This window comes from Urocampus carinirostris, chromosome 12, assembly GCF_059441175.1.
Source record: "Urocampus carinirostris isolate Australia breed hairy pipefish chromosome 12, RoL_Ucar_1.0, whole genome shotgun sequence".
Taxonomy (NCBI): Eukaryota; Metazoa; Chordata; class Actinopteri; order Syngnathiformes; family Syngnathidae; genus Urocampus; species Urocampus carinirostris.
The window spans coordinates 7,717,093-7,789,181 of NC_142360.1; the positions used below are offsets into that span (position 1 = coordinate 7,717,093).

The window sequence follows — 72,089 nt, forward strand, 5'->3', positions numbered from 1 at the left end:
TCAAAATAAACTTCAGGTATCAAAACTTAAAAATTAGTATCACTAACGCAAGTTTCAAAGATTCCTACTAATATCAATTTGAAAAAGTGATAGCAAATGTCCCTATTTAAATACTTGGACAAAATGGTCTTTTACATTTCTTAATCAAAATAAAAATGTAAAAACCAGGTACCAATGACTCAAGAATTGACAACTCACACAGACATCAATCTGAACCAAAGTGCAAATGTCTCTGTATTTGAATACTGTCTCATTGATGAAACAGCATAATATGTGTGTGTGTGTGTGTGTATATATTATATATATATACTGTATATAATACGAATTCAACAGGAAAACCAAAAAACCTGAAGTAATTCCAGTTGTTTTTTTAATATTTTTTTCATCCTGAAATTCAGGTTTCAGTGTAATAAATTAACGGTCAGGAGAATGTGGTTTCGGATTCGGGGATAGACAAAACATGCGGTAATACACACCGAATCGGGGAGAGATCATCTTTAGCACACATTATTTATATATATATATATATATATATATATATATATATATATATATATTTTTTTTTTTTTTTTTTTTTTAATTGATCTTATATCGCCGATTTTGCATTTTTAAGACGTAGTGTAGCCGTGCCCACATGACACAACACGTGAATTCACGTTGAAAGGTCACGTAGCGATAACAAAGACGCAAAAAGAAAAAAAAGGCATTTATCAAGAGGTGATTAGACAAGAAATCGGACTTGTGGCTTTTAAGGTCTCAATAAGACTTCAAGTTGACCTACTCGCTACTTCACATTACGTTCGAAGATTAACTCGTTCGCTGCTTGCTTAATTTCATAGAAAAACTCAAATTGAAAGTCTGACGTCTACAGCCGTCAGTGGCACTGAATGTTTTCAATCAAGGTTGGGAGTGTTTTTTATTCATTGATATAAATTACTACATTCTGCTTACTCTGTAATGCTAGGTATTTCAAGACGTTACAAACGATGTCAAAAATACTTCTTGAATAAGGGGTTGATGGCTATAGCTATTGGTGGCACTGAACATCTTTAATGTTGGGCGTGGTTAAAAAAAATAGAAATCACTAAACTTAGCTCACACAGGTTTTCTAATTATTTCAAAGAGGTTCCAGATGGTTTTAAAAATGCATCTTACCTCATCATTTTAAAGAGTCTACAACTGTCAGTGTCACTAAATGTGTTATAAGACAGGCTTGTTTTTTCTTTTAATAAAAATAACTAGATAAAGCTTACGCTTGAATTGTATTTATTATCAAGATGTTCCAAAATAACATATTTATGTATAAAACCCTTTTTTATTTACTGAGAAAAAATATTCATAGTTTGGGTGCAATTATACACAAGGATTTACCGCAAACCATTGGTTTTAAAGGGATTCGAACCCGGTTCACCGCAGAGAGAGAGCGCAGAAATCTGGCTTTTATCTCATTATCACACTATATTTAGTCACAGTACCAGAGACGAATGTTAATTTTGTTGTGCATTTCCACATATTACAATGACAATGAATTATTGTCATTGTAACATGTCATATGCTCAACAAATGAACATTTGTCTCTAGTACTGTGACAAAAAATAGTGCATTATACTCATTATTATTTATACACATATAAATAGGGTACTTTTTGCCTACTTCAATTGAACAAGGCTTTGAAGTATATAGCCGTGAGTGGCACTGAATTTGATCAAGGTTTAGCAGTCTTTATTTTTTTCTTACTCACTAGTTTAAGGATTGTCTGGATTGCTAGTTATTTCCAAAAGGTTCCAGACAACGTCAAAAATTCTTCATTCCAACTTCAATTGAACAAGGCTTCGACATGAATAGATGTTGGTGGCACCGAAAGTGGGGTGTTTGTTTTTATAAATCAAAAGATTTCGCTTACTCTGGGTTGCAACGTTGAGAGAAAAGCAGAAAACTGGTCAGACACACTCGTACCTGTTCAGCTGCCATTGACATCAGTGCGTTGAAGTTGAGATTGAGGAGGGCAGGGCTTGTGTGTCAAACTATGTCAGACAGCATGCAGATTTTCAAGTGGGTGGCACGGACACAAAGTCACATCAAGAAAGAAAAACACCAAAAGAGAGAAAAAGAGTTTGTGGAAGCTGTCATGTCCGGGCTTTAGTTGGCCTTGACTTTGGCTTGGGTAACTCGTCGTGCCACGCTGTATAACAAGCTGAAGTTCTGGTGGGAAAGGGCAAAAAAATAAAAAAGTAATACATTTAAGTCCATTTTTGGTCTTTTATGACTGATTTCGGAGATGGGCGTGTCTTACTTGGATGGCGAGGTACATGGCGCCCAGGTAGGCAGCGATGCAGACAGCCAGCAGCAGGTCAAAGATGGCTGGCTTGACTCTAGTCCGGCAGAAAATAATTATTACTATACAGTAAATCCCTGCGTGTGTCGCAGTTTACCTTTTACAGTTTCGATACTCCGCGGATTGTGTTCTCGCGTTCTGATTGGCTAAACAGTCACACCGCCCCTTTTCCACCCAAAACTGCCTGTGTGACAACGTTCCAAATCGCGTTTCTCTAAAAGCCATCATGTCAACAAAATGCTCTGTACCCACAAAAGAAGGAAAAGCTTTTTAACACCCACAAAGATAAACTTTTCCACATGCTAAAGCAGCGCTTCCTAATTCTTTTCTGTCACGCCCCCTTTAAGAAGAAGAAATCCTCTCACGTTCCCCCAAGACCCTGCTCTGTCCACTCCACGCATCGGCCCGGTATTGCAGTACCTCCGGGAACGGTGCATTCGCAATGATCGCAGCAAGGTTTTAAGGCTAGGACCTTAGCTTGGTCTTTTGGCTGAGAGTAAGAGTCCCGGCTCCTGGGCTTTGTAGCATATTGTGGGCTGACCAATAACGGATAATGGATGATGAACAAAGAAGATAGAACAATAACCCTTAAAAAAATACCCACCAAAAGCCACCACACCCACCCCCCAAGACATCTGTCTCCTCATCCAGGTTTTTCTTAATAGGTCACTTGAAGGTCTGCTCCACTTTGTACCTACACTTCATTCTCAAGGATTCTACTCTGTGTGATTTGCATGGTGTGGAGCTTAAATGTAAAAAATACATTGCCAATAAGAGCGCCACTGCTGCCTAGTGTAGTGGAGGTGCAATTGCCTTCTTTCTTTAGAAGTTAGAATTAAAAAAAGTTCCAGAGGTCAAACTACTTAAGAACCACTGTGCTAAAGGTAAAAGCATTTTTACGCCACACCTGTTTTCCATTAACGTACACATGATAGCAACAAAATATCATCTGAAGTAAAATGGATAGTTTTGAAATATTCAGAATTAATCTTTCGTTAATTTTTAATGGGGCCTGTCAAACAAAACTGCCCAAAAATAATATCATCACACTCATAACATAAGGGCATAATTCCCTTTGAGAGCAAAATTGAGATTTTTTTGCCAAAATCCGGTTCCCATAGAAAGGTGCTTATTCTGCGCAGGTGCCTAAACCAGCCAACCAATCATACTTAATTTACACAAAGGGGTCAGATAGAACTTGAGCAATTTTTCAGTGCAGAGGCATTTATCACACATGTGAAATAGAAACAATACATAGGGTTTGGTCTATTATATTTAGGAAACAATTTTAACTACAGTTTAGAGTCAATATGTCACACCAACAGACCATGTTGTGTCTGTAAATCGCTAACTAATCCTTTATATGGAAGCTCACTAGACAATCTATGTCAATTGTTGAGACACCTAAAGATGAAAACCCACAAAACAAGATTTAACCCAACGCATATGGCGGTATCCTTATTTTCAATATTTTGTGACATTTTTACAAAAGAAGTTTGCTTGCACCTTGTTTTATAAGCATTATTTAGGACCAGAATGACAGTCAAAATGCGCCTCAACGATTTAAATAAAGGAGGAAGACATATTTTAAGTCGTATATTTATCTTGATATGGGACACAGGCTCTGGCATAATTATCATTTCATAGATTTTATCATATCATCTATCGCCACACAGAGAGATGAAACTGATATGGATTAGCCTTGTCTGGAGAGCAGGTTTAGCAGTTTTGTTGTATTTTTATTTACTTTTATTTGTTGTTTGGAATATTCTCATCTCAACCCCTTTTTGTATTCCAATCTTCCATTTGATTTATTTTACATATAAACATGACTTGACTTGAAGGAGTACAATAGCGAAATATAAAAGATTTTTAAAATCATAATTTGACTAATTTTATTTGTCAAGAAATAAAATACATTGATAAAGTGTGGTACTTTTATTTTTTAAATAAATGTTAGAGCCTGTAATATAGGGTTTGTTGCTTGTGCATCCCTTTGAGACTCTTTGTGATTAAGGGCTATACAAATAAAAATGACTTGACTTGTTTTCAATGTATAATAGAGTATTTCATAGGTAAATAAAGAATTATACTTTGCGGGTTTTGAATGTCGCGGGTTCTTTTTGGAACACAACCCCCGCGAAAAACGAGGGGTTACTGTATTCCAATTGTACATTTGAAGGATTTTTTTATCTTATTTAATTGACTAAAAGGGATTTAATATAATATAAATTAAATTGTCCTTGTGCTTGCGCTGGTTTCCTCCGGGCACTCCGGTTTCCTCCCACATTACAAAGACATGCATTTCAGGTGAATTGGCCGGTCCAAATTGTCCCTAGGTATGAATGAGCGAATGAGTTGTCTGTCCCTGTGTGCCCTGCGATTGGCTGGCAACCAGTTCAGGGTGTCCCCTGCCCACTGCCCGATGATTGCTGGGATGGGCTCCAGCCCCCCCCGCGACCCTACTGAGGATAAGCGGTACGGCTAATGAGATGAGATAAATTAAATTTTGGCTGAATGCAGTGGGGATTTTTCACAGGGATTCAGGGCTTGGGGTCAGTATGGCCTGGACAAGAATTATGTTTACATAATAACGAGAACGAGGACAAGAGGTGACGCGGGAAAAGGAGACGAGGTTTCTGATAAGCTTTATTGTTTTGAGCCCTCTAGACGTGGCGGCGTTTTCCGGCGAGGAGGATGCGGAGGCGCACCCATGGGGGGAGGAGTTCCTGGCCCGCCCCAGGGGAGGAGTCGGCACGCCCCAACGGGTGTGACCGATGCCCCGACGTGTCAAAAAAAAACGGAACACGGAAGCGACAGAAGGGATCGGAGAACGGGAGATGGGAGGCTCGACAAGACTAATTAGACTTATTCGACAATAATTCGGCAAGATTCGATGGAATTCACTTAAGAAATAATACATTAAGAAAATAAATCTGCCCCCGTGTGAAAATAGCCTGTCTCTTGTCAGTATGTTTCCCAAAAATCAAGAAAAAAGCACGCAGTGTTAGGAGAATAAAGTTTGTGTTTGGTTAATGGAGTCAGATAACTAATTCAAACGATTTGGCAAACGCTAAATTTATCATATCATTTTTTCCCCTAACACATTGAATGTTTTTACACAGGCCTTTTGAGTTTACCTGTAAGCATTCATGGTCTGCTTGAGCTGATCATAGAAGACAAACTCTGGATCTCTGCAAGACACACAAACGCAACAAATTAAATGATACGAAACGCAGGGGGCCATATTGAATTTGTGTTGTATTTTCTCGTTTCTTTTTTTTATTTTCAATCATGTTGCAAAAAAAAAAAAATTCACAAAATGAACAAATTACCTGGGAAAAAAAGGATCACAGGTTGAAGCCAAAGGCTTTTTAAGAATCTCGTCCCCAAAATTACTTTGGACGTTTCCTTTATCAGTCAGCAAAACAAAACATCATATCTCATATCATTATACCAATCATTTGTTAGTCAATAAGAAATTATCACATTGTTTAAATCCATGGTCGGCACACTTTTTTCATTGCAAAATTCAAGCAATTTCAAGACCAACCTTTCAATTTTTCAATCCAGTGTCCATCTAAAGAACGGGCTTTTTTTGTTGGCTTTGATGACTACAATAAAGTCACTATCTTGCTGCTAGCACATACTATGTGCTAATTCATGCTGTTCCTATGTATGATCTACGAACTTTTTGTGTCAATTGGCTGCTATAAACTGACATGAATTCTACCGCTCTGCTTCAACAATGCACACGCAGCCTCGGTTCGTCACACTTGTTTACAAACACTGAAAAAGCTCTATAGGTGTTATGTAATAATAAAGTTCAATACGGAAGACAAAAAAACAAAAAAAACAAAGAAAGTACTTTAAGTATAAAAAGCAGGAAAATAACCTAATTTGGACTCATTTTAAAGACATTGATTACTCCAAAGCAGAGTGCATTCAATCCTACAGACTGCTGATTTTTGCTTGTTTTACTTATGTTAATCTATATTTTTCGAGTTTCTTTCAGAAATTCTGTCTGAATGGGTTGAAATGAAATTGTAAATACAGGTAGTTAGCTTTTTCCCATTTTATCATTTATTTATAGCACTAAAGGGTTAATATTTTTTTATTTATATTTTATTGTTTTGCATTGTCAGGGATGTTGTGTTGTTGTACAACTTTAAATCTGTTCAGTGTGTAAAAGAATACAATTGTTTTGTATTTTATAATTGTTTTGGACCGATCTGTGAACATGTTAATGTATTTTTTATGTGTTTTGCATGGATCCCAGCAAAACAAAATATATGACTGACTACTTAAAAATTTGGTTTTATTATTATTGATAAAAACACAACAACTGAGGAGCCATTTGGGAGCTGAGCCAAAAGAGACAATTTCCAAAAAAGAGCAAGAATTTCCATGACCAGTCTGATAAACCTGTACTCTTGGATGCAACAGTAGTGGGCAGCTTGAGATGACAACCCTGTAAATCGTGATGATATTTTACAGTTTCTGAGGTTTCTTTCTTTTACTATCCCTCTGTCTTTTTCTCTTGAACATCAATAAAATGTGTAAAACATAAGACAAACAGGCATTTTATTGTGAAAATTCTGAAATGGAATTGATTATGAACTGAAAAAATGAGTTACAAGGAAACTGACGAGAACACGCAAGAGCCCGTGCCCATATTTAGCCTGTGTTGTATGCATTGTAGAGGTAAGATCGGGCCTAAAAAAATCCAGCCCTCGGGTATAAAAGCCCGAACCAGCCAGATTGGTTTGATTTGAATCTGCGATTTGGCGCCGTGCCTTCTTCGGCTGAAAAATCCAGTGCTGAGGTGCATCTTCGAGTTTACTCCGGGCTTTGTTCTTCAAATCAAGTGAGCTGAAGAATGCGGGCGCCGAAGTACGCGTGGCAGCAAAGTGCCGCGCCTTTAAGCGTGTTACTCAAGTAAAGGTACAATTACTTTAGAATAATATCGCTCAAATAGAAGTAAAAGGTAGTCATTCAAAAAATTACTTGAGTAAAATTAAGTACATTCTGTGCAGATTCTCGGGAAAGGAAAAAAAACACCAAAAATATAAAATAAAACGGTGAAACAGAAGCCCGGCTTGACTTAATGATTGACATTTTATGCTGGTTTGGTTTCAGACCCAAGATCTTACCTCTAATGAACTGTGTGCGTTTACAAGGTTCTTACACCTTAAGGTAAGTTTAATTCAAAACTTTAAGACTTTTTTAAATGCCTTTTGAAATCCAATTTCAGGCCAAGCTAACAATTGAAACAAAAAAAATAAAAACAATGAATAAAAATGATGAATAAAAATGATGTTTACAGTACTTCGTGGAACCGCAGTTAAAACTGGCAGATAACTACTAATTCCTAAGATCGTTTCTGCTACATCCATGAAGAATGTTAATCATTTTGCATGATAAATGACATTTTGGTCCAGTGTAAAAACATTACACGGCTACATGACCAATTTTTAGTGTAGCTTCATTAAAACACATACTTGAAAAAACAACAAAGAACTTTGTACTCCCTAGATGTGGACGATTGAGAAATCCTAAATCTTTGTGTTTACATCTTTACGACTTTCGAAAATTGGATTTAAGATATTTAATGACAATTAAGGCCTTATTTTTATTATAATGAATTCAATGCCTTTTAGGGCGTTTCAAAGATATGCGGGAACCCTAGTTTACCTTTTGTCAGCTTTGACATAATGCTTCTTGACATCCTTGAGGTAGCGCCCCAGGTGGTACTCCAAAGTGGCTAGCACACTGCTGTCTTTGTCCACCAGTTGGGCGGCTCTCGGCTGGGCCGTCAACCAGTCCACCACGGCTGAAAGGTGCTCCTCTTGCACCTGCTGGACGGCACCTATGCGTCACATCTGAGCAAAAGTCGCACTTGGGTGCTATTTGCCACTCACCATTTGTTGGGTGAAGATGTCCAGGTCGCTGGGGGAGCCCTGAGAAGAGAAACCAGTGAGTTGACAAGTAGTGAGGACATGAAACAAAAAACTCGCTCTTACCTTTTCTGTGAGGTTGTAGACGACTCGGGCAAGAGCCTCGGCCACCACTTTGGTATTCCTGCGCAGCTTCTCTGTGTCTACGTGTGGCCTGGAACATACAAGACACATATGTGATATTTTATCAAAAAACATACTTTAAATCATGATATTTAAAACAAAAATCAGGGAATAGGGTAAGGTTTACCCGTCAAAATAGGAAAAAATATTAGCATATCGAACAGAAAACCCAAAAAGTGACAGTGTGTAATAATTCAATGCTTAGCTTCAAATGGAGCTGAAGTATGTGAATTTGAAGACGACACTACAGAAGCCTGAAACATACCACAGGACAAAATTTACGTGAGCTAGATACACCTGGAGCGGCTGAAAAGAGCTAATAGTTGTAGTTGGTCAGAACTTGTGTAAGTGGGTGAGTTTAGCAACTAATGGAAAACGCTACTAAAAAGGGCAAGTAAAATAATTGTGTTAAGTGTTGGGAACCTGAATGACAAAATTCTACAACATTAGCTTGCATCAACAGCTGTACAAGGTAAACAACACTTAAAAAGGAAGTGGCAGAAGTTAACAATAACAATAATGGCTTGCGGCAAGCCATAGCCTGCCGCCCAGTGGCTAACATGGGTTGCTGGAGAAGGAAACAGAAGAAAGCAGGTAGCAGCAAGTCATAGCCTGAAGCCCATTTGCTAACATGAGTGGCTAAAGAAGGAAATAGTGGGGAAAAACTGGAAGATGCCATTCATGCAGGGCTCTACTGTGTGCGTTAAGTGGCTGTTAAGACGTAACAAACACCATCAGGGCATTAACTTTCGCAAAATGGTCTTCCGTAGTAGTAAGAATGTTATCTTCGTCAAGTTGCGTAGTGCATTTTCTGATTGCTAAACCTAAAATAATGGTAATGAGATAGAACATGTCTTTTTGCTCATTATTTGAACCATTAAGTAATTAAATATTTTTAAACTACTAGGGATCACCATAAAATACACACTGGGGTTTTTATGATGTTATGACATGAATAATATGTAACATATTTTACAGACTGGAAATCAGAGTTTTTTCATAGTTTGTCTGAGAATGTGACTTAAAGTCCGGATGCGACTTTTCTAAGAAATTAATAACACATTATTAGCGGGTCACATTTTATTTTCACACTAAACCGCAAGAGGGCACTCTACGTCTGTGTTGATGATTTCAACCTTGCCGTGTTATCTCCCTTTTCTTACCAATCTGGACACAAAGGTTCAGATGATATGGCGTCATTTCGCCAAAGTAAAACATTTGAACTTGTTCAAAATGTATTTCTATGAAATGAAGAAATGCTCTGTGCTTAACGGTTGTATTTCCCTGAAAAAATAGTTACAAAGTCATTTTTGTGACAATTGTGCGACGGACGTATGCTAGGGTGGAGCATTTCACTCGACAGGTGTCGGGCTGGGTGGTATTTTTGGCACACACCGGTAACTCATAAAAACAACTGAAAAAAATGGCACCGAAAAGAAAACCATATTCTGCAGATTCAAAGCTGCAAATAATGGAATGTGCATCTGAAAAGCAGAAACAAAGCGCAAATGACGCCTGACCTAAGTGACATAGCGGCGGAAGAGTTAGCATAGCATAAGCTACTATGACCTAGGGCAGACCTGGGCACGCCGGTCCTGGAGGGCCGTATGTTCTGCATGAGTTTTGAGGTTTCTCTGATCCAATACAGGTGATTCCAATCACCAGTATCGTTAACGAGCACTTGCTAACGAGGTTATCATTTGTATCACCTGAGTTAAAGAAGAGCAAACTTCAAAATCTGGCAGGACGTATGGCCCTCCAGGACCGGAGTGCCCAGGTCTGACCTAGGGGATAAAAATTTCTTAGGATTTAATGACTGCTGGTTTGGTACACATGTTCCATATGCTACACTTATCTGAATAATATGTTTTGTCATTACTGATATTAACAGGCATGTCAATCATGTTACGTTACGTTTGTATACCGTACGAATGTATTCAGTCTGTTTTTCTCCATTTTATTTTCAATTTCCATTGTAGAACACGTGCATGTTTTGGGGTGTTAAATATTATTAAATAAATTTTACCCAGATTACAACATAATTTTTTTTTCCTCCTTAATTGTAAATTTTTTGACTGGTGCGACTTATACTCTGGGGTTACTTATAGTCCGGAAAATACAGTAATCATGAAATGTTTTGAGGACAAAATATCATCAACTGCTGTAAAGCTAGCATTCCTGATGCAATGACGAACCCACCCAGCAGGGGGCTCTCCCTCGCCGTAGCGAGACACTGACCGCACGTCCATGATGCTGGAGCGCCGGGCCAGGCGATGCGAGGGAAGATGCGAGAGCGTGAAGGCCGGAAGCCGGCGGATGCCGAAACGCTCGTGCTCCCACGCTAGCGTGTCGTCGGCCAGGTTGATTTTCTTGTGGACCATAGAGAACTTCAGGCCCGGGTACTGGCTGGCCGCCACCTAGGGAACGGAGGACAATAGATTCGGAACACCTCTCGGCACGGCGGAATGACAGCCGTGCAACACGATAGAATATCCATCTTACACTTTCCAGCTCTCGGAGGAATTGGTGCTGAGGAGATCCTTCTTTAGGGGGCTTGGACACGTGAAGGTGGAGCGCATCTCCGTTGCCCAATGTGTCCAGACATAACACGAAGGCCACGTTGTCTTGGAGGAGACTCGAGTCTACCAGCATAGAGAATTTAAATTTTCAAGTGTGGTAATGTTAGAAGAAAAGTTGAGGGAGGTACAATTTTAAAAATTACCTGTGTGGTCCAAGTTGTCTTCTAACCAGCGTTTGGTTCCCTGGTAGTTGAATTTCCCGCCGCCAGAAACGAAGAACAGCAAGTTGTATCTGAACACAGCAAGACATTAATCCTCTGGAATACTTGAATATGAATCTACGTTGGTCAAAAATGCACCAACTCATCATTTTAATTGATGTGGTGCAACTTTCTGGGATGTTTTCTACCTAAAGGGTTAGTGTATATTGTTAGCGCCTTCTAATGATGAAAAAAAGGATAAAAAGAAAAAAATACACAAACTACCATAAAGTTTCCTTTTTATTAAATGTTAATGGGTCAAGAAATTTGCATTTATTTTATAGAACATATGAATTAACATAATGGTGTGCCACCTGGCTACTACAGGTCCACAAAAAAACTCAACAAGGCTGGACAAAAAAAAGAGAAGTAAAATTGTGCATTTTGGTCACTTTGTGTCTCCATAGTTTGTATTCTTCCCTGTGCTTTTTAACACTCGTTTTTGGTTGCACAACACCATACAGCAAGATCTAGTAGTCAGATAATGCACCTAAAAAAACAAAAGCTAAAAAATATACAAACATAAAATTTGGGAGCTTCTAAGAAATACAAATACACCGTTTTAGGGTTGTTTCTTAAAAACGAAATTACGCAATATTTCGGGTGTATTGTTCCCATAAAAAAAAAACATGCAATTCCATTGTTGAGTTTCTTTTAAACAAACTAACCCAATCTTCTGAGTGATTTTTTTTTTTTAGAAAAAGCATTTCGGTTGCTCAGAAAAAATAGAATAAACACGTTGGTGACCCCAAAGAACAGTAGCCCGCGGACCAACTCCGAAAATGGCTCACTAGTAATGGGTCATTGAATTTTCTGGAAACTTGACCCTAAAAATGTCATGAGAAATCACCGACATGATCAGTACCCATTTTATTTCCGATTAGGATAATTACAACCTGTTAGTAAAATATTAACATACAGGGTTCGTACACCTTTTTCGTGGCCAAGTTCCAGCACTTTTCAAGCGATCTTTTTGTGTCATGGGGCTCTTATAAACTGACATTAATTCTGACATTCTGCCTCAACAATGCACGCACAGCTTGGCTACGTCACACTTGTTTACAAACATAGAAAGGGCTCTGTCGGTGTTGTGTAATAGTGGAGTTCAATACGAAAGACAAAAAAGAAAGTACTATATGTATAAAAAGTAGACAAATTATGCAAATTTTGACTCGTTTTAATGATTAATTGCTTCGAAGCAGAGTGCAATCAATCTTTCAACCATAGAGACTGCTGATCTTTTGCTTTTTGTTTGACTTATTTTAATTTACATTTTTGTGTGATTTTCAGAAGATATTTTTAAATTGGTTAAAAGAGAATTGTAAATTGTTTTTTTTTTTGCATTTTATCATTATTTGCATTATTTATAGCACTGAAGGGTTAATATTTTGAATGTATTCTATTGTTCTGCATTTTCAGCTATTTTGTGTTGTTGTTGGACTTTAAATCTGTTTAGTGTAAAAAGCTTAAATTATTTAAATTTTACAAAAAAAATGTAGATCTGTGAATATTTCCATTTATATATCATTTGTTTTTCAAAGATCCCCTGTGAACCATAACAAATTATTATTAATACACCAAACCCAGAAAAAAAATAAAATCTGAGGAGCTGTTTGGGAGCCAAAGGGACTGGCTTCTTGAAAAAGCCGGAATTCCCATGACTAGTCTTGTCCTCTTGGATGTGACAAATAGGGGTCAATAACGCTTCACATGACAACTCGACAATGAGTGCAAGAGTCACCATCAGTGTCCTTTTTACGCACTTAAAATCTTTTTTTCCTATATTTCTCTGCCAGGAAACACGGCAATGGAAATAATTTCAAGCACTTTCAAGCACTTACCAAAATTTAAGCATTTACCTGACCTTGAATAAAAATGCATTAAAACTCAAGCATTTTTAAGGATTTCAGGCACCCATACCAACCCTGAACATAGTAATAATAAGTTACATTTAGAAATGCATATCAAACCTTGCTCTCGGCTTCAAAATGGTTAGAGACAAATATTTTCTCTCGTGTCCTTTGAATACAGTTTATCTGCTTGAGTTCTTGCTTACCCAGCATGTGTCCTCTTATAGGTATAAAGTTTGGAAAAAAGACGGGCAAGCTCCAGTAACATGGATACTCCGCTTCCATTGGAGTCGGCACCATAAGACAGCCACTAAACACAAAAAACAAAACAAAAAAACAAAAAGAAAACAAAAACGACATTATTGTCTTGTGGCGATTCGGCAAAATGTAGGACGTACCGGAGCAACGCCGAAAGAGTCGTAATGAGCCACCACCACGATTGTGGGTAAGTCTTCCCCTCCCACACCAGTCAGCCGCCCCTAAGGAATTAAAATAACAATAATCAAGGTCTTAGGTGGCGATAGAAAAAAGGAAAACCATTGGCTGAATTACCTCAAGGCTGGTGATGGCCCAGTCACTCAGGGCTTTACTCTGAGCGCCGCTGGTCACCATCTGGAAGCCGTTGGCAGTGGCCGTGTGAAGCAAAACTAAAACGAAAGAACATTCAAAGTCACGATTTGTTTCTATCAATCCCATATAACGAGTGTTTACCTTCAGCTGCAGACAAGGCTCCCTGGGACGAGGAGGAGGTTAAGGTTTGAGTGTAAATGGACAACAGCTCCTCATCCTCCATGGCGAAGTAGACAGGGACGATGGTCTCTGTGGACAACATCTCTGGCTCCAGCTCCATGAATTGCTTCCCCCCAAAAATGAAATCGATTCAAATCATATTCAGATTTGGCAAATAATTTTTGAGTTGCAAAAGCTGGCAGAACAGTCAGGTCAAGAGGAAATAAATAAAAAAACATTTGATTTTTTTGTCCCAACGATATGGAGTCTTGATGGCAATGCCAGGGGAAAAACGACGTATTATTTTTCTAATATGCATGAAAATGAATAAAAATATACACGCAGAAATGAATGTGTAAATCTTACATTTCATTTTATAGTTGTTGTTTAATTGACTATTTCATCAAAGTCGTTTAAACACCCAAATTGTATATCATATATGGTGACTCCTTTTTAAGTCATAAAATTGTTAATATGCATGAAAATTTCAAATTATAAAATGAGTTTTGTTTACATGACATTTGATAATTATCTTTAAGCATTATGAAAAATACATATCGTGAAAATTGCACAATTAAAACATGTTGAAATGGAAGCAAAGTATGTTCTATAAAATATACTATGTCCCCTTTTTAAGAACTCATTTTGGACAGTGTTTTCTGATAAGCATAATAAAATGCACAATAAAGAAAAATCTGTAAAAATTGACTTACTCATGCAATATGAGTGTACAAAGTACTTTGTAAAAAATATATTTTTATGGAGTAGGGCCACATAAATGTCCTGTTAAATGTGATACTGGAGTGCCACGCCCAAATTCGATGTCACAATATGTTCAACCCATTTTGTAACAATGACAATAAAAGTATATTCTACTCTATTCTATAGGAGCACCGGGGAGTAAATTGGCAACCAAAAACATTTATTACTTTTTTTTTTATATGTTTTTGTTCAGCAGACCAAATTAAAACATCTGATTTGAAAAATCATAAGTGCAGACATTTATATGTAAATTAGAAATTAAATGGCTTACATCCCAATTGATAGAATATTTCATTAAATGGGTTTTGAAACACTCCGAAACGCAAAGTAATTGATCACAAACCCTTTAAAGCACTAGCTTTTGTTAATATGGATGACATTTGATACATAATTGTGAAATAAATTTAATACAAATATTAAAATTAAAATATAAAATGATATTTTTATGATCTGAATGTAGACAATGCCGTACACAAAGCAACACTGAGGACATAAGTGGCCCAAAACAACAATTTTAGCAATATTTTTTTCCTACTTCTTGTTCATATGGCTGGATTATAAAGCCGGAGTTTGCCCAACCCTGCATTCAAGTGGGAAAAAAATGAATGTGAGTACCTGCACTATGTCCTGTGGCATAGTGGACATATTTTGCGGCAGGATGATGACCACAGCTCCTGCCGACTGGCGCAAAGCTTTCTGATACTTGTCGTAGGAAAAGTCGGCCAATCGCATGATGACGCAGCGGCGACTTAGCACCTCGGCCTCCACCGTGCGAGCTTCCGTGTTCAGGATGGCGTTACGAGTACCTGGGGACAAGTATGTCAGATTGTAAAGGCATTTAGGAAGAAGCGTCCATATTAAAATACTTTTAAAATATTCTTTAAATCAGTGGTTGGCAATAACAGGGCCGCACAGAAAGTAAAATTAGCTGGCTCAATTTATGCCAACACATTTGTGTATACACACCTTATTTTTAACGCTTAACCGAAATCTAATCGGTATTGTGATGTCCCGTAGTGCGATCGTGTAATCGCTTAACACTGTGGTTTTTACAAGGATCTATATGCAGCAACCCCGACAAAGCTCCCCAGAGGAGGGAGCTGTTTACTTAAGTTTAACCCCGTAAAATTCACCATAAATCCCAATCCAAGACATACTCAAAGTAAATTGAATGCTGTTGTTGTGCAGTTTGGAGAACATGGACGTTTTGGTCTCTTTTGAAAGTTAACACTTAAAACTGAAATAATCACTGCAAATGCTACCAACATTGAGTAATTGAAATTGGAACACACAGAAATAGATGTTTTTTATTCTAGATAGATAGATAGAGATAGATAGATACTTTATTCATCCCCTAAGGGAAATTCACATTTCCAGCAGAATCCCTGAGCTGAGAACAGTACAATAAAAAAGCCAAAAGAATACAATATACAAATACCCAGTGTGACGTGCAAATGCCCACTGTAGCGTGTTATATAGAGTAACTAAATAGTGCTACACAGAATACATATTGCAGTAAGATTCGGTAATATCCAATGTAGGTGGTGTGGTTTAATGTGGGCCTTTACTCTGCCGGGTGGAGTTAAAGAGCCTCATGGCATGAGGAAGAAAAGATCTCTTCAGTCTGTCCGTAGTACAAGACAGTGACAGCAGTCTGTCGCTGAAACTGCTCTTCTGTCTGGAGATAATGCTGTGTAGTGGATGCGATGGATTGTCCATGATTGACCTCAGCTTTTTCAGTGCTTGTCTCTCAGCTACTGTTGTTAGGCTGTCCAGCTCTTTGCCCACAACAGAGCTCGCTTTCCTAGCCAGTTTATTGAGACGAGAGGCATCCTTCTTCTTGACGCTGCCTCCCCAACACGCTGCCGCATAGAAGAGGGCGCTTGCCACTACTGTCTCATAGAATATTTTCAGGAGCTTTTTGCAGATGTTGAAGGAGGCCAGCCTTCTGAGGAAGTAAAGTCGGCTTTGCCCTTTCCTACATAGAGCTTCTGTGTTGGCAGTCCAGTCCAGTTTGTTGTCCAGCTGCACACCCAGGTATTTGTAGGTCTGGACAAATTCTACACATTCTCCCTTGATGGTTACAGGAACCGGGTGAGTTCTGGTTCTCCTGAAGTCCACCACCATCTCTCTGGTCTTGGTGGTGTTTAGGTGCAGGTGGTTTGCGTCGCTCCATCGGACAAAGTCCTGAATCAATTTCCTATACTCCTCCTCCTGCCCGTTTCTGATACATCCCACGATCGCAGTGTCGTCGGCAAACTTTTGCACATGGCAGGACTCAGAGTTGTACTTAAAGTCCGATGTATATAGAGTGAATAGGAACGGAGAGAGAACGGTCCCCTGCGGAGATCCTGTGCTGCTAACCACAGTGTCCGATGTACAGCCCCCCTGTTTCACATACTGGGGTCTGCCTGTCAGGTAGTCAGTAATCCATTCTACAAGGTGTGAGCTAACTCCCATCTCTGTCAGTTTTCTACTCAGTAGCAGAGGCTGTATGGTATTGAAGGCACTGGAGAAGTCCAAAAATGTAATCCTCACAGCCCCCTTCGCCCTATCCAGGTAAGAGAGGGATCGGTGTAACATGTATACTGTAGCATCCTCCACTCCCACCTTCTCCTGGTAAGCAAATTGCAGTGGGTCGATGGCCTGATTTTTTTGCATTCACATGCCTGCTGATAAGTGTAGCATGGCCATCTTAGCTGGAAAACAATAGCGGGAGGTCTTACCTGGTCCCAGGTCAAATTTGATCAGAATCAGAAAAACTTATTTTACACTGTATTTTACAAATATTTCTTAAATGTTTCCATAAGTGGCCATTTGAGACTCCAAAAGGAGCAGTGACTGGTGATATTATACAGACACGTCTTCGCTTCTCAACAGTATGATTAACCCTTGGTTGGAAAAGTGGGGTCAATAATGACTCCATGGCTGTTATTCTTTAAAATCTTTAAAATTAAACAAAGTTGTAATATTTTCATATTCCAGGTATTCCTCATAAACCACGGTTATGACATGATGCTATTAGTATTTTTTCCCCACTAGTTATCAACCCCACTCATGGAGGAGTGTATGACCTGGTAGATCATGCATACAAGGTTTAAGTACCTGCAAAAGAAACAAAACAAAACAGAAACTGCACTTTTCTTTTAAAATTGAAAATCGGATGAAAATTGCAATACAGGTCTGAAAAATTGCAATTAGTTTTTTTTCCAAAATCGTGCAGCCCCGCGGACCACTTTTATAAATAATTTTTTATTGGAAAATAAAAGTACTGACAACACATGAAGTTGTTATATTCATAAGGCTATAAATGTCTTAAATAGGTCTAAAAAAACAAATTGTTTTACGTTTTAAAAAAGCTGCGTTCTTTTGGTATATTTAAAGTATTTCTCTTCTGATTTTTTTATGAGTGAAATGGGAAAAAACATGTTTTTCCAAATGGTTTAAAACAAAATCACTTTAATTTAACAGGCAACAATAATGGAAGTAATTCATTAGTAACAATAGTAGTAACAATTATGATACACAGTTTGGGTGGTTAGCGTGCAGCCTCACAGTGCAGAGGTCCAGGGTTCAAGTCGAACTACTGCAGCCTCCCCGTTTGGAGTTCACACGTTCTCCCTGGGCCTGCGTGAGTTTCCCTCCAGGCACTCAGGTGCATGTCAGGATAATTGGCTGGTCGAAATTGTCTAGTTCTGAATGAGCGAGTGAGTTGTCTGTCTCGCAACCAGTTCAGGGTGTTCCCTGCCCAGTGCCCGGTGATGACTGGGATGGGCTCCAGCATCCCTGTGACACTGGTAAGGAGTGGGGCAGCGCATAATGGCTGGATGGAATTTTTATTAAATTACATTGTTTGAAGAGTATGTTAGGAGTGAAAAGATTGGATGGATTGAGAAATGAAATTGTGAGAGACAGAACTGGAGTAGTAGTGGAACTGAGCAAGCGTGTGGATAAGAGAGTCCTCGTTTGGTTTAATAATAATAATAATAATAATAATGCATTTTATTTAAAAGCGCCTTTCAGGCCACCCAAGGACACTGTACAGACAATGAAAAAAAATACAATTTAAAAAGTTGTAAGCGAAATAATAAATAAAAACAATAAAAACAACAAAAACATAGGAAATGGAGAAGCTATGTGTTGAAGGCAGTCCTGAACAGGTGTGTTTTTAGACGGGACTTAAAAGTGGAGAGAGGTGTGCAGTTTTGGAGGTCCGGAGGTAGATTGTTCCAAAGCTTGGGAGCAGCGCAACTGAAGGCTCTGGCTCCCATGGTGCTCAGATGGGCAGGGGGCACTGACAGTCGGAGGGAGGACGAGGATCTGAGGGAGCGAGTGGGGACGTGCACCTGGAGAAGGTCGGACAGGTAAGGAGGAGCCAGGTTATGAATGGCCATATATGTATATAGGATTAGTTTGTAGCTGATGCGATGCTGAATAGGAAGCCAGTGTAGCTGTTGGAGAACGGGGGTGATGTGCTGCTGGGAAGATGTTTTTGTGATGATGCGAGCAGAGGCGTTTTGAACCAGCTGAATTTTATGGAGGGACTTTTGAGGAAGGCCGAAAAGGAGAGCATTGCAGTAGTCAAGGCGGGATGTGACAAGACTGTGGACGAGAATAGCAGTGGTGCGGGGGGTGAGGGAAGGGCGGAGTCTGGTAATATTGCGGAGGTGGAAATAAGCAGTGCGGGTGATGGTGTTGATATGTGAGTGGAAGGTAAGCATGCTATCCAGGATGACACCCAGACTCTTGACCTGGGGGGAGGGGGACACTAAGGAGCTGTCGATGTTGAGAGAGAAATTGTTTACTTTGGATAAAGTGGATTTGGTGCCAAGAAGGAGGAATTCTGTTTTATTGGCATTTAATTTAAGAAAGTTTGTTGTGAACCATGTTTTGAGTTCGGAAAGGCAAGAGGTGAGGGAGGGAGGTGGGAGTATGGAGTTTGGTTTGCAGGAGAGGTAGAGTTGGGTGTCATCAGCAAAGCAGTGAAAGTGGATATTAAATTTGCGGAGGATATGACCAAGAGGCAAGAGGTAGACGATGAAGAGAAGAGGACCTAAGACAGATCCCTGGGGAACACCTGTGGTGACTAGGGAGAGCTTTGAGGTGAAGGATTTCAGCTGGACAAACTGAGTGCGGCCAGTGAGGTAGGAATGGAACCAACTGAGGGGAGTATGGGTGAGACCAATGGAGGAGAGTCTATTGAGGAGGATAGGGTGAGAGATTGTGTCGAAGGCGGCGCTCAAGTCTAGGAGGATGAGGATGGAGACTAAACTGGAGTCAGATGCTATGAGGAGATCATTTACAATACGGATTAGGGCAGTCTCTGTGCTGTGGCGGGGGCGGAAACCAGACTGAAAGGGCTCATAGAGAGAGTGGAGGGACAGGTGCGAGTGGAGTTGAGCAGCAACAGTTTTTTCAAGGATTTTTGAAATAAATCGAAGGTTGGAGATGGGGCGGAGGTTGTCAAAGTTGTTGGGGTCAGCACCATGTTTTTTCAGCGTAGGGGTAACAGCAGCGGTTTTGAAAAGTGATTGGACAATACCAGAAGAGAGTGAGGAGTGGATAATGGCAGATATGAGAGGAAGCAGGGAAGGGAGGCAGGATTTAACAAGGGATGAAGGGAGGGGATCGAGCTGGCAAGTGGTGGGCTTGGATTTGAGTATGAGGTTGGATAATTCAGCAGTCGTGGGTGGAGCAAAACTGGAGAAGAAGTGACAAGGAGAAGGAATTTCAGATGGGGAGAGAGCAGACAGGTTTTGATGGAGTTGGTGATAAATCTTAAGGATTTTGTGATTGAAGTACTCCATTATGGAGTTGCAGGTTGCTGTGGAGTACAGGTGGAGGGGGAGAGAATTTGGTGGCTGGAGGATTTTGTTCATGACAGAGAAGAGAGTTCTTGAATTTCCTTCGTTGGAAAGGATGAGGCCGGAGTAGTAGCTGGATTTGGTTTGTGCAATTTGGTCCTTGTATTTAGCAGTATGGGTAATGTACATGTCCTTATGGATGGTGAGGCCGGTTTTCTTATAGAGTCGCTCGAGTTGGCGGTTCTTTGATTTCATTGACCGAAGGGCGGGTGTAAATCAGGGGGCAGATGTGGAGAATGAGGCAGTCCTGGTTTTCAGGGGGGCAAGAGAATTTAGAATATTTGTGAGGCAGGCATTGTAGTGAGTGGTGAGGTCATCCGGGCTTGAGAGAGCTTCTGGGGGTGGGGAACGGTCAATAATGGAGCAGAGGGTGTCAATGTTGATATTTTTGGTATTACGAAAAGAAATGAGACGGGAGGTTTTGACAGTAGAGAGACAGAGTACGGTGTTAAAAGTGAGGAGGACATGATCAGATTCAGGAAAGACATCGGCAGTGGGCTTAGAAGTAGAGAGGCCAGAGCAGCAGACCAAGTCCAAAGTGTGGCCTTTAATGTGGGTGGGGAAGTCAATAAGGCTGTGTATCCCGAGGCTTTCCAGGCAGGATGTGAAGTCTCTGGTGAGTGGCAGGTTGGGGTTGTCCATGTGAATATTGAAATCTCCCAATAATATTAAATTTGGCGAGAGAGTGGATAAATGTGTAATTAAGCTGGAGAATTCATTGATAAAATCACTATGTGGCTTTGGGGGGCGATAAATTGTAGCAATAATTTGGACACATGGAGAGGATGGATGAGGAGCGAATGTTGAAGAGGATCTACAGAGCAGAAGTCAATGGAAGGAGACCAAGAGGAAAGCCACGATTGACGTAGATGCAATGTGTTATGCGTGCACTGCAGGAAAGAGGTCTAAATATAGTGGAAGTTAGAGCTCTTGTTGGTGATAGAAATGAGTGGAGAAGTGTTGTAAAAGGATAATGGGATGTTTGGACGTGTTCTAAGGGATGGGAAGGGCACCCGTATGATGCGGCAAGGGTAAACCAGTGAAAGCTGTCGGGCCCTGCTGTTGAACAGAAGAGTGTGTTGTGTCACCCTGCCCCGAGTGACATGGCCGCCTTCTTGTGTCCCGTTTCATCTGGAGGGACGAAGGCATGACCAACTTGGGTGGCAAGGTGCTTAAATTGTTGGGGTGTTTGGGCATGTGGGTCGGCCATGGTCCACACATTTTTATGTGTGTTTTTGCTCCTTCTTTCCTTTTTTATTTTTGTATGTGTTTGTCTTGCTGTCAGTCACCCCCCTCGAGGGATATGACCAGGGTAGAAAGCTAGATTTTACAACCCCATTAAAAAAGCCAGCTTCTTCTGCTGGTATAGTGGGTACTTTTTACTGAATTTTATTCACGGTAATATTTGTATTTTTTCCCCTAGTTAATTGGAAGGAAAAAAGTAATCATAAAAGCCAGGTTATGTTGCTTTATCAAGTATTTTTTTCTCATTTTATTTGATATTTAACTTATTTTTTTATCTCAATACGAAAAATGAATAACCTCAAATACAAAAAAGTGTTATTTATTATTCCCAACAACCCCAAAATATTTTGCTGAAAAGGGCTCTTCAGAAAAATTAAATCACAACGCCATAGAAATAAATACATAAAAAAATAAAACAATAATAGTGATCTAAACCAAAAAAAGACGTTAAGATCCAGTGCTGTGGCCGCATCATGTTGCTAGTTACTTACCTTGAGCGTCTTGTAAAATGATGTGGAAAGAAAATAACTAATAGTTAAATAGTTGCTTCAAATAATTGACATAGAAATGTACATACATTCTGAAACGAAGCTCCCAATAAGCCTACTAGCATAGCTAGCTAAGTGGCTAACTCGAGCGAACACAACACATTTTAAAATGAAAAAAAACGTAACCTTAGATACATGTTGTATTTTACCCTATGTAGAAGCATTTTAAAGCCAGGAAAAAAGTATAATTTTTAACAACTAAATTAAAAAATAAAAATAAAAAAGGAAATTCGTGTGGTCTCACCATAGGCTTGTCCCTGCAGGTCATACTGCTGCATGCGATACACAGTGAACTCGTGCGCGGCTTCGGCCGGCAGCGGAGCCACTAAAATGAGCACCGCGGGGATAAACACGATAAACGTGAGGGGAAAGGAGTATTTGAACATGTTATCGAACACTTCGCTCGCCTCCTCGAACATTTTGGCGAATATTTTCGGGTCAAAACAGGGGAAAATAAATTACACTCGCCCGACCGACACTCCTGCAGCCTGACAGCTAGGGGGGACCGAATGTGCCTGTTGAATAATTGTGTTAATGTTGTAAACAATATATTTATTGTTTCAGGTGGAAATGTGTCAGCTAATATACACAACATATAAATAGCATAAAAGCCATACACACAAATACATGTTTTAAATGACCAGGGTTTCATATTTATACATTTGTATGTAAGAGTGGTCTTTCAGGCATATTTTAGAAAGCCCCAACCGTCCGAGCTGATGCCACACACGTACCGCTTGAGGACGCCAGTGCACAACAATAACAAAGACAATACAGGGCATAATATCTCACTTCACGAGTTTAAATTGTTTGGAAAAACACTCGTTACTAAATGTTGTTGTATACAAAATAAAATAGTCCTCTTCAAAAGATTAAAATTACATTATGGTGTATGTGTATGGGAGCATAAAAATACAATAAAACATTTATAAATGAAGATGTTCCGAAGAAAAAAATCCATCCCTTGTCTTCAATTTTAAGAAAGCGTAACATATAACTGTTTCTTGTTGAATTATTTTTTAAATAATTTTTCTTTATACATATATGTAAGTGTCTTTATATGTATTTTATTTATGTGATTGTCACATAGTAATATAAAAATGTCATGTCGTGTTTATTTGTATAGCCCTTTAATCACAAGGTGTCTCAAAGGGCTGCACAGATTATTGCAAACTACAGACTATTATGACACCATCCCCTGATCTAAAACCTACATGAGGGCAAGGAAAAACTCAAATCAAAACCTCAACATGAGAAAAAAATGTAATGGATGTTGCATTAACAAATAATAAATTAAAATAATCAGATCTAAAATCAAATATATATGTCATTAATTAATCACATTGTATATGAAGATTTTCAAAAAACACATTGATTTCTATATTTTTGTATTAAATTGATTATTTATTTGTATTCTTTGTTTATTATTTCAACAATTGATTTGTTAATTACCGTCAGTCATAATCCACAATTATATTTTAACCTAAGTTTGCACATTCTTTAAACGAAACACATTTACAAGATTGATATTTCACAGCTTGTATCTAGCACATGAAGCTACAAGTGTTGTGAAGAAATTAAAACTGAGATTAAAAGTATTTTCTGGTAATTAATCAAAAGTAATCACGGATATAAAAATGGAGGGGGGAAAAAAACAAATTTTCTCAGTTACTGTGAAATACATGGTTAATCAAACTAAATAAATAAAACGTACTACATATACAGTTGATTTAATTAATGTAATTTATCTATTTTAAATGTATTTGTGTTTTTATATTATATTAGTATTTTCCTCAATATTTTCATTTCATGTATGTATTATTATATTTTTTTTAATGAAATTAATAAAACTTCACAAAATATTTCTAAAAATCAATTTAATTAATTTTTATGAATATGTACGTATTTTTAAACATTTGTATTTTTTTCAGTGTATGTCTTTTTTATGCATAATAAAACATTTTAAAAAACAAATCAACATTTTAATGAGTATGGTGTCTGAGGGTCATCATGATCTACTTGAGTGTAATGTCGTTTTGACTAGTTTCTATGTTTAATAAATGACTGCAGCTGTGCGCAAGGTGCAGAAATAAAACAAAAACACGATTTAAAAAAAATCTTCGCATAAACCTTCCGCATTACAGAAAACACGAGAATCAACCTTCATGCCAGAAAAACCAAGCCTACTTCCCTGCATCCCTGTGATCCTGAACGGAAACTTTCACATCTGCAACGGTCCCATTCCCTCTCATGTTGCCAGTTTAGCCCTCTGCTATGAATAAAGAATCCACCTCCAAAATCAAAACAAATCTTCTGATTACCTCTTGGCCTCAAAACCAAAGCCGATCTCTATCCTAGTTCACGGAAACACCAAAGTAAATTTGTCTCATGACCCGGCGAGACCTTGGCCGTGTTTTATCGGCGGGTAAGAAAGTCATAAAAATCAAAAGCCCGAGTCGGGTTCGGGGGAAGAGCTGAGAATCACATTTTCTTCTTTCTCCATCCTCAGGCAGTTCCGCTAAGTGGGAGATTGATGGCGATATGATGGCCTCCTCTCCCGCTTAATGGGGCTCGGCGTCACGGTTTCCTGGCGGATGAGTGATCCGTTTGGGTCGTAAGGAAGGAGGCAGCAAAAAAAGCAGAAAAAACAATTATGGGGCACTAATTGTAACATAAAAAACAGATTTTCAGTTTTATGCCTTAGTTGTATTACTATATTTATTTTTCTTTGACACCGTGGACCAGTATTTATTTGAGTCAACTTGCATTTTTCACCCCAAAAAAACTTCACAGTGTGGGTGCATATTTTACTGATTGTCAATTGTCAAAGATCACTGATCTCATTTACTTAATATTAGATGCAATGGGAATCGAACCCGGGTCGCGGTGGTGTGAGCGCTGACTCCTAACCGCTATCCACAAAGATTAGAGATGACAGAGGAAAATACATTCGATTTGATCTCATAATTACACTAATTTTACTCGGTGCCACATTGTGCAAGGTTCGAGCATTATGGGAAAGAGTTAAGCCAAAACAACATTGTATAGCTTGGTACGGTGAGTAAAATAGTGTGATGATAAGATCAAATGTAATGCTTTTTCTTATGTCATCTGTTGTGGTCCCATGATTACAATGTGGATTTGGGATTATTATAAATCCATCCATCCATTGTCTTCCGCTTATCCGAGGTCGGGTCGCGGGGGCAGCAGCGTTAAAAGGGAAGCCCAGACGTCCCTATCCCCAGCCACCTCCTCCAGCTCATCCGACGGGACCCCGAGGCGTTCCCAAGCCAGCCGAGAGACATAGTCTCTCCAACGTGTCCTGGGCCGCCCCCGGGGCCTCTTGCCGGTGGGACATGCCCGGAACACCTCCCGAGGGAGGCATCCAGGAGGCATCCTTATTAGATGCCCGAGCCACCTCAACTGGCTCCTCTCAACGCGGAGGAGCAGTGGCTCTACACCGAGTCCCCCCCGAATGACTGAGCTTCTCACCTTATCTCTAAGGGAGAACCCAGCCACCCTGCGGAGGAAACTCATTTCAGCCACTTGTATCCGGGATCGAGTTCTTTCGGTCATGACCCAAAGTTCATGACCATAGGTGAGGGTAGGAACGTAGATCGACCGGTAGATCGAGAGCTTTGCCTTTCGGCTCAGCTCCCTCTTCACCACGACAGACCGGTACAGGGTCCGAATGACGGCAGACGCTGCACCGACCCGTCTGTCGATCTCCCGTTCCATCCTACCCTCACTCGTGAACAAGACCCCAAGATACTTGAACTCCTCCACTTGGGGCAAGACCTCCTCCCCGACCCGGAGGGAGCATACCACCCTTTTCCGACTGAGAACCATGGCCTCGGACTTGGAGGTGCTGATCCCCATCCCGGCCGCTTCACACTCGGCTGCGAATCGCTCCAGCGAGAGCTGAAGATCACGGCCTGAGGAAGCCAACAGCACCACGTCATCTGCAAAAAGCAGTGACGCAATACTGAGGGCCCCAAACCGGACTCCATCCCCGCCAAGGCTGCGCCTAGAAATTCTGTCCATAAAAGTTATGAACAGAATCGGTGACAAAGGGCAGCCCTGGCGGAGCCCAACCCTCACCGGGAACGAATCCGACTTAGTGCCGGCAATGCGGACCAGACTCTGGCACCGGGCATACAGGGACCGCACAGCCCGGATAAGACTGTGCGGTACCCCATACTCCCGAAGCACCCCCCACAGGGCCTCCCGAGGAACACGGTCGAATGCCTTCTCCAAGTCCACAAAACACATGTAGACCGGACAGGCAAACTCCCATGCACCCTCAAAGACCCTGAAGAGTGTATAGAGCTGGTCCAGTGTTCCACGGCCAGGACGAAAACCACACTGTTCCTCCTGAATCCGAGATTCAACTTCCTGGCGGACCCTCCTCTCCAGTACCCCTGAATAGACCTTACCAGGGAGGCTGAGAAGTGTGATTCCCCTGTAGTTGGAACACACTCTCCGGTCCCCCTTCTTAAAGACGGGAACCACCACCCCAGTCTGCCAGTCCAGAGGCACTGTCCCGGATGTCCACGCGATGTTGCAGAGGCGCGTCGTGGGATTATTATAATTATGATAATTATTATTTTTGTTATTCTTATAATTACTACTACATTTTTGGGCCAGGCTTTGAGAATATCGTCAGGCATCAAACCGGTCCGGGGTATAGAGATGGAGCATTATGGGGGAGGTTCGGCTAAAACAACGTAGTATAAACGTGCTACCATAAGTAAAAGTAGTGTGATGATGAGATCAAATCTAATATCTTTTCCTATGTCATAGTGGTTTTGCGATAACACAGCAGGTTGGGGCTTATTATTTATATTGGAATTATTCTTATTATTCTTATTACTAACATTATTATTGGGCCGAATATAGACAAAAATTGAACCGGTCCATCGTATGCAGAAGGTTGTGGACCACAACATACCTTTGTCTGAAAATCAATTGGTATCTCCGTACTTGTAGTGTCTCCCGTGGCACTCCACGGGGCTCAGTGCTTGGCCCTCTCCTTTTTAGTATTTATATGCTGCCGCAAGTATATCATTAGTTTTTGTTGCTATGCAGATGACACTCATCTGGATCTGCAATCGAGGGCAACCACTTTTCTTGTGGAAATTTCGAGGCTTGCTTCACTGAGATAAAAAGAAAGATGCTGTTTCATTTTTTGCACCATGGCCCTGATTAAAAAGAGTTGTTGATTGTTGGTCCAGCTTTTTGTCGTGACATGTCCTCAAACACTGCTTTTGACCTTGACGAATGTAATCTAATCCATAGTTACTCTGGTCAGAAATCACCTGAAAACATCACCACGTTTTGGTCCAAATTCAAACACATGAGTGTTTATTGTTGATCCAGGTCATTGTCGTGTCTTGTTCTGAATACTCCTCGGAACCTTGACCGGTGGCGCCTGCAGAAATTTTTAATATGGGTGGCCAGATGAGGCCACCAAAATTTCGAGTGGCACACCAAAACTATAATTTCAGGTTATTGACATAAGAAGGTCATGGGAAAACTATCAGAAAGATTCAGGACACGGCTACTGATATACTTTAGTGTCTCATCTCATCTCATTAGCTGTACCGCTTAACCTCATTAGGGTCGCGGGGGGGCTGGAGCCCATCCCAGCCATCTCCGGGCAGTGGGCAGGGGAAACCCTGAACTGGTTGCCAGCCAATCGCAGGGCACACAGGGACAGACAACTCACTCGCTCATTCACACCTAGGGACAATTTGGACCGACCAATTCACCTGAAATGCATGTTTTTGGAATGTGGGAGGAAACCGGAGTGCCCGGAGGAAACCCACGGAAGCACGGGGAGAACATACAAACTCCGCACAGGAAGTCTGGAGCTGGATTTGAACCCGAGCAGGAGGTTCCCATGACATGAACTGCGCCGCCGTGCTGCCCATACTTTAGTGTATCGTGTCATATTTGATGTTACTAATGATGCTTATACTAACTGATGCTACAACAATCTAATGATATAATGGCAAGCGGGGTGGCCAGTGGTGTGGCCAACAAAGTTGGTTGACCTAAAGCAAATGGAGGTTGAGACCCCTGCTTTAGAGGTTCTTCTGTCAGTTCCAAAAAGTCAGCAGAAGCCTCAGAGATCTTCAATCACTTGGGCTGACCTCTCCACCATTCGCCGCATTGGTCTTGTAAAACTACTACACACACGTGGTCTCAATTTGCACAAAAAAACAAAGTTAACTCTCGTCTGTAATGTGGTGTGAGTCTTCAGAAGCGTCTTTAGGTCGCTGGTCGATGCTGTCATGCGAAGCACATGGTGAGAAAACAAGCAGATGGGAACCCTGGGACTCCTCCTCCTCGAGCATCCGGACACTATTTTTATTCATAGGAGAGGGGGTGACATGAAATAAGTTCGGCTGCCGCCCGTGATAAATTTGCAGCAGGCTGGAAATTTTGCAGACGCGCCTGCAGCATTTCGCTCTGCATCGTCAGCGTCGCGCTATATCTTCTGGTTTCCTCACAGAGTAATGATGTTTTTTTTATTTTTTTGTAAAACTGCAAATGTATGGAGAGGGAGAATGGATTTTATGCAAACATATTATATTTATATTAAGAATAAGGTAGCAGAGCATTATTATGCAAATTATGATGTACACATTATGTACATAATATGCTCTGCTATGTCACCTGTAATACAAAATATTGGGTGTAATGTGATCTCCCTTTAACCACTAGGGTCGTAGGGGAATCATTTCCTTGGGTGTAATTTAGGCAAGTATAGCTTTGTGGCGCCAATCCCTCTCCAGGCCAACAAATGTTATGTATAATTATAAAATGGGACAAATAATCATTGCATTTTATTTATATATGCACTAATTTTACATATATATGGGGATTAGATTGATTATCATCATTTTATTTTAAATTGATTGTGTTTTTGGATACATACTTGTTAGAACCAGAACAGGAGGAGGACCCAGATGCGTTACGTTTTCACACAAGCTTTTTTTTACGGGAATGGGGTAGTCATACGCGTCAACACAAACGCCCGTGATTTGGCGATCACTGGGCGGAAGAAGTAAGACAGAAGTCTGGCGTGGAAAAAAAGGAAGCCAGAGGCTGACGAGATCGATGCCAGATATACGAGCAGATACCGGACAGACGGGGTCGATACCAGACAGGACGGGACAGACAGGATCGATACCAGATACACGAGCAGATACCGGACAGACGGGATCGATACCAGACAGGACGGGACAGACAGGATCGATACCCGATACTGGAGATTGGAGTCAGATATCAGACAGGACGACACAGACGGGATCAATACAGGACAGGACACACAAGCAGGATACCGGACAGAGTCAAAACACACGTCTTGCGGGTGCAGAGGTTCGTTGACGGACTGACAAGGGGTGAGTGAGAGCACTGAGCTTAAATAGGAGGGAAGCCATTCAGGCAAAGAGCCGCAGCTGGCGCCAAACGGGCGGGGCCAAGTGAGGGCAATGGGCAACCGTGACGAAACTTACATATCTAAAAATAGTTTTATTTTTTTATGTAATTGACAGACAGATAGACTGAAAGATGGACATGTAAGTAAATATGAATTATTTACTTATCGTCATTTTATTTAGATTTTCAAAAAAATATATAATAATAAAATAATGTAATAATATATATATATATATATATTTGTCTTTTTATCATGAAATATTCGGATCTTTACTTAACCCAACATTGAAAGCAGATGGTAGCCCCCAAAATCACGAAGAAAAAAAGTCAATAAGACCAAAAATTCATGACAACCCCCTCCACTTTAGAATTTGCAGCCAAGATTGACAGCCAATCAGGGAGCAATCAAGTTAATCAGGGCTTAAAAGGAGCAAAAACAAACAGAGTGAGTGATGGGTAACATCCCGGGAACTTGAACCAAACCCCCCCAAAAATGAAAAATAATCTCAATTACTCTACACTTCCTCCATCCTCAACAAAGGCTTGTATTCTCTTTTCATCCAGCGTTCTTTTTTCTCCCTCACCATCCCAGTTCACAGTCGTCCTCCTTGTGAGGGCTGGGCAACATATACATACAATTTTAGTATCGATTCGGGCTAAATGCAGGGTTACACTGCACATCACTCTGAAAACACCATCCCCACTGTCAAACATGGTGGCAACAATCACTATCAAACCTTAAGGAATTTGGGCAAGTGTTTTTTTTTCAAAATGTCTTGTGGCTGTGATCGCAGCAAAAAGAAGTTGTACAAAGTATTAACTCAAAAGTTGCCACTATTTTTGCAACATCTACTTTTATCTCATCTCATCTCATTAGCTGCACCGCTTATCCTCAGTAGGGTTGCGGGGGTGCTGGAGCCCCTCCCAGCAATCATCGGGCAGTGGGTAGGGGACACCCTGAACTGGTTGCCAGCCAATCGCAGGGCACACAGGGACAGACAACTCACTCACTCATTCACACCTAGGGACAATTTGGACCAGCCATTCCACCTGAAATGCATGTCTTTGGAATGTGGGAGGAAACCCGAGTGCCCGGAGGAAACCCACGCAAGCACGGGGAGAGCATACAAACTCCACACAGTAAGTCCAGTAGCTGGATTTGAACCCACACAGGAGGTTCCCAAGACCTTTGAACTGTGTCGCACACGCGCTAACCACTGCGCCGCCGTGCTGCCCCATCTACTTTTATTCTATTTTTTTATTTGTTAGCACAATCTAAAATGTTGAACACATTTTTTTTCTAAGTTTTTTATCAATAAGTTTTAAACCTGGAATACAACAATATTTCAAGAACCGGAACAGGATCAGGACCCAAATGCATGACGTTTCTCACACATGTCACAAACATAATAAATAGGGAATCTGTTAGCATAGTGTAATCCCTCACTCCTTCACGCTTTGTTCCTGCATGGCGTCAGTACGTCGCGGCCAAGAATGTCAAGAACCGGAACAGGATCAAGACCCAAATGCGTGACGTTCTCACACAAGCCTTTTGTTTTACGGAAAATGGGGAGTCATGCACGTTAGGCAGCAGTCTGGCGTGGGATGACAGAAAGCCAGAGGCCAACGAGATCGATACCAATAGCCCGAGCAGATGTCGGACAGATGGGGTTAATACCGGACAGGACGGCACAGACAGGATTTATATCAAAACAGGATATCGAAATTAATCAGGACAAACTAGACAAGAACAAAACTGGAAACCGATATTAAACAGGACAAAATAAACGGTAACCATACCGGACACGAAATACCAACAGGAAAGAGGATCGAGTCAAAACCCAGGTCTTGCGGGGTAGAGGTTCGTTGACGGACAGACAAAGGAAGAGTGAGAGCACTGAGCTTAAAAAGATGGAAAGCCAATCTGTCAACGAGCCGCAGCTGGCGCCACACGGGCGGGGCCAATTGGGTGCCATGACAACCGTGACACAATACCTGTATGTTAAAAAGTTCTTAGGGAGCCAATACTTTTGCAAGGCACTGTATTTACGAAAAACACAGTGCGAAGACTTTAGGTACTGAAAATGTTTCATCTTTTATTAAATAACTACAATTCAAACTTTAACAGTACAAGAAAATAAATCAAAGTCAGGAGAGTCAAATAAAAAAATAAATAAAACTATATCTATGTCAACATGTCAACTATACCTTCCAGTCAGAAAATGCAAATAGAGTAAACAATCCAATCTAAAAACCTTTGACAGTATAAAAATGAAAATACTTCTACCACAACAACCGTTACAGAGCAAAGGTCAATGGAGTCAAATCCGAAAATGAGCAATGTAACGAACAGGCTCATTTGCCAAAATGACAATGGATGTACAGGTTTTTGTTCAGAAGCAGTCACGTATGTACATTTTTGGTTGCAGCAAATTGCTCTCTAGTGTGAACTTCCTGTTTGCCTTTGTCATTTTAAGCTTCTGATATTGGTGGTGTACTAGATTTGGCCCTCTCTCCTGCCTGGCAGGCAGCATGTAACAGCAGGCCAGGTAGGAAGAGAGGCTAAGTGTGCTTGTCAGTCACATAAACAGGCTTAAATTTAGGTATGGCTGAGGGCGCTGGGTGTTAGAGAGAAGGGCTGCACTGTATACACATATAGAAGCGGTGATAAGAGGTAATAGGTTGAGTTTTGAAGTATCGATAACATAGATATTTGGATCGATATGCCCACCGCCTACTCCTTGTGCAATGAGAGGTTAAAAAAAAACGATGTTTTCCAGAGGAGGGAGATATTTTGAAATGCCATCGAGGTCTATACACATTATTTTCCGGCCATAATGTAAGCTGATTGCGGATTAATAATTGACAAAACATAAAGGCTAAAAACTTGTGCGTGTGGAATTCACATCGATGTAAAAACATGATTTTTCTATTTGAGAGGTCAGGTGGTGTTTCGTCATCCATGGACTAGTGGCTTTGATTGATTTTTTCCGTGTATATGTCTTTAAATGTCACCTCCCTCATGCCGCACAAAATGGAATTTAATGGAATCACAGAACTGAAGGAAATGGATTTAAACCTTTACCTATATGTCAAACATGCAGCCCACGGGCCAGACCCGAACCGCCTGGGAGCCCAAATTTGTTGCGAGGAACAAAAAAAAGAAATGAACATTTTCGCTAAACTGAATTGTTGTGGATTATTTTATTCACTAGAGAGCCGAGTGAAAAACACAAAAAATGACTTACATGATTCAATACTAAATTATGTCACAAACATAATAAATAGGGAATCTGTTAGCATAGTGTAATCCCTCACTTTTGTACGTTTTGTTCCTGCATGGCGTCAGTACACCGCGGCCAAGAATGTCAAGAACCGGAACAGGATCAAGACCCAAATGCGTGACGTTCTCACACAAGCCTTTTATTTTACGGGAAATGGGGAGCCATGCACGTTAGGCAGCAGTCTGGCGTGAAATGATAGTAAGCTAGAGGCCGACAAGATCGATACCAATTGCCCGAGTTGATCTGACAGATGGGGACAGACAGTATAGATAATGAAACAGGGTATCGAAAATAAGAGGACAAACTAGATGGGAACGAAAACTAGTGAAAATAATAAACAAGACAAAAATAGACAGAAGCAAAACTGGAAACCGAAATCAAACAGGACAAAATAAACAATACCGGACAGGAAATACCTACAGGAACAGGACGGAGTCGAAGCCACGTCTTGCGGGGCGGGAGTTCATTGACGGACTGGCCAAGGAAAAATGAGAGCACTGAGCTTAAAAAGACAGAAAGCCAATCTGTCAAAGAGTCGCAGGCAGTGTCACACGGGCGGGGCCAATTAGGCACCATGGCAACCGTGTTTTTGCAGTCTTGTCCACCAAAAAGTAACGGCTGCGATACATTATCACTATTTTGCTGTGAGCAAAGACACACAGAGACCACTTTTTTGGGCATGGCTGATTGGTGGCTCTTTTTTCCTGTTATTCCCGCCCAATATTAACTGCACTCATGCGGCAGCAATCCATTATGCCTCGATCGCATTTCGCTGTGAGTGGAGACCGGCAAATGGCACTTGCAGTTCGGGCCAGCTCTAAATGACAAATGAAATGCGAGGATGGGGCCGCATTCCATTATCCCTGGTCAACTATGCCGTTATTAAAAAAATTACTTAAAATGGTAGATGACTTTGCTATCTTTAAGTACAATATTATTTAGGTAGATTCAAAACAATGACAGATACTTTAAGTTTATTTTTCTTATCCGATAAAAAATTATTTGGGGCTTTTTTGGAGCAAAAAACAAAGTTAAAATACTGCAAAATAAAAAAAAACTAGCAACCAACGAGCGAGACGTTTCGTATGGGTTGCACAAAGGTTTTTTCTATCCAATTCTTTTAAATTATAATAAAGTTCTATATTGAAGATATGAACATTAACATGTACTTTTATTACTTTATATTATTTTTCACTCTGGTGCGGTTAAGAGTGTAAACAGGATGTGGGCATCTGCCACATGCCATCAAACCTCTGGAACTAATTTGTGATTCTAAGTGTTTGCTTTCAATTTAGTATCGGATCGTGCCAGTTGTCTTATTGTGCAGCTTAGAAGTTGATGTAATTGTTTTAAAAATCTTAATATCATTTTATACAGTGGATCCTGGGATACGGCAAGAAACACTTTAGAGTGTGGTGCTTTTTCAGCCTCTTGTCTGCTGGTCATTGTCATAAAATGCTTGTCTGCTATTTTTTTTGTCACAGCGTCACGAAAATACAGATATGGTATTGGCTGAAGTCCCTCCCATGATGCCTTTCTACATCTAGAAAATATTCTGCCTCTTGACGATACAATACAGTATGTTTGGTACTGTTTTTATTGACTCTGGGTCCAAAACTTGCAGTGATGTCAAAAAAAGCAAAAACATGTTGATCATGGTAAAGAAGATTGCCATTATTAAGAAATAGGAAGTAGCCTCACAAATTGCTACCCTTGTTAAGTTGCATTGCTACAACAAATCAATGATTAAAAGTGAGGAAATCTTTGATTAGCTAAACAATTATCCTAAGTAGAAGTTTTACAATGAGTTTCAATTTTAATCCACCCTCTTCTCCCCCCTCTGGATCCACCCTGTAACTCCACTGGACCGGCTCAAGTCACGTCACACAAAAAGTTAAACAAAAAGAAGCTTTTTTTCCTATACATGTATACTTATTTTAAAAGGTTATGTGATCCTATGTGTGGAAACTGCATATTAGTTGCATTTAGTTTAAACTTTTTCAGTGCATTAATATTTTTAACTGGGGTATCAGCAGTAGCGCATGAGCTAATTAACATAAGTTTCTATCCCCCGCTATATGTCAGTTTCACTTTGCGATCCCCATCTCACAACGGATGCATGCCACTTCCCAGGGGTCTACTGTAGCTCTTAAATTGTGACTGGTGAAGATTTGTGGTCTCCAAGGATACAAACATCCGAAAACAAGGATCACTTAGCAACCTGGTCACGGCTTTGCACAAGTATTGGCCTCATTTCCGTTCAATACATGTGTTGTTATGTTCCTTGACAGCTGTTTTCACCTCAAAAGCACAAACAAATCAAATCGATATGAATAACAGGAAAGAAAATTGGCTCCTTAAATAAAGAAAGCCCTCGCTAGGATGCGTGCTATAGACATTTCACAATGACTTATTTAATGTGAGTACATCTTTGTTTTGATGTTCACACATTTAACAAAAACTGATTGAAACGACATGAAATGTCTTTATTTGGTTGGAAAAGAGAATGTCGAAAAAACAAACTCTTTTTCATGACTTTGAAACAACTTTTTAGGGTCTAAAACTGGACAAGGTAACCATTGACTGTTTTGGATTAAATTTGTTTCATTTTAGATGGTCTAAACTCAATCTATTCCTAGACATTTACGATGGACTTAATCAGCGTAATAAGCGTATTAAAATGCAGATATCTAACAAGCCATCCATCCTTTATCTGCAGCGCTTATCCTCAGTAGGGTCGCAGGGGTGCTGGAGCCCATCCCAGCTGTCTTCGGGCAGTGGGCAGGGGACACCCTGAACTGGTTGCCAGCCAGTCACAGGGTACACAGGGACAGACAATTCACTTGCTCATTCATACTTAGGGACAATTTGGACCGGCCAATTAACCTGACATGCATGTTTTTGGAATGTGGGAGGAAAGCGGAGTGCCCGGAGGAAACCCACGCAAGCACAAGGGGAACATGAAAACTCCGCACAGGAGGTTTGATCTCACGACTTCAGAATTTTCCAAATTTGTTTTATTTTTCCGACCAAGAATGACTTCCAAAATTATGCTATTAAGCTAACGATAAGAAGTTAGCAGAGTCAATTGTGTACAAGACGAAAGGAGACAAGACTACGCATTGGCCAGCTGTAAATGAGGCAGTTGTCTTTGTTTCCTAAATTTGTATTTTCTTGTTTACTGACCGAGAATGTAATTCAAGATTATGCAATTTAGCTAACAATAAGAAGTTAGTGGAGGGAATTGTGTACGAGATTAAACAAGACAAAACTACAGATTGGTAATAGGTTAAATCGACACAGCTGGGCTCTATTCGTTAGCCAATTTTAACAAAAATGTCTTCCAAGGTAATGCTATTAAGCTAAGGATAGGAAGTCAGTGACTTCCATTGTACAGTATATGAGACGAGACATAGATAGATAGATAGATAGATAGATAGATAGATAGATAGATAGATAGATAGATAGATAGATAGATAGATAGATAGATAGATAGATAGATAGATAGATAGATAGATAGATAGATAGATAGATAGATAGATAGATAGATACTTTATTCATCCCCGAAGGGAAATTCACATTTCCAGCAGCATCCCTGAGCTGAGAACAGTACAACAATAAAGCCAAAAGAATACAATATACAAATACCCAGTGTGACATGCAAATGCCCACTGTAGCGTATAGAGTAACTAAATAGTGCTACACAGATTCGGTAATATCCAATGTAGGTGGTGTGGTTTAATGTGGGCCTTTGCTCTGCCGGGTGGAGTTAAAGAGCCTCATGGCATGAGGAAGAAAAGATCTCTTCAGTCTGTCCGTAGTACAAGACAGTGACAGCAGTCTGTCGCTGAAACTGCTCTTCTGTCTGGAGATAATGCTGTGTAGTGGATGCGATGGATTGTCCATGCATGACATGACAAGACTATGAATTGGTCATAGGTCGAATCAAGACAGCTGAACTCCTTTTGTTTCCTAGATTTGTCTTTCTTGTTGTCTGACCAAGAATGACTTCCAAGATTATGCTTCCAAACTAGCGCTAAGAAATTAGTGGACTCAATGGCTTTCGAGACAAAACAAGACAAGACTATGGATTGGACATAGGTTGAATTGAGACAAATGGACTTTCTTTGTTAGCCAATTTTGTCTTTAAATGCATTCCCAACTGAAATATCTTTCAAGATAAGGCTATTTAAATAACAGTTGGACGTTAGTGGAGTCCATTGTGTACCATATCAGATGAGACTAGTGCGCGGATTGGTGTTAGGTTGAATCAAGACAGCTAGAGTGTCTTTGATTCCAAAACTTGTTTTTTCTTCTTTCCTTTCCAAAAATAGAATCCAAGATAATGCTATTGCTGTCCCGACCAGAACGGAGGTAGGACCCAGATTCGTAACGTTATTCACAAGTTTATTGAGGTATAGAGGAAAGGCAGCCCCGGAAATCCGGTGCTCGCTGGACGCGGGAAGCAAGCTGCTCACAGAATCGGAACGTGTTCCGAATGTGGAAGTGGATCTTCCGGAGCGGGAGATCGTAGAGTAGGAGATGGAAAAAACGAGTCGTTAGTTGGGACGGGGGATCAGAACGTGGTCATGGTCAAAAAACGAGTCGTTAGCCGGGACGTGAGATCAAAACGTGGTCGTGGTCAAAAAACGGGTCATAGCCGGAGACAAATGGGGAAATCAGGAACGGACGGGTGAAAAACGGGACCAACAGGAGTCAGAGAAAAAAAATGCCTTGTGAAAACAGAGGTTCACTGACGGACTTAAAACAGGCGAGTGAAAGGACTGAGCTTAAGTATGACGGGGAACCAATCAGGTAGCCAGCAGCAGCTGGCGGCAAACGAGCGGGCACAGGTGAATGTAATCAGTCATCATGACAATCACGCCAACAACCAAATATAAGTAGAATTAATTGAATATGAGACAAAACAAAACAAAACAAGACTACAGCTTCGCCATAGGTTGAATCAAAACTGCTGTACTCTTTGATAGCTCAGTTTGTTTTTGTATTTTTCCTAACCAAGAATGACTTTCAATATAATGCTACTCAGCTAACAATAGGGAGTTAGTGGAGTCGATTATGTACAAGATAAGACAAGACAAGGCTACGGATTTGTGATGGTTGGAATGGAGACAGCTGGGATCTTTTTTTTTGCCAAGAATAGCACCCAAGATAATGCTATGAAGCTAACGACAAGAAATCAGAGACGAGACTACCGATTGGTCATAGTTTGAATTGAGACAGCTGGACTCTCTTTGTTAGCTAAATTTGTTTTTTCTCGTTTTCCTACCAAAAATGACTTCCAAGATTATGCTATTAAGCTAACGATAAGAAGCTAATGGAGTCCATTTTGGCTTACACTCTCTAATTAAACACACTCCATCTGCTGAGATTCATGCAGACAAACAAAATTATCCAGATAAACATAATCTCCTTGGCAGAGAAAACTAAATACATGAGGACACTCGTCTTTTTATCCAAAAGAACACAACCAACTTTTCACCAATTAGAAGCACAAAAAAGGTTCTCCATATCCGGTTGATAAGACCTTCTCCCCTGACCTTCATATTATAAGCCAGTCCAATATGGAATCGACGAAAGACGAAATGTACGACAGTGAGTTATGAAATGTCCCTGAGGACATTGCAGGGGCTGCACTTCTGCTTTTGTAAGATATTATCCGGACTCGATGAGAGAACAAGAGTTAATTAACGAATGTTTCGTCCGCTGGTGTAATAGTGCTTGAAATACGAACTAATCTTCACTCCTGTCCTCTAATCGGTCGGGATTTACGGTCGGAGCCGCCGGCTGCTGCGTCGCTATCGTTGTCGTATTTCCGATCCTGAAGGGCTTTTATTGTAAAATAAATATGGAACATTTTCTAAATAAGTGTAAAGTCTTAATGGAATTTCAAGTTTTTTGGGGGAAAAACACAGTAAAAGCGGAGATACGGCAATCTTGCCTAACAATGTTTTTTAACGATCATATCTATGTAATAAACAGAAAATACCAGAAAATTGTGATTAGTCCATATAATTTGCAGCACACCCAAGTGATTTAGGATCTAGTATAAGTATCATCACATGTCACTGCCCGTCGATGCGGAGGTCCGGCTCATCTCTAAAGAGTGGGATGAAGCATTGCACTGAAGAACAACAGTGACCACATGATTAGGGTGCTGTATATGAATCAGACCAGGAGGCTGCTCCTGCTACTGATAAACATGAAAACTAGTAATATCTGTTTCATGAGGGGGAGCAAATCCCTTCCTAAAAAAATAGCCTGGAGAGGGATGGGCACCGCCAGCCTGTATTTGCCCAAGACAGGAACTGGTGCCCCCTACGACCCAAGAGATCCGTAAACCGTGAACACCCCATGATACATCGACCCCACCTTACGACATTCATGTGTCGTATCAATCATATGTGTTTAATAAACAGAAGGTAATGGAAAATTTTGATTACAACATAATTTACAATATGAAATGAAATGAAATGATCTGGATTTATATAGCGCTTCTCAAGTCGATGAAGACTTCCCAAAGCGCTTTACAATGTGCTTCACATTTCCCAATAGCGGCCGTGCAGCCATGTAAGGCACTAACCTGCTTATGGGGGGCATTAGGGCTTCAGTGTCTTACCCAAGGACACTTCGACATGTAAAATGGAGGAGCCGGGATTCGAACTGCGACCTCTTGATCCCAAGACGAGCGCTCTACCTCCTGAGCCACTGCGGCCTCCTAGGCCTAGAATATGGTGATCTCAACTTACAATGTGTTTATTGTGTGTTGTATTAATAATATATATTTTATTAATAGACAACTGTGAAAATTCCATATAATTTACAGTAAACCCAGCAATAGATCAACCCCAAAATTATGACTGTCAGAACCCGAACAGACGGTAGACCCAAACACATAACGTTTTCACAAAAAGCTTTATTTCACAGAAGCGGGGCAGCGCGGAAACACAAACGCCAGCAATTCGGCAGTCGCTGGGCAGAAGATGCGGTGCAGATGGGCAGGATACCGGACAAGACGGGACAGAAGGTATCGATACCAAATGCATGATACCGGACGCAGCGGGATTGATGCCGGATACAGAAAACACGAGCAGGATACAGGTGAGGACGAGACAGGCTGAATCGATACTGGATACAGGGTACACGAGCAAGATACAGGTGAGGACGGGATCAATACCGGATACTGGATACATGAGCAGGATGACGGGCAGGGCTGGACAGAGTCAAAATGCTTGCCTTGCAAGTGCAGAAGTCGTTGACGGACTGACGAGGAGTGAATGGAGTACTGTTTTTAAATAGGAAGGGAACCAATCAGGCAATGAGCAACAGCTTGCGCCAAACGAGCAAGCACAGGTGAGGGCAATGGGTAATCGTGACAGCGACCCTGACATTTATCACTAGGTGTGTTGGATCGATCATATATGTTTAATGAACACAAAATATTAGAAAATTGTGTTTATTACGTAGAATTTACAATCGATCCCCCAGGATATGGTGACCATGCCTTACAATGTTTTTTATTGTGTGTCGTATTCAACATAAATATTTTATAAACAGAAGACTTGATTATACTATGATTCATAGTAGACTAAGATACAAAAACCTCACTTTTTGTTGTGTTTATGTATCAATTATATACACTAGAGAGCCAAATTAAAGAACAGTTTACAAACAGTTGAATAATTATGAAAAAAAAAATCATCTTTACTGCTTAAAAGTTTAAGGACATTTTGTTGTTTTTATACTGTACCATGCTATTACATTTTTTTTCAGAAAATGGATAAGGCATTTCGAGTGTATTTTGCCAAAAATGGACTGTTCGAAATCAGAGTACACTTTCAGGTGCTTGCCGCTTAATGGTGCTTATCTAGAACGTGGTGCCAATTTCCTTGATTATCTGTCACCTGGCATTCCAACTGCCCGTTTCACTCACTTTGCATGACAGTGGGCCATTTTAAAGTGACACACTGCAGTGACCATTAGCAAAAAAAGACCAAAAAGCTAGACTGAGCTTTGCTGAGGACCATGTTGTCCAGAATTCACTTCAGTGATGTAAGCAGATTTAATTTACTCGAGTCTTATAGGAAGATGTTCAGCGACAAATTGGAAATAAGGTGTAAAAAAGTCAGTGAAAGTTGGAGGAGGAAGTGTCATGGTTTGCAGCAAGTGTTAGGCCTCTTGTACAGCCAATCAGCCTGCAATCTTCATGCAGGATGATGCTCCATGTCACACAGCAAAACAGGTAAAGAATTTCCTTGAATGTGAAAACATTGAATTAATGGTAATCGTCCTGTCCGGAGTCCTGATCTCAATAGAGAACCTCTGAAAAAATCCGTGGTGACAATGTTTTGGTCGAAAAATCCACTACAATCACCGATCTGTAGAAAGGGCTGGAAGAAGCAGGGACCAAAATCACACCAGAGCAGTGTGAGAGATTTGTTGAAGTCATTCACAGCAGAGGCTTGTACTCTTCTCATTAATTGCTGACTGTTGTAACCTTTAGATATTTTTCCCATGCCAAAGTAATTGTTGCTCTCCAATTTTAATCAACTCTAATTTGATCAATGCATTTTCTGAATTTTTTTTCTCAGTGAAATCCTTTCAGTCATTTGATAAAAAAGTGATATAGACAGAGTAAAATGTTATCAAACTGTTGAACAGTGAAGATGTCATGATTACTGATGTGACTCAGCTGTGCCCGCTCTTTTGGCGACAACTGTCGCGGGTTCTGATTGGCTCCCTGTTATTATTTGAACCCAGTCCTGTCTGTCCCCTTTTATCAGTCCGTCTGCGAACCTATGTTGATACAAGGAAAGCCTTTTTGACCCTGACTCTCGCCTGTCCCGTTTTTGCTCCCGTTTTCCCACCTGCCCGTTCCTGATCTCTCCGTTTGTCTCCGGCTTACGACCCGTTTCTGACCCTGACCACGTTTTTGCTCTCCTGTCCCGGCTATCGACCTGTTTTTCCGTGTCTGACATCGCCATCGCCTGCTACAGAAGATCCACTTCCGTATTCGGATCATAATCCGATTGCGAGAGCGACTTGCTTTCCGCGTCCAGCGAGCATCGGATCGCGGGCACTGCCCTTCCTCTTCCTATATGTCAATAAATTTGTGAGAAACGTTACGCGATTGGGTCTACCTAGTGTGCTGGTCGTGACAGAAGATTGTATTATTTTCAAAATTATTTACATTTTTATAAGTTCTCTAATTTTGATCTCCAGTGTAAATGGAATTCAGTTGATTAAAATATATTGAGTGGATAATTTGAGGGACTTTGATCCAAATTAAAAGTGAAAAATAATAAAGTCTTAAGATTTTAGAGTGTGCTTAACTGCTTTTGTATTCTCCCCACTAGGCCGTCCTGTCACTCTGAGAGAATTTTCAATTTTAAAGGCCAAGTCCCGAGCTACTGGAGCATCCCTGATGGTAAACTCTGACACCACTCGGCTGTTTTTTGTTGACAGCCGGATTTTACTGTCACGAGATCAAACCAAACCACATTTTATTGCGTGATAAAAAACATTTTGTACATATTTGAACAAAGTGTAATCACATGTGCATGGAGAGTTGTTGATGAAAGCATCATGTTCCATATTTTATATTTTCTTTTTATTGGCCAGGAAGTAATTGTTCACTCCCACAACGGTGCAAATGCTTAAAACTGTTTGTGTTTGGAGAAAACTGAAAATATTTTCTAAAGAGCAAGAACCTGTTGGACACAATTGTGAAGCGAAACCAAATGATTCCAACATTTTCTATTACATTTAAAACAGAAAAATTGAAAAGTATGTGCAAAAATATTGGCCCCTTGTTCTCTCAGCTCAACCAACTGATTCCAGAAGTTCCCTGTTGACGTCTGAATGATCCAATGTCGACCTAAATGATTAAAAAAGCAAACAGTGTGCGCCTTTGTGTCAATAAGTCTCAGTTTAGATGCACCTGCTATGTGATAGGGCCAAGCCCTGTGAAAGGATATGTACACTGAAGAACAGAAATCATTAAGGAGACCAAGGATCAAACCGGGCCAGCCCGGGATAAATTTATGGAAAAGTTCCAGCAGGAATTGTCAGGACCAGAACGGAGACAGGACCCACTTGCGTTACGTTTCTCTCAGTTTTATTAGGAAGAAAGGAAAGGATTGCACACACGATCCGATGATTGCTGGTCGCGGGAAGCAGGTCGCTCTGAACGCGGAAGTGGCACTTCCGTGGCGAGCGATGGCGGTGTCGGGAATGGAATAAACGGGTCAGTGGCCGGGATAGGAGAGAGCAAAAACGTGGTCAGGATCAGCAATAAGTCAAAAGCCAGGAGAGGAGAGTAGACATGGTCAAGATCAAAAAACGGGTCGAAGCCGGGAACAGACAGGAGCAAAAACGAGAGTGAGTCATGGTCGAAAAGCTTGCCTAGAGTAAACTGGGGTTCGCAGACGGACTGACGATAGGCGTGGGTTTAAATAGTGACAGGGAGCCAATCATAGTCAGAGGCAGTTGGCGCCAAATGAGCAGGCACAGGTGCTTCACATCAGTAATTATGACAGGAATGGTATACAAGAAGGTTTTGAAACATTTACACATCTCCGGGAGAACTGTGTGAGCAACAATATCAAACCGAAGAGAACATAAAACGACTGAAAACCTACTAAGACCTGGCGGCCCCTCTTAACGTTTACAGGAGAAAACTAATCAAAGAAGCAACGAAGAGACCCATCATCAAATTGGATGACCTGCAGGCATTCAGAGTGTTATGTTCTGGGGTTTTGTTGGTGTTCTGTGCTTCTCTCTCTGTCTTTGTTTTCCTGGATGGGGCGTGGCTAGCTGCTGCTGTGACAAGAGACACCTGTCTCTCATCAGCCGATCAAGAGACTATAGAAGCTTGGTGAATTTTGTCCTGAATGGTATTTTGAATCGCTGCCTAGGACCACAGCTCAAACCAAGATGTTCTTCCCGTGAGTTTTATACTTACCTGTCGCTCCTCGTGTCCCCAGATCCTGGTTCTGTCAAGCTAGCTCCCTGCCTCTGCAAGCGATGGCAAATTGAAGCCCCGTAAAACAGCAATGCCCTCAAGGGAGATGCTCCACACACGTCGGGGCTTTAATTTGTCGATGATGATTCATTACCTCGACTACACCGTCATGTGGACGGATAAATGTACAGCATGCTAAAATACGCTCTAAATACAAAAAATACATATAAGAGAGTAACAGAGTAAGAGTGTATCATAAATTGTTCTGCGTTACTTTGTGCAACGGGTGTAAATAGGACAAATTAAGGGAGTATTTATTTTTATTTAGTTTTTGTACCCAAGCGGATTATTTTTTGGAGAGAATTTCGCCGTGTGACAGCAAGATTGTAAATAAATGGCAGTGCATATATTTCTGTGATTCCCGTACTGAAGGGTACTTTCAAGTCTGGGGCATTCCTTTGCCGCTTTCATTTCGAACCACACTCAAAGCTAGCAAATCATTTCCTGAATCAATCACGTGGTACCACCAGACTTATCTAAAATACTCGACAAACGCTTCAGGGATTCAAGGCGAGGAGCACATCACTAGCCTCTGCTAGCCGCTTTGGTATTGTGAATACACCTATGATGACGCTGCCTCTCACCAACTTGTAAATAAACTCTTTAAAACTGCTTCCGTCTCACGTCTGTGCATTTGACCATGCTCACTCCCACAACAGCTAAATATTCTGCGCAATGAGTCAACCTTGGGATGTGGCATGGCAGCAGGGTGGTTCACTCGCCAGCCCCACAGTTCAGAGGGGTTCAAATCCAGCTATCCGCCTCTCTGTGCCGGGTTTGCATGTTCTCCTTATGGGTTTCCTCTGGACACCCCCGTTTTCCTCCCACATTTCTCCCACAAAGACATGCATAGCAGGTCGATTGGCAGATCCAAATTGTCCCTAGATATGAGTGAGTGTACGAATGGTTGTATGTCTCTGTGTACCCTGCGACTGGCTGGCAACCAGTTTAGGGTGTCCCCTGCCCACTGCCTGAGGATAGTTGGGATGAGCTCCACCTGGAACCTGTTAGGAAATAATTACATTAAAATGTACCGTTTAGCAAATTTTTCGAATTAGTTATCTGATTTCATTCACCAAACACAACAAACATTCTGTCCTAACAATGCGTGCTCGTTTCTTTTTGTGAAAAGACGGACAAGAGACCGGCATTTCCACACGGGGGCAGATTAAATTTTTTGAATAATTTAACTAAGTGAACTCAATCGAATTAGCCGAATTAGTGTCGCTCGAGTCTTCGTCGAGTCTCCTCTCTCTCTCGATCTTCTCCGATCTTCCTCTGCCCACGCCCTTCTCACAAGCTGGCGTTCCGGCTCCTCCGATGGGCGGGCCACAGATAAGCCCCCACCATTTTGGACAAGAGCGTAGGGATGTCTGTCCTTGTGCGTCTGGCCTTCTGCGTCAGAGTCCTGTTATCAACAGAACTAAACAAAACATTCGCATTCAGAACGGCGTGACCTGAAGTTCACTCAGTGAAAATCTTCATTGCACTCGATAAATGTAAGTTGTATTCAATCGTATAAAATCCTTCAAACCCTAACTGGTAAATGGATGGAAGACAACTGTAGAAGTTGCCACAATGGCACAAATACTCTTTGTTTACACCCACAATGGCTCAAATGCTTGAGGGAATTTGACGGTTTGCACACCATCAACAGGTACATTTTACTAGAAATAAGCTGTCTGTGTTTAGTCTCACAATAGTAAAAACATGACTGTAAGGAAGAGGACGGTGTTCACACCCACAATAGCACGAATACAACTGTTCACTCCTACAATGGCATTAATACTCCTTAAGGTTAAGTACATGTGTTCACTCCCACTAGTCAAGTCAAGTCAAGTCATTTTTACTTGTATAGCCCTTAATCACAAAGAGACTATTAGTTACAATTATTACAGACTATTATTAGACCACCTCTGGGTCTGAAACCAACATGAGGGCAAGGAAAAACTCAAAAACCTCAACATGAGGAAAATGAAGAAACTTTGAGAAGGGACCGCACATGTGGCAATTCCCCTTTCAGGATGACCAGGCTGGAATGGATGTTACAATAACAAACACTACACAGCAAAAAATATAGGTTATTCATATGCTATAGTGTAGAAGTGTGCTTTAAGCTTAGATTTAAACATTTCCACTGAGGTTGCAGATCGGATCTCAGGGGGAAGAGCATTCCTCAGCACCATTGCCTGGATGGAGAACGCCCTCGAACCTGCGGAACTCTTGGTCCTTGGGATCACCAGTAGACCAGCGCTTTCAGAACGAAGGCTCCGGACCGGAACATAGGGATAAATTAAATCTGAAAGATATGAGGTAGCAAGTCAATGCATGATTTTGTATAGTACCAAGAGAACCTTAAAATCGCATCTTAAGCTAACAGGGAGCCAATGCAGGTTAGCTAAAATCGGGGTAATGTGATCAAACTTTCTTGTCTTAGTTAAAAGCCTCGCTGCAGCATTTTGTACTAGCTGAAAACTCTTGTTTTTGGACTTCGGGAGACCAGAACGTAGTGCATTACAGTAATCGAGACGGGAAGTAACAAACGCGTGAATTATAATCTCATACCTGTCAACCTCTACGGCTCCATGCCCATACAAACTGTCGTATTTTCCCGTACAAAATACAAAATAATCGTACATCATATTTATTCATTTTTCGGAATGATGCATGATGGGAAATCCCCAGGAGGCAGACGCATGCGGTTGACAAATTTGCGTTTTCCCGTACAGATTTCCTTGTACGTCGTACTTGTCTTAAAATGCATAAAAAACGTACTTTGTACAGCAAAACCGTACAGGTTGACAGGTATGTAATCTCCGCATCCGACGGAGACAGCATAGGACGAATTTTAGCAATGTTGCGAAGATGGAAGAAAGCTGTTCTAGTAATTTTCTTCACGTGTGTTTGAAAGGACAGATCGGGGTCAAATATGACACTTAAATTTTTAACGGATTCACTCTTGGTGATGACATTTGTCAATGTTCACAGCAGTTTTTGAGAACAAGTCACGGCATTTAGATGGACCAATAACTAAGAAAAACAAACATATTTTTTGCTTAAAAACAGGGCCTAGTTTCCACCCTCCACCTGTCATACCTCACACATATTAGTTCGTTTAAGAGGACAAAAATTGCTGCGCATCGATCACGATTCGATCAATTCCCGGACCCGATCCTACCAAATCTCCAAAGCAATCCCACACTCCCTGGAGGAGGTTTGCGAAAAGGTGTGCACGTCAAAGTGACGGACACCAGGAAGGAGATAAGAGACCAAGACGTTCAGCGAGAGAGCCCGTCAACATTGCATTAGCCGCTAAGAGCCACTGCTGGATCCGTGGAGGCTAATGCAATTGGAGGCAGTAAAAAAAAAAAAGGAAAGAGGAGAGGCAGGCAAAGGAGGGAGGGGTCGAGAAGTTGCGCCTCCAGACTCTCGTATGGCCGGCGGTTCTCTCGGGACGGAGCTTGAAAGTCTCGCTCTCTCACTCTGCTAGAAAAGAGGAGAGAGTCGGGCGAAAGAAGGCAGATGACAAGCAAGAGGGTTCTTCTATATCACAGCTGAGCAGATTATGTGACGGGTGGACAACATCTTCGGCTTTTTTTTAGGATGACCCAAGTGGAGTTTGCTTAAGATCATGGACGGAAAATGTTGTTTTATCCGCTAAAGTCCGACGTAGAGCGACCGGCTAGCTCGGTAAGTGAGTCGTTCTCTTTTTTTTTTTCTTTTTTTTGGGTGTGCCGATTTAATTGACCTCAAATATGTCTCATCAAAAGTATTTGAATGGAGTGTCACGAAAAGGGCAAGGGGGGGCATGGAGTTGGAAAAGTCTCGACTTGTGATGACATGAACGAAAAAATGCGCTTTAGTGAAGCTAATAATAATAATAATTAACCCCCCCCCCCCCCCCCCTCAAAAAATGTTTTAGACACTGTGATGTGAAAAAAAACCCGTTTCATTTTTTTTGCATTAATGGAACTTTACATTGTAATTTATTTTAAAAAGAACTCTGCATCATTTGAGTATTGTTTTGCATTTATGGAATGTTTGCATTGTAAACAAAAATTGTTTCCAAAAATGTATAGCATTTTTTGGGTCTATGTTTTTATTTTCTTGCATTTACGTTGACATTTTTTAAAGAAAAACAGATCTCTAATTTTAGGTGAGTCTTTTTCTGCGTTCTGGGATGTTGTTTAGATTGTAAACAAGATGTTTACAAAAACAGATCTCATTTTTTGATCATTAGTTACTATTTTTGCATTGATGAAGGTTCATTTGATGAACAAAATGTTCAGAAAAATAATCATCTCATTTTTAGCATTTTTTTTTAGAAAAAATTTTGGAATGTCTACAGTAAACAAAAATTACCCCAAAAAATTATGTCCGGTTTATTTTTTCAGTTTTTTACTTTTTTTTTTTTTGCATTTATGGAATGTTTACGTTATAAAAATGTTTACAGGAAGCGTATTTCCATTTCTTGGGTCATTTTTGGCATTTTGTATTTTTGTTTACATTGTCAGCAAGATGTTAGTACTGTATCTCAGTTGGTTTTGTAACTATGTGTTATTTTTGCATTAAGAAATGTCCATATTGTAATTTTTATAACCTTTTTTCTTTATATCTTTTTTTCTTTCTTTCTTTCTCTCTTTCTTTCTTTCTTTCTTTCTTTCTTTCTTTCTTTCTTTCTTTCTTTCTTTCTTTCTTTCTTTCTTTCTTTCTTTCTTTCCTTCTTTTTTCCTCTCTGTCTTTTTCTCTGTCTTTCTATCTTTATACCTCTCTGTCTTTCTTTCTTTCTTTCTGTCTGCGTTTCTTTCTTTCTATATTTCTTTCTTTCACTCTGTCTTTCTTTCTCTTGTTCTTTCTCTCTCTCTCTCGTTCTTTTTCTCTTCGTGTTATATGTCGAAGTGTCCTTGGGCAAGACACTGAATCCCTAATGCCCCCGATAAGCAGGTAGTTGCCTTGCATGGCTGTCGCTGCTATTGGTGAGTGTGTGTGTGAATGGGTAAGTGTGAAGCACATTGTAAAGCGCTTTGGGAGGTCTTCATTGACTTGAAAGCGCTATATAAATACAGACCATTTACATTTTTTTGCACTTGTCGAATATTTACTTGAAAAAAAAATTGACAAAAACTGATAACTTAAAATTGTTGTTTGTTTTTTGCATTAATTGAGTGTTTGCAATGTCACCATCTTATTAACAAAATGCAAACCTTTCAAAAATGATAACCAAAAATGCCCATAACAGGAGAATCTCTTTTCACCTGAAATCTATGATTTAGGTGGGAATTAGTTTTTTTTTACATCAATATATTTATCCATACGGGCAGCACGGTGGCACAGTGGTTAGCGCGTGTGTGGCACAGTTCTAAGGTCTTGGGAACCTCCTGTGTGGGTTCAAATCCAGCTACTAGACTTCCTGTGCGGAGTTTGCATGTTCTCCCCGTGCTTGCGTGGGTTTCCTCCGGGCACTCCGGTTTCCTCCCATATTCCAAAGACATTCATTTCAGGTGGATTGGCCGGTCCAAATTGTCCCTAAGTGTGAATGAGCGAGCGAGTTGTGTGTCCCTGTGTGCCCTGCGATTGGCTGGCAACCAGTTCAGGGTGTCCCCTGCCTACTGCCCGATGATTGCTGGGATGGGTTCCAGCACCCCCGCGACCCTACTGAGGATAAGCGGTGCAGCTAATGAGATGAGATATTCATCCATTTTGTGGAATCCTGTACAGCTCAATTCTTAGGATACATCTTTTTTTCTCCATTTCTCCAGAACACCAAAATACTGGAAAATGGAATTAAATTCAGTAAAATATAATGACAGTCATTCAAGGGTAATCATTTGTGATTATAATTCTTTTAGACACATTTTGATCATGAGTTATAACTCAAGTAAAATAAAATTGTCGCTATAAATGAATGATTACTTTAAGAAGTAAGAACATATATTTCCCAACGTTTTTGGGAGGGGAAATACTGTAATAGTGAAAAACGGTTGTTTTTGCTTCAACTAAGTTTGCTGTATTGAATCCCATAACCAATACTGTAGCTGTATTAACCTCCACAACGGCACATACACCCCCTTAAGCAGATACTGCAGGGTAATACTCCTGGAATATGTGCATGAAACAATATAAAAGTCCTTTTTTTCATCCTACTAAAAAATATCAGTCTTAACTAATTGCGTTATATAGTACAATGAGGTAACATGAAAATCATATATTAAGCAGCTTTTTACTTTGATTTGCTAATGTTATTTTGTATTAAAAAAGAAAAATATATAAAATATATATATATATATATATATATATATATATATATATATATATATATGTATATATATATGTATATATATATATATGTTAATAACTGGTGGATTTAATTGACAAATCATTCATAAAAGTGTAAAAGTTTAGAAATTAACTTACTGCATGGCCTAATGTATTGTCACATATCTCTGACTGATATATTTATTTTCATTTGAAATTGTTTTACTTTGAAAAGATTGACCCTAAAAAGTCAAGTGCACAAAATCTTTCTTTCTATTCTCGCTCGGACAAATACTTGAAATATTTGAGCAGGTTCCAAGGCGGTATCGGGCTGGTTGCGAAAGGGTCACGTTGCAAAAAAAAACGGACGATAATCGGTCAGCATGAGGTGACGTTTTTATGATTTCAAATCACGAAGTAGCGGTGTATAGATCCGGTTTTATCGCTATACTGGTGTGAGTTTGGGAGGCCTCAGTGCATTGAAAAATTCATATAAAAACGTTCAAAGGTAGCAGATGTCGACGAGGGCGTTGTCTCTGAAAGAGTGAAGAAACATGTTGTTGTTGTTTTTTATCCAGCAGGCTAATTCGCTTGTTTGCAATCCAAAAAGTACAATATTTTCTATCCTAACATCATTGCATTCAATGAATAAGCAACCAAAAATGTAAAAAAAAAAAAAAAAAAAAAAAAAGTGAAAAACACCATTAGCCTTGTTAGCATATTAGCGAAATTCCTAATCAGTGCAAAGTGGCCAGTAAAATCTTACCCCATTGGGAAAGGAATCACAGTATAATGATGGGATAATTGTAGTAATAGACCTACAAATAATTTTTTTGTCATTTTAAAATATTTCATTTTGTTTTTGGAGTAAAATGTGTACTTTAAGCTTTGTGGTGGATTGTTTTGCTATGTCATTGTTAGTATGTTTTTCTCATGTGTTTAGAAAATATTTCTCAAAGTGAGCAAAACTATCCACCATCTACTTTATAATTTTGTGTCTTTTAAAGTTATTTTATTTATTTTTTAATGTCTGAATTTAAAAATAAACGAATGTCTGCTCCATTTATTGTTTATTGATCTATTTATTATTTAATATATCTTTCTTGTTTTATTTTTTTATTTTTTTATTTTTTTATCCATCCACCCATTTTCTGCGCCGCTTATCTACAATACGTTGCAGATTTATCTTTTATTTTATCTTATCTAATATATTTTATTACCTGTTTTTAAAATCTATTTGATTCATCCATTTTTTAACATATTGTTATTATTTTATCCCACTTATTGGTCGATCTGTTTATTTATTAAGTAACATATTTATTTTTAAATTTTATATTAGAGAGAGAGAGAGAGAGAGAGAGAGAGAGAGAGAGAGAGAGAGAGAGAGAGAGAGAGAGAGAGAGAGAGAGAGAGAGAGAGAGAGAGAGATAGATATCTTTTAATTTTTTTCAGCTCCAAACAAGTTTTTTTTTAATCCAATATGGCTCTTTCAACATTTTGGGTTGCCAAGCCCTGAGCTAGGCTTCATTTCTGTTTTGGTGGGAGCAACAAACACAGCAGCAGTAGCGGCCAATTGAAGCCGTGTGTGTGAGCCAGGGGGCGGAGCAACGGGCAGAGGCGGCGCTTATTTGGGTTTGGGGGCGGGACCTGTTTGTGTGTCGGTCACAGAGGTCGCGACGCGCCCTTGACTTCCCCACATACGCTGCAACCGCAAATGATGTCAACATTCTTTTGCTTCTGTCGTTTTTTTCTCTCCTTTTTGGCTGACTTTGAAAGTGTAGCAGAGTTGAAAGGAGGCTGTGAAATTATTTTCTCAAAATTTTAGGCTGTTAGGTTTAGTGGATGCTGTTCTAATCAACATAGCTGATCCATTGTTTATATTATCGAGCTAGCACATTTTAGACATGTAATTTTTCGTTTGATCAAGCTAATTAATAATTGTTAATTATTTAATTCGTCCCCCCACCCACCTGTCCATCCATCCATATTTTTGTCTACCTATTGACTCAAGTCACCTGTGGCAACACCATGACGGAAGGTAGTAAACTGTAGTAAACAGGGGACGAGGCCAGTAAACAGTAGACAACAACAACAAAAACAGCTATACAAACACTAGTCAAACGAATATCGTGCAGCTGTCAAATGAGGTGGCTCACCTTGTCGGAAAGCACAAAGGGCGCTTTTTAGAAAAAACTCAGGCTAGCATTAGCAATGCTAGCTACCGACCTATACAATCTTCCTCCTGACATATTTACACATCTAAACAAATAGTACAGGCTGTCTGACTTCAGTCCACACGATCTGTACCACTATATTGTAAGTGGAGAGCACATAAGAGGTTTCAAGAAATGTAATATTCAGAAGATTACGGTTTTGAATTGCTGGTTAACCACAATAAAAGCAGCTCGTTTACACAACAAATAGCAATAGTAAGACACCAACGTAGCTAGTAAGCACTAGCTAACTTATTATATTGAGTGACTTTGACATGACTCGTACCTACTTAACATAAAATTGAATTGAAATTTACCCTGTAAACGTTTTTTTTTGCTGCAAATCCTGGAAAACTTAAGGGCTGCAAGTGTTGTGCCTCAGCTCAACACTAGTCCCTCTGCTTGACTGCAGATAAACTCTGCCCTCTTCTGTCTTCATCAAAAGGGATGAAATCCGAAATCCGTTTTAGGAACTTGGAATGGGAATAAATCACCATGGTAAAACGTGATGGTTATATTCTGTCGTGGTTATTGGTATTTATTTCAATTTAAATGCTCATTCAAGGGATGTCTGCCTAGGTGCTGCTTGCCGTCCGTCACGGCTCTTGTTCTGCCAGAGAAGGCAACATGACGTCACGTGCAAAGGGTCAAAAAGTCCATGCATCTGCCTATGTGTCCATTTGAAGTATCTATCCATCTGTCTCTCCGTCTATCCTTCTGTCCATCATGAACGGTATCTCTTAAAACATCCATTCATCTTTCGATCTGACTGTCTGTCGTTCCATGCATCAGTTTGTCTATATGTCCGTCCGCACTCCTGTCCGTCCATGCATCTATCTATCTAGTTGTTCATCCATCTATCTAGTTCCAACTGTCCACGGGTCCATCTGAGTATCCATCCATCCATCCATCCGTCCATGCATCCATCCATCCGTCCGTCCATCAGTAAATTCCATCTCTCCCTTATCCCTTGGTCTATTCATCCATCTACAGCATATCCAAAGCCCGGCAGGGGGGACCAGTAACGGCCCATGATAACATTTTTACTGGGCTGTGGCTTTTGTCATAAAATTAATGATACAGTATGTGGCCCGGGGAATAAAATTAATTCGTAACAAAAAAACAAAAAAATCAACATTTCACCAAATGATGATAGTAACCTTGCTCTTGGCTTTCTGTGAGAATTTTTGCCCACCCTGTTTTAGACATGGCAACTGTAAACCAAAAAAGGAAAGTTGACTGTGAGGGCCGCCGCTTACAGGACGACTATTAATTGGAGTATTTTTCCCCCCGAAAAAAAAGCCTCTGTACTAAGCTTTCTGAAAAGTTTGTACACCCCTGCTTTACAGTATTGATCCATCTACAGCAAGGGTTTCCAAAGTGGTGACCCCGGTTGAGGTGTCGGCAGGCTGAATCTGAAAATAGCTCATCAGTGCTGAGTCATTGTGATTTTCTAGTAAGTTTTTTTTGTGGTTGAGTGAGTCTATTTAACCCAACTTCAAATAATTAACCTGGTTATAAAATGGTAACAACATATTAAAAAGACAAGAAAAACGTTGTAATAAAATGATAAGTTATCTTAGAAATACACATAAAACTGGGTGCCCTTTGCGCTAATTACTAACAAAAAAGTTTGGAAAAAGGTTGGGGACCCCTGATCTCCAGCATCTATCCAGGCATATTCTTGTCCATCAGTCTCACTTTCTATCCATCCAGCTGTCTTTCTATGCCTTAGTCTGTCTATCTAGAGTGTCCATCCACCCATCCATCTCTCAATTTGTCTCTCTATCCATTTGTCCATCCATCATTCTATCCATCCATCTGTCCAGCAGCCAAGCAATTTTCTGTTTCCCCATGTATCTGAAGTATTTAGCAATATAGCTACCTAGATATCTAGCTTTTGATCTAACTAGCAATCTAGCTATCTATCCGGGTTTTTCACACTTTTAGGTGGTCTTCAAGATTTTTAAAAAATGTATTGAATAAGTACCAAACATGTTCAGTAGGACACAAATCACTGGCATGTCCAGTTGTCCTCGAAGGAACTGGATAATTGCCCTGCGACTGGCTGGTAACCAGTTCAGGGTGTCCCCTGCCCACTGCCCGAAGACAGCTGGGATGGGCTCCTGCACCCCCCGCAACCCTACTGAGGATAATTGGTACAGATAATGGATGGATGGATGGAACTGGATAATGGACACTGTTGTTCCTTTCCTGCACTCCTACGTCACCTAAATCGAATTTTACACAAACAAACATCATATTTTTACGATACTTCATCCCTCAGAAGCGCCTCCACCCATCTCGGCCTTCTCAAGTTGGAGCCATTAGCTAATAGCCGATGCATCCAGTGCTATCAGATTTGCCAAGGGGATAAGCTTCCTCCCTCGCATTGTCATCGATTCCTGTCAAAGCACTAAAGCCGGATCATTTTTTTCAAATCGGTATTGTTCTCAAAACCAAGATCACCGATACCCTCAGCTACTTTTTTTTAGTACAAAATCCCCAAAGCGGCCTCAAATCCGCTCAGGCTCACGAATCCCGATCTTCGATTTTGCATAAAATGACATAGAGGCTAAATTGCATTAAGTCGTGGTAAAGTGGATTATGGGTAATGTGAAAACGGCCGCTCCTTTCATCAGTCACTTGCGAATGCGTAGCGGGAGATTTAATGAGCTGAATAATCAAGTCTCTCTGAAACATCAGTAACGACAATGTAATAAGCTTTATCGTCATGAATAACGAGATTAAATGTAATATTGTTGAGTATCAAAACCAAAAATTATGATTTATACTTTTGTGGCGGAATAAATGAGCCTGAAAGTGTTTCGCTTTAGCAAAGGAGTTATTCGAAACTGGTATTAATCCCACTGTCATGATTACCGATGTGAATCACCTGTGCCCGCTCATTTGGCGCCAACCGGTTCTGATTGGCTCCCTGTCACTATTTGAACCCAGTCCTGTCAATCCCCTGTTGTCAGTCCGCCTGCAAACCTTTGTTTTTACAAGGCAAGTCTTTTTCGACCCTGACTCCGGCCTGTCCCGTTTTTGCTCCTGTTTGTCTCTGGCTACGACCTGTTTTGATCCCGACCATGCCTGCTCTCCCGTCCTGACATACGACCCGTTTTTGATCCCGACCACCTCTGCTCTCCCGTCCCGGCTTACGACTCGTTTCTGACCCCGACCACATTTTTGCTCTCTTGTCCCGGCTACCGTCCAGTTTCTCCGTCCCTGACACCGCCATCGCTCTCTTCGGAAGATCCACTTCCGTGTTCCGATCACAATCCGAGTACAAGAGTGACTTGCTTCCCGCGTCCAGCAAACACGGGATTTTGGGCGCAACCCTTCCTCTTTCCTTCAATAAAACTTGCGAGAAACGTAAGGCAATTGGGTCCTGTTTCAGTTCTGGTCATGACACCCACATCAATAATGATAGTAGACGTCCACTCGTCAGTAGTTAACAGTACCAATACCAAGTGCTGATAAGTTTCAGATTTGTGATATGTATAATTTCCCCCCAAAATAAAATCTTTACGTAAATCCTACTGCAATTTTTTTTTAATTTGGTGGAATAATCACAATTTTCTAGTATTGTTCTATTATTTTCTATTCATAAAATAAACTCTATATGACTGATACAACACATAACAGAATGATTTACAAAAAACATTCGGCCATACAAGCCTTCAGTTCATACACAGACAACCTATGCAGCCGATACTTGTATGGGCTGTTATGTTAAGTATACATTCCTTTAAAATCGAGTCTGGTACTGGCCCGATACTGATAACAGGTATCAGCAGTTGCCCATTACATCGTCATTAGGCAACATAACAAAAGGAAAGCTTCCCTAGTGCTAAAAACGATAAATAAATCATGACGGCAGAGTCAAACGCTAGGTATCAGTATCTGTGATTGTTCCGAGTACAGATACCTCAAAATTGAGCATCACTTTGGCCGGATACTGATAACTGGTATGGGTACTCGTCCATCACATTGCCATTAGGCAAAGTAAAAAAGAAAAAGAAAGCATCCCTACTTCTTAAATTGATCATCATGACAACAGAGTCATACGCTTGGTACTAGTATCGATGATTGTTCAAACACAATACAAACACATCAAAATCAAGCCTGGTTTTTCACCGGACACTGTATCGGTGCTCGCCCATTACATTGCCATTAGGCAAGGTAAACAAATTAAATTTGCTAAAATCAATAAATAAATCACAACTGTTTTATATTGAGTTAATAGTGATGTTTTAGATTTTTTGAAGCATTTTTTGAATAATAAACAGGATGAAATTGTCAAGACCAAAACGGAGACAGGACCCACTTGCGTTCCGTTTCTCACAAGTTTTATTGGAAGAAGGAGAAAGGGTTGCACCCACGATCCGGTGATTGCTGGACGCGGGAAGCAGGTCGCTCTGATACTCAGAACGCGATAGCGGTGTTGGGGACGGAAAAACGGGTCAGTAGCCGGGACAGGAGAGCAAAGACGTGGTCTGGGTCGGAAGCGAGTCGCAAGCCAGAATAGGAGAGAAGACATGGTCGGGGACAAAAAGAGGTCAAAAGCCAGGACGGGAGAGTAGACGTGGTCAGGATCAAAAACGGGTTGAAGCCGGGGAACAGACGGGAGCAAAAAACGGAACAGGTAGGAGTCAGGGTCAAAAAAGGCTTGCCTAGTTTCAACTGAGGTTTGCAGACGGACTGACAAAAGGTGACAGACAGGACTGGGTACCAATACTGATCGGGAGCCAATCAGAGCCCGCGGCAGCTGGCGCCAAAGGAGCGGCCACAGCTGAGTCACATCAGGAATCATGACAAAAATATATTTTAATTGATCTTTTTTAGCCTATTCATTGTGTATTCTGAAATAACCTTTCCGTTTTTTTAATTCTTACTCTATCCTTTTTTTGTAAATAACATTTTCACTTCTTTTAACACTTTCACATGTTTTGTTATCTGGACAGGTTGGAACAGGCCCTTTTTTTCTTCTTTTGGGGTGTTTTTTTCTTCAACAGTTTTGAGAGCAAGGTGACATTTGGCAGCTAGATCGGAGTGACATGCGCTCTACTCAGAGCTTTTCCGCGCACAAGAAAATCTAGCCAGCTCACAAAAATCAGGGCTCGAAATTGCTAATTAAAAAGTGAATTAAGTCAAAGTTACAGTGCATGAAGGTAAAAATACACGGATTCCCCTGATGCTGTGTTCGAAATGCGGTATTTCGAGTTTTTCGAGAACTGGCTTCTTCGGCTCGGCTCACTAAAGAGAACCGGCTCTTTCGGGTCCCAAACGGCTCTTCAGGTTGTTTTTGCTTCTTTAATCCCTACATGACCAAATATGATGTAAAATTGTGCACAAAATGACTTAAAGGAAGGGGGGGAAATTGAACAAAAAAGAAAAAGATACCAAAATAAAAAAGTTGTGAAAAGCTGAGAAAAAAAAAACGAAAGGAAGAGAAAAAACAAGGGAAAATTCAGAAAAAAAGCCAGAAAAAAAGAAAAGAAGGAAACAAAGGGAAAAAAAGTAAATAGAGAACAAAAAGTAACACCTAGGAAAAAATAAACACAATGACATTTTTTTAAAGGAATTAAAAAAATAGAAAAAAAACAGAGAAAAAGAAGAAGTTTGTGTCGCATTCAAATAATTTCCAATTATACCAAGTCAATCTTGTTGCCAACATTGTACTTTCACTAGAAAATGTAATTAAATACAGTTGTGTATCGTGCAACCGACTAAATAATCCCCCCAAAATGTTAGTATTATGCGAGAAAAGATACCAGGAAAAAAAAAGAAATGCAAATCTTGTGAAAGAATTGTTGTAAAAACAAATGACGTTTGTTGGCCCTGCAACCTTTGCAATCGTACTTTAGTCAATTCATTCAAAAGTGAAAAAAAATGTTTGCATTGCCGGAAACTCAGCAAAATGTAACTTGATGTCAAGTTTTGGACATGTTTGATATTGATTTAGTTGCCACACTTGGGATTGCTGTTGCTCACTTTTGTTTCAAGCGCTGCTCACCAACTTTGTGTGAACACTCAGATCCGGGGAAAATTAGAGGGAACATTGATCATAACTAAGGCATATGATCAAGCACTGATACTCATGGGAAAAAATTCCAATGAAAATAGAATAAACGTTCAAATCATAACAGCTATTTTTTACAGATTTAAACATGGTGAAATGTGAAATCAGTGCCAAAAAAGTGACCATAGTTTGTATCACGTTTAAATAAGAACTTACGTCCCCGTTGCACTTTTAACAGTTTTTACGTTCCGTGGAGAATATGATTAAATATGCATTGTAATGAAAAACGGGGTTACTTTATACACAAACCATTCGGAGAACTACCTTATATTTATTTGGTGTTGATTGGAGCAATCCAGATAAATAGTTTATTGAAATAGTTTATTCATGCCACTCACCAAAATCAACCAAGTACTGTGCTTGTTAACTTAAAAAGTGTGCTCTATTCCTGTTTGTTTACAATTTGTGCTCATGCGTGGTAGACTTACGCAATATATAGATGGATACAAATGTTGAATTTTTGTTGTATGGAAGGAAAATCAAATGTAAATGTCCAAGGGGATATCAACCAGTTGCATGGGAAGCTTTATTTAGCTGGAGTCTGTGTCTACACTTTAAAAAAACAAATTGGGACCAACCCAATACTTGGATCAATTCGTCCCATTTTTTGGGGACGTAGAAAGGTCAGTAAAGATTGAAGCCATAAGCCAAGGGCCGGACTGATCGGATGTTGAAAACTCTATAAATTACATGTTCAGTTTAGTGAACCTAATTGAACCCCCTAAGAAGCTAACAAATATACACTGGAGATCAAAATTAGAGAACAACTTATAAAAAACTGGATCATTTTGGACGTCTACTGTTTCACAGTCAAATACAATTTTATTGTGTCTATATCTTGGTACCCCAACACTAAATTACTAAAAGAATTTCACAAAAAACTATATAATTTTAGAGAACACACTGATTAAAATTAGAGAACAGTGACCTTGACAGGAAAAAAAGCTGAGCAGTCAGCAATTAGTAAGAAGTGTTCAGGCATCTGCTGTGAATGACTTCAGCACATCTGCAGCCACACGAGAGCACTCGTCTCATACACTGCTCTCGTGTGATTTTGGTCCATTCTTCATCCAGCCTCCTCCATTATTTGGTGATTGTAGTGGGTTTCTTGATCATAACTTTGTCACCAAAGATTTTTCAGAAGTTCTATTGGGTTGAGATGAGGACTCTGGGCACGCCATACCAATTCTTTACCAGTTTTACAGTTTGAATGATGCACTGTCCTCTCTTCCATGGACAACCAGCCTTCTTAGGCGACTTGAATGAGTTTTTTAGTTTCTGTAAGGGCCCAGTCACACAGCCGTTTGCGTCTGTATCGTGGGTAAAATTTTGCGGTTTTTTTTTGCCCGTGGTTGCCCGCGATGGAAAATGCCCAAAATTGGCCAACCCGCTGTTCATCGGTGGTATGCCCGCAAAACAGACGCCGGCGACTGTTCCGCTTCCTCATCGCGTCATTTCCGCGTCATTTCCGCGTGTGGACCACGGGTATAAAAGCTGCCGAGCCGGTGTTATGCCGAGAAATGCATCCTTGCCGAGATTTGCATCCCCTCACTACTACAACCACTTTTACCTCGTTTTATCTCACTTTTATATTTCTTTTAGGGAATTTAATGGCAAACATATAACCAAAACCACTTCGTCTTGCATTTGTTGGGAATGTAATCGAACGGTAATGCACGCCGTATACAAATCACATGTTCATTTTTCCTTTTTCTATTCAAATCGCTCGTATTGAAACTATTATGCGCTCTACCAAAAAGCTTATTTCTGCATAATAAGCTTTACGGTAGAGTGCATAACAGTTCTCTAAAGTGATTTATATACGGTGTGCATCACCGTTCGATTACGTTCACAACAAAAACAGAGACGGAATGGTTTAAGTTGTATTACATTCCCAACAAATGCAAGACGAAGTGGATTTGGTTATATGTTCGCCATTACATTCCCTAAAAGTGATATAAAAGTGAGATAAAACGAGGTAAAAGTGGTTGTAGTAGCGAGGGGATGCAAATCTCGGCAGGGATGCATTTCTCGGCATAACACCGGGCTGTAGAAATCATAACCGCTCAAGACACAGTCCCGTGAAGATCAAGATTTCAAGCTATGGCACCGAAGAAGCCAATATGTTATTATTGTAATAGTTTTTCTTTTTTATTTTATTATTTTGTTATGAAATGAAAAGAAATGTCAAGAAATAAAAATGGATTAAGACGAGGTCACTACGCTGACGGGGATCCATGTTCACCCCCTTGACGTCTCGAGCACAACTGACGTGTGCTCGGCAAATCGCGCTGTATATACGCGGAGAAAGGCGTTTGACCGTCACACGCGTAACACGCTAATTTCACGTAATAACACCGCGATACAGGCGCAGAACAAGCTATGACCGTGCTCCACCCACGATTACCCGCTGAAATTTCGCGTCCTACCCACGTGTAACCACGCCCTGGCCGCGGCCATGGCACGTCGTTCCGCGTCATTTCCGCGTCATTACCTCGTGTGTACCACGTGTGCCCCCTGCGGTTAACACGTGGTCTAAAGTTTTGAGCAGCGCAAAACTTTTTCGCGCGGCCAACCGCGTGTGAATTTCCGACCGCGTGTAAAGCGCGGCTGTATCTCGTCTGTATGGCGATCTCAAAGCGTCCAACAGCGTCTGCTTCACAGGCAGAAATTTCTGGCCGTGATTCAGCCTCGATATAGACGCAAACGGCTGTGTGACCGGGCCCTAAATGTTCAATTTTATTGAAATCACAGATTTGCAATGATCAACTGGTATTGCTATGGCTGATAGGGTCATCCCTTTCGTTTTCATCTGGACAACCTGCTGCCGGAGGTTTTCAGTCACTTTAGAACGGCCCAGCATCTTGCAAAGTCAGTGAAACTGGCATTCAGAATGCCGGTTAAATGGGGGTTGACAGATAATCAAGGAAATTAGCACTATGTTCTAGTTTAGCACCATTAAGTGGGAGGCACCTGAAAATATTCTCTAATTTTAATCAGTGTATTTTTGGCAAAATACAATTGTTGCTTTTGGTTGAAATGCCTTTTCCATTTTGTGAAAGTGTTGTAGTAACATCGTAACAACACAACAGAATGTTGAGCAGTGAAAATGGCATTGATTCAGAATGAATCAATTCTTTGTAAATTGTTCTCTAATTTTGATCTCCACTGTATTCCAGTATGATCAGATAAAGAAAGCAGTATTTTCTTGTGGCTCTGTCAGAAATCGTGAATTTTTAAAGGACACAAAAGTGTCAGGTTCTGGACGGTTGCCATGGCGCCGAGGTGGCACCGCCCCTTGACACCGGCTGACCCGCATTTTCTGATTACTCCTGTGGGTACTTAAACGAGCTCTTTTGAACTGCGCTTTGCCAGATCGTTTGTGCTTGGTTATACTTGTTGTGCTTGTTGGACTTTGTTGTACTTCGGTGTAACATTCTGAGAGATTCCTGCAAGTTCTGTTTAATTCTGGAAATGCCTAGTTTGTAGTTTTGCCTGTGTTTGTTTTTTTGGTCTGGTCCGTTTGTGTTTTGGACAACTTTTCTTTCTCAATTAAAGTGTGAGGACGTCTACGCAAATGAGTTCCTACTTCCTGCCTCCCGATCCGTTTCGTGACAAAAAGACACATTTCCTAGATAGTACTACGGACAAGTAATTGGATTACACATCAGTACAATGGTACCTCTACTTTCGAATTTAATTAATCCTGGGAGAAGCTTCATAACCTGAAAACTTCATAAGTAGAGACGCATTTTGTATGTAAATGCACTAATCCATTCTAAGCCCCGCAAAAGTACATTATTTTTTTCTTAAATAAATCATAAAAGAGCACCAGAATATGAAACAAATACATACTAATATTAGATTACCGCACAATAAACATAAAACGAGAGGCACATAAGGTAAAAAACTAAGAATAAAGGAAATAATAAAAATATTCATTTACCTTGATGCATCGCGTTTAGTGAAAAACTGATCCAATGGCATCTGTTTTTGACGTTTTTTGACAAATTGTCGGAAATGCGAGAGACAGGCTTAGCAATAGCCGGACTTGTCAACATATTTTTGGGTGATTCTATATAAATGCAGATCATTTTATTTCATTTCATGATTCCCATCCACAAATTCCGAGACTTCATGGACTTTTGCCAAAAAGTCATTATTTTGGCTAAACGAATGATGGCTGCATCCTCCTGCAGGCTTTCTTGCCGGAAACCCTCCTCGTCTCTGATCTCTGAACTGTGACCCTGGTTGCCAGGCCTATCTTAAGCAATAGGCAATTTGCTTATGTTCGGGAAACTCTGGGAGCGGTGAATAGCAACGTGTACTTTACTTTATTTTGACATAGTTTCTTTGAGAGCAGGTGGGAATTTCTTATCTGAGGGTTTGTTCTTTTCCTGTTCTCCTTGGAACTTTAAAATCCATTCATGTCTTGTCCCCTTATTTATAGTGTCTACTAAACCAGGGGTTTTCACCTGGTGGGTCGTGACCCAAAATCCTGTCACAGACCTGTTTTCAGAGGGTCGCAGGCCTTTTCCTTGAAAAATTAATGCTAAGAAGAAAATAACTGAGGATTAATTACACTCTTTGACAGTAGATGGCAATAATGCCCTGCCCGATCTGTTCTTCATGTTCAGTCTTTTGGTGCGTTTAAAGGAGCCCACTCATTTTATTGTAATATTGTTGGTTTTATTTCCTTCTTCTGCTCATATTGATGCGTCCCAAAAACGTTATAAGGGGAAGAAAAATTGGAAAACTGTTACAAGAATAATCAAGTTGAAAAAGGAAACAATTGCGAAATACAAAAATGGTGTACGACTGTCTGCTATCGGAGCGCTGCTGGAAAGTATGGTTTGAAAATGTTATATCTTTAGCTTTTTGACAATATTTTCATCTTTATTAACCGCATGATAAAATAATAATCGATGTTGGGTACATGCTTTATTTATATTTTAAATTCGTTTAGTATGTGTTTTTTTTTTCAAACAATTATAGTGGGTCGCTTATATGCTATGTCATTTTTAATGCGAGTATATACAATACATCATGGACTATCATGGACTTTTTGGGCCAATTTACATTTAACCTATGTATTTCTTTTTGGTGTTCACTATGTTTTGTTACCCAATTCTAAATCTAATGCACCTTGGTCTTCCTGGAAGAGGGATTACCACTTGTGAGCCGCGTTCTCAAGGTATCTTATGTTCCTCATCCTGACGTTTTTGGGTTTTTCCTTGCTTGCATGTTGGTTTAAGATCATAGGATGATGTCATTGTAACCTGTGCAGTGCTTTGAGACATTTTCTGATTAAGGGCTTTACAAATATATGTGACTTGAAATGACATGGTGGGTCCTGAAGTCAGGTCAGTTGAGAACCAGAGTACTAAACGATAAACGTATTATTGTGGAAAGTATTAACCGTGAAAATTGCGGGAATACTGTAGACCAGGGTTGTCCAAACCTTTCAGAAAACAGACCAGATTTGGGGAGCTGAAGCTGTGAGGGCGAACTACTCAGCGTGGCTTTCTTTGAACAATCTTTGATAAATTCACCCTTTGTGAAAGGTTTGTAGTGTTTGGCGATCAGTGTCATGACCTTGTCGCTCGTCATTGTTGCATTTTCATTTGCCTCACAGGGGCTCATGAAAAAGCTCTGGTGTGCCGTTAAAACAGCATCTAGTTGCTTTACCTTTTCCCAGTGTTTGTTTCCATTCAGCTTTTTGCAGTCGGCATGTTTCGTCTTATATTTTTTGAAAACGGCCACAGTCATTTGGCAAATTAGGCAAATGCAATTGATTTCGGTGAAAAGATACTCCAATTCTCACTTGTCCTGGAGGCAGCAGCCCTCACAGTCAACTTTCTTTTTTTTATTTACAGTTGCCATGTCAGAAATGGTGATTTTTTTTTGTTGTTGTGCAAGTTGATTTTATACTGCCCTCAATATTATAACAGTAAAAATGTTATCACGGGCCCTAACTGTCCCCCAGCCTGGACTTCAGACATGCATGCAGTAGACTCAATTATGTTTTGTTGATTAGTGTAAAAATGTTCTTTACTTTTTGTTATCATTTTGACTCCGTCCACAACCTAACATGACATAATTTCCTACCCATCTCAATTTTCCCAGCACAACGTCAACAGAATCGTTTTCCAATCCAATGTCCTAACGCTCTCCTGTGTGTGTTTTGCAGGTCGCAGCTGTCGAATAAAGGGAAGGTTAGGTTCGGCCGCGGTGGGGAGGGTTCCTGGCACCGTGATTTGGTGCACAAAGACAAATGAAAATCACATTGCCAGGGATTTCCACTCTCTCACGGCTCAGCGGGCGTACCCACATCCCATCCGCTCAGGTCCTGCAGAATGCTTACGGTTACACCTGAAAAGATTGACATTAGAGCTGCTTGAAAAAGACTGCGGATGTTTGTACGTTCATTAATTATACACTGGAGGAAGGGAAATATGGAAAAAAAATATATGTTTGTACCGGTATGTTTTATTTGGTTATTTTTACTTAACATTTGCAGCTCCAAGCTACAAAAAGTCAAGTTAAAACATGTAGACATGAAATAGATGTATTAAGTAAGTAAATTCTATAACCTAAAATTTGCAAAATTTTGTGCCAATAATAGTATTTTTATTCACAAAAATATATACAGTGAAGAAAATAAGTATTTTTAACACCCTGCTATTTTGCTATTGCTCCCACTTAGAAAGCATGGAGGGGTCTGAAATTGTTATTGAAGGTGCATGTCCACTGTGACAGACATAAACTAAAAAGAAAAATCCAGAAATTATAATGCATGAATATTTAACAATTTATTCGTGTGATACTGCTGCAAATAAATATTTGAACACCTGTGTATCATCTAGAATTCTGACCCTGAAAGACCTGTTAGTCTGCCCATTAGAAGTCCACCTGCACTTCATGTATCATCCTGAATCAGATGCCCCTTTTGGAGGTATTGTGCTGCAACAAGGCACCTGTCCACCCCATACAATCAGTAAGACTTTAACTTGTAACACAGTGAAGACCCAAGAGCTGTCCAAAGACACCAGAGACAAAATTGTACACTTCCACAAGGCTGGAAAAGGCTTCGAAGCAATTGCCAAGCAGCTTGGTGAAAAAAGGTCCACTGTTGGAGCAATCAAATAAAAAATGGAAGAAGCTAAACATGACGGTCAATCTCAATCAGAGTGGAGCCCCATGCAAGATATCACCTCGTAGGGTGTCAATGATTGTCAGAAAGGTGAGGAATCAGGCCGGACCTACACGATAGGAGTTGGTCAATGACCAGAAAAGAGCTGGGACCACCGTTTCCAAGGTTACTGTAGGTAAAACACTTGGACGTCATGACCTGAAATCATGCATGGCACGAAAGGTTCCCCTGCTTAAACCAGCACATGTCAAGGCCCATCTTAAGTGTGCATATGACCATTTGGATGATACAGAAGAGAGAAAGTTTTGTGGTCAGATGAGAACAAAATTGAACTTTTCCGTCATAATTCCACTAAGCGTGTTTGGAGAAAGCAGAATGAAGAGTACAATCTGAAGAATACCCTCCCAATGTGAAGAATGGGGGTGGTAGCATCATGCTTTGGGGTTGTTTTTCTGCACATGGGAAAGGGCAAGTGCACTGCATTAAAGAGAGGATGACTGGGCGTGTATTGTGAGATTTTGAGGAACTACCTCCTTCCCTCAGTCAGAGCATTGAAGATGGATCATTGCTGAGTCTTCCAACACTACAACGACCTGAAGCACACAGCCCGGAAAACCAAGGAGTGGCTCCGTTCGAAGCCTATCAAGGTTCTACCATGGCCCAGCCAATCTCCAGACCTAAACCCAATCAAAAATCTTTAAAAGGAGCTCAAACTCCGTAATTCTCAGCGACAGCCCAGAAACCTGAATGATCTAGAGAAGATCTGTGTGGAGGAGTGGGCCAAGATCCCTCCTGCAGTGTGTGCAAACCTGGTGAAACTACAGGAAACAGTTTACCTCTGTAATAGCAAACAATGGCTACTGTACCAAATATTAGCATTGATTTTCTCAGGTGTTCAAATACTTATTTGCAGATGTATCACACAAATAAATTGTTAAAAAATCCTGTATTGTCATTTCTGGATTTTTCTTTTTAGTTCATCTCTCTCACAGTGGACATGCACCTACGATGAACATTTCAGACCCCTCCATGATTTCTAAGTGGCAAAAATAGCAAAATAGCAGGGTGTTCAAATACTTTTCTTCACTGTACATACATACAGTGCCTTGAAAATGTATCACTTTACCCCCAAGTATTTCAGGCTTCCAACTTATAAAGAAATATGCTCTAAGAATCAACAACATATGAAACACAATCGTGTCCCACTTCAGCTGTGTATGCCACTAGGTCTTCCAATGTGAACATGGATCATTTGGTTGCTTCTTTGATTAGTTTTCTCCTTGTTTAGTTTAAAAGGTCTTGGTAGGTTCGCAGTGGTTTAATGCTCTCTCCATTTTGGTACTATACTTCGCACAGTGTTTTGATAGATGTGTACATTTTGCAAGTATTCCTGTATCCCATTTCTCGTTTGAACTTTCCCACTTTCCTGGAGCTGCCCGTGTATTCTTTGGTCTTCATAATGCTGTCATAATGTCTCATAATGCTGTCTGTTAAGGTGGATTTATCTATCTATCTACCTTGGTCATATACCTAAAGAGGGGTGACCGACAGCAAGACAAACACACAAAAACAAATTAAAAAGGGAAAAAAATAGCAAAAAACACACACAAAAATTTTTGGACCATGGCCAACCCAAATGCCCAAACACCCAAACAAGTTAGGCACACCGGCACATATGTTGGTCATGCTTTCGTCCCTCCAGATCAAACGGGACACAAGAAAGCGCCCATGTCACCCGGGTCAGGGTGACACAACATACTCTTTTGTTCAACAGCAGGGCCCGACAGCTTTCACTGGTTTACCCCTGCCACATCATACAGGTGCCCTGCCCATCCCTTAGAACACGCGCAACGTGGATTTATACTGGGACTGGGACTTAATGACACACAGCTGCACTGTGTTTGTCATTGTTAGTCATTTAGATCGACATCGGATCATTCAGAAGTCATTGGGGAATTTCTGGAGTCAGTTGGCTGAGATAAGAGTAAGGGGGGGGGCTAATATTTTTTGCAACACCTACCTATATAAAATGTTGAAATTATTTGGTTCCACTTCACAATTCTGTCTCACATGATGTTAATTCTTAGAAAATATTTTGGGGTTTTGGCTTTAAGTTTGAAGCCTGAAATGTGGCAATATGACAAATAGTTTTTGGGGGGGCAATACTTTCACTGGATACTGTCGTAGACAAAAAATCCGTACGTTCCGCAATGTTGACGTGCGAAAAGGGGCAAAGGAATATTCTTCGCTGGCTTGCTTAAGGCGCAGAACTTAGCTAATTGGTGAGCATTGATCCCTGCTATGTGTTGTTCACAGTGGCTAAGTTCAGTGCCCGAGGCGAAATACTCGATCCCTCAGAGAGAATTTGTTCCGCCCGATGAAAAAAACGTGATCATCTCAGATATGAAGACAAAACCAGGGAAGATGCCGTGCGAGACCAAGGAATAGTGGGTGTGCCCTTTCATGTAAATGCATCGAACAAAATTAATCAATCAAAACTACAGCCCGCGGGCCACCTGTGGCCCAGCAGGGTTATTCAGCCGGCAAGCCAAACCATAATGCTCAGAATATAACAATACTTATGTCAAAGTAAAAAAAGTTCTACGAATAAATCAATGTTTTTTTGGGTGCCAACTTTGTCTCAATTGTTCCTCTGTGGATCTGCAACCAAAATACTATAAAATGTTACAAAATTACTACAAAACTGAATATCAAAGTTAGTGCTTGAAAACAGGAACTGAATACATTAATTTGTCCCCTTTCTTATAATAAAAAATACTATTTGAAATTCTACAATTATACTACTACAGTTATACTATGATATAAAAATATTATTACAGAAATATTACAACAGAAATTTTACAACAGAAATACTAGCATGGAAATACTTTAAAAATACTTCTACGGAAATACTACAAAAAACACAACAGTAATATTATAATACAGAAATACTGTTACATAAATATTACAACAGAAATACTACAAAATACTTCTATAGAAGCATTACGACAGAAATACTAAAGACAAACAACTACAGTACTACTATTAAAAAACAAACATATTCTACAAATATCATGATATTGAAATAAATAAGATATAAATACTGTTATAGAGATGTTAAACAGTACTACAAAATAAAAGTATTGTAATATCATAAAAATACTAACAAAAATACTGCTAAGGCCCGGAGGACTAAATTGAAGGCATAAAATGTGTGCCTTAGCTGAAGAGTTGGGGGTGTTTTGGAGGCTCACAGTTAAATTAGGACTTAAGGATGCCAAATTCCATTATAAATTGATTTTGAGGCTTTTTTTCTCCTCAATATTTTGAAGATTTCATCTCTCATATTTTTATCAACTGTACATTTGCAAAAAAAGAACAACAATTTAGTTAATTTCCACTCAATCGAATCAATTTAAAATAGCACTTTTCAGGCACAATGCGATTCAAAGTGCTGTAGAAAAACATTAAATATACAATAAGATAATCAAATCTACCACTGTTTCCCCTACCAAACCACCTGTAACGTCAAATACAAAGATACACACACAAAATGGGAAAAGGAAAATAAATTCAAAAACAATGGAAGGGCAAAGACAGGCTTTTTGGGGAGTCCAGAGAGCAGGGGATCACAATAATCCTAACAGGAGAATATAGAAACATGCATTATCAAACCATTAATTAATTCAAATGATGAGCAAAAATACATAAAACTGACTTAAAATTAACCTCACCTAGAGGGAGGTGACATGATCATCCATCATCTTACTGCTATGGGTACGGACCCCACAGAAAAAAGAGAATTACAAGAAAAGTACTGGTAGTTTGCATTCGTTTTAAGTCAGGGAAACTACTGCAGACTGGAACGTGACAAAAATGGCATACAAACACTAACTGATTTAATTATTTAATAACCTTTCTGCTTTTTATTATTATTTTGTTATAAAACTGTTTACCTTAATATAGGAACGTTGCTGTTAGATTTTTATCTATTATAGGAAGGATCTAACACTTCTTTCAACTTCTGCAAAAACACCCAGGTGTCAAGAACCGGAACAGGGTAAGGACCCAGATGCGTGATGTTTCTCACTCAAGCTTTTATTTTACAGGAAATGGGGAGTCAGTTAAGCAGCAGTCTGGCGTGGGATGACAGGAAGCCAGAGGCCGACGAGATCGATACCAATTGCCCGAGCAAATATCGGACAGATGGGGTCGGTACCGGACAGGACGGGACAGACAGGATTGATATCAAAACAGGATATTGAAAATAAACAGGACAAACTAGATGGGAACAAAACTGGAAACCAATATTAAACGGGACAAAATAAACGGGAACAATACCGGACAGGAAATATCAACAGGAAACAGGACCGAGTCAAAACCTAGGACTTGCGTTGCAGAGGTTTGTTGACAGATTGAAAAAGGTTGAGTGAGAGCACTGAGCCTAAATAGAAAGGAAGCCAATCTGTCAACGAGCCGCGGTTGGCGCCACACGGGCGGGGCCAATTGGGTACCCTGGCAACCGAGACACCAGGTGCTACTTTCAATTTTTTTTTAATATTGCCCTAAAAAGTTTGTTCAGGACTTATATTTTTTAAAAATAACATCAGAATGTGTTTCCTCCATGTTTGAATGATAGTCAGCAGAAACAGCTTCAGTAGGTGCTTTGTGAGTGGCGCATGGCGTTGGTGACATCCAGTGGACATATTCAAAACTGCAAGTCCTTGTTTGACGTGATGCAGATTTTTCTCTTGAGCTTCTCTCAGCTTTGTCTCGAAAGGCTACATAAAAATGATTTTGCCGGCCACATTTAGCTTGCGGGCGACAATTTTCACACATGAAATAATGTAGGATATTTTAAAATGTTTTCGTTGCTTAAATTTGGCCACGAATGTCGGATGTGTCCGACTGAGTGAGACGGATGTCTGTGGGCAGCTGTGCCAGTATCCAGTTGCAGCACGGACAGGAAACCGCCAACTTGAAATTATCTGATAATCGAATCATACGAGAAAATTAGAGGAAAGCAGAAGGGAAAAATGGGTTATTTAATCCAATGTTCCATCTACTTATTTGTCTTGGTGGAAGTACGTGCCTAGCAATGCAACGTTAATTCATGGTTCTTAAATCCATGAATTCAAAAGGAAACATCGTGTTGTATTGAGTGTGTTAAGCTCCGCCCTCGTACACATATTTCACCCGGTAGTTACGTTCTTAAAATGAAATAATAATATGTTCCAAACATATAAAAAGCTAAATAGTAGGAAGTGAGTAATACTTACCTATAATAAATATGTATGTTTAAATAACATTCTAAATATACATAAAAAGGAAAAAATACATTTCATCTACTTTTGGTGTGACGTGACTTGAGCTGGTCAAGTGGAGTAGCGGGTGGATGCAGAAAGGGGCTGGAGACGGCGAGTATTGAAAATGAAACAGATTATATTTCAATTTCCCACTTGCAGTTACTCATGCCCTTTAATTGCCCCCTTATATTTAAAAATAGTCATTGGTTATGGCCATGCGACAAGTGTGGTGATTTGTGTGCTTTCTTAAAATTTGTTGATTATCACAAATTTTGTATCGCATTGTATCGCAAATTCTAAAAAGCACACGAGATTTTGAACTAAATTGAGGGAAAGACATTGTGGTTCAGCCAATAGCAAAGAGGTGTCAAATTCATTTTCACCTAGGGCCACATCAGCAAAATGGCTGTTTTCAAAGGGCCCGATGTAACCTATAAATGAAACTAAATGTAATTAGTATGTCAAATAAATGTAACTACTCCTTCATGCAACAGTAACAGACATTCCAGTTGCATTGGAAACATGTCACCTACTTTGGTTTACATATATGCTTAAAAGTAAATACTACAAAATATTACTGGACATTTCTAGGATAATGTATTTCTCAATTCTACTCATTGATTTCGAAACACTGGCGTGTATTGGTGTTGACCTGTCACATGGCGGTTTTTGGTCAAAGCACTCTTGTGACCCATTTGTTTTTATACACTCAACCATTTCAAGCTCATGTAGGCCACATAAAATGACGTGACGGGCCACATTTAGCCCACAGGCCATGACTTTGAGGTATGCGCAATAGCATATCGGCACTTTTATTATGCCAATACACAAACCAAGACTTTATAATGACTGCTCGGACAGCACATTGGGTCGGGTCGTAGCCTTTGTCATCTTGGTTGCTATATTCATGCAATTTCCACTGCCTCAATCATTCGTCTTTTGTTATGATGTCAGGTTTTGTTTTGTTTGGACATTTTGTTGTTTTGTGAACACTTGCTGGTTTGTTACTTTGTACCTCCTTTTGCTGTAAAATACTATCCCTCTTTATGAACACACCTGCCTTCATTCTGGCTTTCCTGCGTTTGGGTCCACCCTCAAACGTGACATC

General features: G+C 40.2%; 1 protein-coding gene across 5 annotated transcripts; it reads right to left on the reverse strand.

Moving 5' to 3' along the window:
* Nucleotides 1-353: 353 nt before the first annotated feature.
* ncln (nicalin) lies at nucleotides 354-22,697 on the reverse strand. Of its 5 annotated transcripts, none has more exons than XM_088349839.1 (15): nucleotides 22,437-22,697; nucleotides 15,151-15,341; nucleotides 13,756-13,900; nucleotides 13,597-13,691; nucleotides 13,443-13,523; nucleotides 13,251-13,354; nucleotides 11,138-11,226; nucleotides 10,918-11,057; nucleotides 10,654-10,832; nucleotides 8,359-8,446; nucleotides 8,257-8,295; nucleotides 8,030-8,190; nucleotides 5,476-5,529; nucleotides 2,294-2,372; nucleotides 354-2,202 (listed from the first exon to the last, which is right to left on the reverse strand). In XM_088349839.1, exons 1-15 carry the CDS (start codon nucleotides 22,609-22,611, stop codon nucleotides 2,140-2,142), a joined length of 1,683 nt encoding a protein of 560 aa, XP_088205965.1. In that variant the 5' UTR covers nucleotides 22,612-22,697; the 3' UTR covers nucleotides 354-2,139. The 5 variants fall into 5 exon arrangements, with proteins under 5 accessions (XP_088205965.1, XP_088205964.1, XP_088205963.1 ...); XM_088349838.1 differs by having other exon boundaries at nucleotides 8,030-8,193; XM_088349837.1 differs by having other exon boundaries at nucleotides 10,615-10,832.
* Nucleotides 22,698-72,089: the final 49,392 nt, after the last annotated feature.

Bases quoted from the DNA above. Each gene is read 5' to 3' on its own strand.
- ncln (XM_088349835.1), bottom strand. From the start codon at position 22,611: ATGTTCGAGGAGGCGAGCGAAGTGTTCGATAACATGTTCAAATACTCC. The intron at 11,227-13,250 runs GTAAGCAAGAAC...TGCTGTGTTCAG, and splicing joins TATAAGAGGACACATGCTGG to ATACAACTTGCTGTTCTTCG. The intron at 10,833-10,917 runs GTAAGATGGATA...TCCGTTCCCTAG, and splicing joins TCCTCCGAGAGCTGGAAAGT to GTGGCGGCCAGCCAGTACCC.